The following is a 72,089-nucleotide window of genomic DNA, read 5'->3' on the forward strand; positions in this document are numbered from 1 at the left end:
AATGTAGCCAGTTGTGCTGTTTTGAGTCTGGGCCTATACTTCACTATGTAGTAGTGTGCACAGTGGCTTGGTGGTTAGCATGTCTGCGTTTCAGAATTGGTGTCTCAGGAGTTTCTGCATGTCTGCGTAGGTTTCCTCTTTGTTTCCTGGGTGCTTTCTCCCACACGCCAAAAACATGGAGGTTAGGTTGATTGGTTACTCTAGAATGTCCTGGTGTTAATGACTGCGAACTCAGTGGTGGATGGTGCACTGTCCTGGGTGTTGTCCTCTCGCTCCCCTTCCTGTACATGATGCAGTCCCCCGGGTGGCTGTGGTTTCCAGTTGACTGAAGATTGGGCACAATTGACTGCCGATTGCTCTTGTGTACTGAGAAAGGCGCTATATAAGGGTAAAGTCATATCATAGAAAACTCTAGCAATAAATAGACTTGAAACAAAAAAACTTGTGTGTGACCACTGCTCCACCACAGCAGTGCAGAAACAGTTGCTGTTTCTGGTCTAAAATGGGCTTTAGACTCTGATCTGGTGGACGCCCACTGCGTGAAACCTTGAGAAATGAAACCACAACAGACGTCAGACACCTTGATCTCTCAGACCAGAACAGATACACTTTATTCTGGGGCATTCACAAGATGCTTTGAGATCATCGTTAAACATGGGCGTCCAAACCACAAAAATTAAACATACCATTTTGCATTTTATATATAACAAATGACGTTTAGACTACATTTGTCTAATGAGCTAGCACTGACACTGAAGCGTAGATTTTACCAGATTAAAGCCAGAGCCCTTTTTAGACCATAAGCAGCAACTGTTTCTGCACTGTTGGGGTGAAGCAGTGATCACACACAGTTTTTTTGTTTTGTTTCGAGTCTATTTATTGCTAGAAATTATGATTTTACCCTTATATAGTGCCTTTCTCAGTACCCAGGAATGCTTTACAATCAACACACTGTACCATGTTTTTATATCCTGTCAACACAATCAGCAGTCAATTGTGTACAGCATACTCTCGTCTGGAAACCACAGCCCCCTGGGGGACTGCATCGTGTGCAGGAAGGGAAGAGAGAAGATAACACCCAAGACAAAGCACCATCCACCACTGAGCATGCAGTCATTAACACCTGGACAATCCAGAGTAACTTGCGTATCTTGAATATGGTTTCACAGAAGCAGTCGTTTGGGCAGTGTGGGTGTTTGTATCATGAAGCATCGTGTCACAGAACAGGAAATGACAGCAAGATTTCTCAGCAGTCAGAGGATGATGTAGCACCATGTCTGTTCGGGGAAGTCTAAAAAGAACCGCTAATGATAAAATGAAAAGAAGAAATAAGAGCTCTGGCCAAGTTCATTTGTTCCCAGTTCCTCTCTGCTGGGTGGACATTAGGGTCAGGTGGACTGAAGTACTGCTGAGAGACTGCTGGAGTCAGTGTGTGTCCACAGTGGTAGTGGAGTTCTGGGTGTAGAGTTGTCAGTGTGTGCTGGGAGGTCAGTGGTGTTTCCATAGTGACAATGCTGCTGAGTTTGTGTCTTCTCTTCACTAAAGGTGAGTGTGAAATTCTCTTTTAATGCTGAATTCCATTAAATTGTACATTTATTTGTTAATATAAAATGTTATTTAAGCAAGCTGACTTTCTCAGGTAGAACTGGAAAAATATTTTGCTTAAAAAATAATTATTAAATATTTCTGCATATCTTATGATTCCATCTTATGAAGTCTGTGTACTTTTTAATATAGTTAAAATATAATTTATTGGTCTGAGAGCTCAGGATGTCTGACGTCTGCTGCGGTTTCATTTCTCACAGTTCCAACCAGTGGGCAGTGGGTACCAGATCAGAGTCTAAAGCCCATTTTAGACCAGAAGTGACAACCGTGTTGCTTCTGTCCCTCTGCAGCTGAACTGTGGTCACACACTCACAAGCTCAGTTTCCTTCTAGTCTATTTCTTGCCTTATGCCATGACAGGCTTATCAGTGGTTTCTAGCTAGAAATAGTACAAAATACTACTTTTATTCGGTAAAGTGTAGTTTAATAATCAAAACAGCACAACTCTGACTGCTGGGTCTATTCTAACGTGAAATTGGGATAAAGGATGATGCTTTAAACAAAGACTAAAACTAGGACTAGGCTCCAGTGTGTTCTCAATGGCAGGTCTAGTTTGAATTTAATTTAGTACAAAACAGGTTTAGTATGTGTAGGACTGGTATGGTTACTGATAATTTGGGGAATATTGTGTACTGTGAGAAGAGATGTCAGTACTTCACTGAGAAAAGGGACTGCTCATGTACTACCCAAACCATGTCTATGTTCAAAGGCTGATTTACAGAGTTTATCAAAGTTCAAATAGGTTCTTATTGTGAGTAATGCAGGTTTTTGTTGTTTGTTTTTGACTCATTCAGTAAATTCAGAACTTCATATTACTCACAAAAAATCTTAAAGAACTTTTCTACATAAGCAATGGTCCACAAGAAATTATTGTGATGTGGAAACTGAAATACCAAACAAAAAGCAGGTCCTCTCACTATCTATAAATTCTTAAATGTGTGTGTGTGTGTGTGTGTGTGTGTGTGTGTGTGTGTTTGCATGCTTATAGACTCTGAAGACAAAGCACACAGCATTCTGTAGTGACAGTGCATAATAGTTCAAAGTATATTTACCAATAAAACAAATTTGATACAATGAATGAAACATTAAGTACACAGGACATCATAAGACAGTGCAAACATAAAATATATCAAGCTATGAAAAAGTAATGCAAAAATTTGTATGTGCGCAAGCTTTGTGGTGATTAACTCTATAAACTGCATTTTAAAACTATAAACTTAGAAAGAGGAGTTTGAGAATAAGAGTGAGGGGATAGTATGTCTGTTTGTTTCTCTCCTCTACATCAGACTCCACCCCCTTTGCTTTATAATGAGCATGTGTGTCTCCTATATGGTTTCACAGATGCAGCATCATGGTCAGTGTGGGGTTGTGGGATACATTACAAAAGAAGAAACAACCAGAGTCCTCACAGGTCAAAGGACATGATGGCACTGTGTGTGGTTTTGTATGTCTCTGTAAAGCTGGTGATGTGAAATTGAAAAGAAACATAAGAGCTCTGGCCAAGTTCATTTGTTCCCAGTTCCTCTCTGCTGGGTGGACATTAGGGTCTGGAGTACTGAAGTAATGCTGTGAGAGTTCTGGAGTCAGTGTGTGTCCACAGTGGTAGTGGAGATCTGGGTGTAGAGTTGTCAGTGTGTGCTGGGAGGTCAGTGGTGTTTCCATAGAGACAAGGATGCTCAGTTTGTGTTTTCCCTTTACTGTACTTCCTCTCACTAAAGGTGAGTGACATGAAACTGTACATATATGTGCTAATCTAAAAATGTTATTAAAGTGAGTTGAATCATTCAAGATTTATTTGGCTGAATTAGAATCATAACCTGGCTGGTCTTAGAATGAAAAAATATGATTAAATGGTCCAGAATGCAAACAGACTATATCTTTGCATGAATTAAAGTTTATTAATCAAAAATAAATCAAAAAGTCAAAAGATGTTATTTCAGAAAATGAAAAGACAGGTTGGGGAAAATGAAGGGAAAAAAGAAATACAAAATAAATTGGTAAAAAGAGCTGGGAAAAGTTAAAGAGTAGGGCTAATTTTGTTGGAGCGCTTGGCACAGGACAAGGTGCTTTTTATAGCCTGCCATGCTCGTCTGAAGAAGATGCGTACTCTCTTCAACCTCTTGCATTCTGAGCCTTTATATTTGAAATAAAAGTAGAATTTTTAAGCTGGTGTCCATGGAGAGGATGTATGTAAACTCTGATTATTGATGTGGTGCTTTGATGCTACTCACCAGCTGGGGTGTTCTCCACTTTGACTGCCTCTGTAATAGATTCCCCTACTCCACCCAGATCCTCTCTTACATCTACAGATGTTTATTTTTCCCAAAAATCAATACAAATGCAATTACATAATAAAGTACAGGCACATATTTAATGTGAACAAATATCATATCCTACTGTGTGTTCTTAATGGAAAGCTAGATTTATGCAAGAAAGTACATCTGCACCTTCTACATGGGCGCTGTGGTCCAAAGAGCAAATCTCTTCCGTTGACTCTATGATCATAAAGTGTTCAGCAGTTCTGCTCCGGATGGTACGAACCTCCTTACAGTCCTGCTGTTTCTTGGGTGAGAAATGAGAAATAATCACTGATTAATTGTAACGGAAAGGAATCATCCATTGACCCCACCTGGGCAGTGGAAACTCCACTAATGGACAGCATATTTTGGATTGCCATCTGTACAAGTCAGGGAAATGTGAAGGCAAAATAAATAAAACTGTGGATGCATTAAAAAGATGTAGACACTTACACTTTCTCCCAGATTGGCACAGTAATGTTGCTTAAACCAAGCAATAGGAGCAGGGTATCTATGACTCTTCTTGCTTCTGGTGATAATATTAGTAATTAAGTTGTCTCTTGGCATCTAGAAAGGGCAGAAGAAAGCTCTATTGTCACTGAACGATAATAAAGCTGTTTACTTTCTTTTAAAAAGTTTGCATGTTTTTGGACATTAAAAAAAAAACTTTAATTTTTAAGAATTAAAGATTTATTCCTAAAAAGTAATTGAATTTGAAATGAAAATTAGGCTTTGATTACAACACCATTTTCTATAAAACAAGGCTTATTTTACATGCATTTGTGCACAGGATTACCTTTGTACCCCAGTTTCATATCTCTATATGGAAATGAAAAATCAGAGCCTGTATACTTTAAATATGTATATACAGTTATTATGTAACAGAACAAATGGCCACCCGTAGCTCAATTTCTTCTACAAATGTTAATAAATGTGAAACAAAGGTTGTCTGTTGTGCGACAGTGCATAATGGCCACACTCGTGGTCTTGCAGAGGTTTTTCTAAAACAAGCCCATAAGTCACTTTCCCTTGTCTCAGTCAACGTATTTCATCTAATGGAGTTCGGTTACCAGAATATTTTCAGCTACGTCCCCTTTTATTTATCAAGGTTTCCTTTTGTTAGTTCACTCTCTACTCACTTATTCCGCATTTGAAAATATTTGTGCGGTCCGTGAAATTAAACAGCTGTGACGGCCCGAGTGCCGCAGGTCCCACAAACTCGCTTGACGTAGACAGACGTTTATTAGACGAACACGAATAACGAACACAGTGGCGCTCACACCAAAAAGGCAAGATGAACATGTGCAGCATTGAACACAGCTTACAAACATAAAGTGCACCACGTACGTGAACATTAGCGAACACAGACCGACAGGGATACACACACCAACCGGGGTTTAAACACACACAGACATTAGGAGAATAACGCGGTGCAGGTGTGTGACTACATAGTCGTGGTTTCACACAAGACCATGAACTCCCACTGCAGGCGGCGGGCCGTACCACGTGACTAGTGGGACGGGGAGCTCACTATCAGCCCACTAAATAGTTCTCCGTTCAGTCAAAAGTTCTCCATCATTAAAATGTGTGTTCTCTTTTTAAATTCGCATATTGGCTACTTGTTTATAATACGATTCCGTTATCAAATATTTAGTATCTGCCTTTGTAGATAAAATTAAATTCTACTTACGTTTTGTTTTCGTTTCTCAGTACCTCTTATGCGTGAAGAATTGTTTGTAGTCTCTGTTGATGTTTTGTCTAAAATGATCGTCATCGGCAAATCCACTCAATAAACTGATCTGGGGTCAGAAATAGAATGACACACATTATGACATAATCGAGCGCTAAATTCTGTTCAGTGGTTGTTTAGAACAATGACAGAAGTGCAGCTGAAATGACATTATAGTCTCATATTATAAATCACATTTTAAAATCATTTCCCCCTCTTTACGCTATCATTTTGTTATCAGGCTCAGATTAAAAAATCTAAATAAAGTAAATATAACCTATACATGTAAACTATATATTAATTAATTAGTAATCATTCCACATAGGTACAGTTCACTCACTCTGTATTCGTTATAATCCAAAGTCATTTGAACACTCATTAAGGATCAAAATGCAACCTAAACAACAACAATAATAAATTCTTAAGAAATTATACAATTTTAACTGAAAATTAGGCTAATTGATCACAATACAATGTTCAACAAAACAAGGCTTATCTTTACTCGGGTGTTTCAGTACCAAGGCTACACAGTTATGCAAACACTTTCTTGCATAATATATGCTTATATTATGAAATTGAGCAACTGGAGAAACAGAATTAAATGCTCCATTCATTACCGCTTCAAATGGTTTATTATTTTTTAAAAATATATTTTTTAAAAGTGCAGGATTGTAGCCCCAAAATATATCCTATATGAAGTGACCTGCATTAAGAAATTAATTGTTGATGTCACTTACTATTATTATTGTTATAGTAGTAGTATTTAGTGGGGAATCATTTTATGGTGTTGATTGGAGAATACTACTAAACAAATTAATCTTACCATCAGTAGTAGTTGATGAAATTAATAACTTCTAACCATTTGGAGGTGTCATTGTTGTAGTAGGTTTAGTTGAAGCTGTTGGACTTGATGTGTCAGTGTCCACTGGAGTAAGATTTACAGGTTTATATGGAGCCTCTGCAAGAATAGAAAAGTGTGGTCAGTTCTAAGTATGAACTCTGTTTCTGTACTGTTCACTCTCACTGGAGATCACTTCCCATGTGTTTCTGTTTGTGTTGTATTTATACCAGGTGAAGCTCTCAGCTTTGGTGTGTATATCAGTGCAGGAACAGGGCAGCAGCCTGAGTGCTGCAGCTGATATGCATGAGATTTAACTGCACCACAATAATACATTGATTTCAAGATTTGGTTTTATGACTGATGGCAGTCTAAAAAGTAAATCGTAATTGTTCAAATTCTACCTTATATGTTCAGATAACATGGAGTGCCTCTTATACATTATCAGAAATATATGACATGTCGTCTCTAACTGGACTCCTACTAGATGTTTTCAGTGTTTCTTATAAAGTAGCTACTGAGAAGATATTTGATGATCTACAGATGTAGAGAGAAAGTCAACTCACCATCAGCAGCAAGGAGCAGATAAACACACACCTGCATTCTTACTGAGTTCCACACACTACACACGGCTACAGCAGGACTGCTGATACACACCATACACACTCTTCAATACAGTCTACTGAATGTTCTGATAACTACAGTTACAGTGGAGATGAAGTGTATTCAAATGAAGCTTTGACAAACTTCTATCCCCAACACACACAACAAATATAGGGAGGCAGTAGGGTTTTATAAGTTTTTAAAAGTCATTTGGTGTGTCCTCTTTCTTCCTTAACAGTCTCACATTATAAGTGAAAATGTCATCATTCTTACTTAAGTTGGCTCAGTCCGTTGTCACAGAGATGTGGCGGCCCAGTGGGACAGACCCAAAATGACTCCCTAAGTGCTGTTAGTTCAGTCTAGCACACCTGCCCCTTTGTACATGCATCATTTATGAACGTATTTAAATCCCTCTGTCACCGGAGTGGTTGTCGGTCTTTGTTCGTACTCAGGTTGGTGTTAATGGTCGTTTAATAAATGCATGTCTTCGTCAAGAGACGTCTGCGCTTCCTGCGCCTTGCCTTGCGGCACTTGGGCCATCACAACAAACAAAATATTTGTATTTTCTTATACCTGCATGCAGGGGGTGGCATAACGTGAATAAGTGAATAAATCATATAAAAGCAGACATTGTGTTCACTTTGTTTTCAGTAGGCTACACCAAAAGTGAGGAGAAGGCCTTCAGTATTTTGAGGAGTTCCCTTCAGTATTCTGGGAAGAGTCTCATATATAGTCAGGGCCATTGGACCTGGACTTCACCATCTCTCACACCAATCTTATTCCCACTTCCTAAAAAAAGAGAGAAGCCTGCAGCCAAGGGATCAGTTAAGATGAGACAAAGAGCAAACGTAAAAATAATGTATATGTAACATGCTGCAACCGTCCCTGATCTGGGCTGAGACCTTCCCCAAGGTCGGGGTCAGTTGCAACATCTGACTTCTTCGATTCAAATAAATAAGTGGATGTCATGTGTAATCATTTACCATTTTTTCTTCACAAACTCAAATATTTACTGTATAAACTGAAAAATCTTTAGGATTTAGCGTTGTTGTGCATCACTAAACTAATATTTAGTTGTATAACTACTGTTTCTGAGAACTGCTTCACATCTGTGTTGCATGGAGTCGACCAACTTCTGGCTGCTGTAAACAGGTATTCCAGCCCAGGATGCTTTGACAACTTTCCACAGTTCCTCTCCATTTCTTGGTTTTGCCTCAGAAACAGAATTTTTTATGTCCCCCTCAAGTTTTCTATCGGATTAAAGTCCGGGGATTGGGCTGGCCACTCTGTAACTTTAATTTTGTTGGTCTGGAACCAAGATGCTGCTCGCTTACTGGTGTGTTTTGGGTCGTTGTCTTGTTGAAACATCCATTTCAAGGGCATTTCCTCTTCAGCATAAGGCAACATGACCTCTTCAAGTATTTTGATATATGCAAACTGATCCATGATCCCTGGTATGCGATAAATAGGCCCGACACCATAATAAGAGAAACATCCCCATATCATGATGCGTGCACCACCATGCTTCACTGTCTTCAGAGTGTACTGTGGCTTGAATTCAGTGTTTGCGGGTCATCTGACAAACTGTCTGCGGCTCTTGGATCCAAAAAGAACAATCTTACTTTCATCAGTCCACAAAACGTTTCTTCATTTCTCTTTAGGCCAGTCCATGTGTTCTTTGGCAAATTGTAACCTCTTCAGCACATGTCTTCTTTTTAACAGTGGGACTTTGCGGGGGCTTCTTGCTGATAGATTAGCTTCACACAGGCGTCTTCTAATTGTCACAGTACTCACAGGTAACTTCAGACTGTCTTTGATCACCCTGGAGCTGATCATTGGCTGAGTCTTTGCCATACTGGTTATTCTTCAATCCATTCAAACGGTATTCTTCCATTTTCTTCCACATCTCTCTGGTTTTGTTTTCTATTTTAAAGCATTGGGGATCATTTTAGCTGAGCAGCCTATCATTTTCTTTATATCATTTTCACTTCTTTACATGTTTTCCCCTCTCCAATCAAAGTTTTAGTCAAAGTATGCTGTTCTTCTGAACAATGTCTGGAACGACCCATTTTTCTCAGATTTTCAGAGAGAAATGCATGTACATGTGTTGGCTTCATCTTTAAATAAAGGCCACCTGATTGACATCTGTTTTTTCACAGAAGGAATGACCTCACTAATTGAACTCCACAGTTATTATTTTGAACACACCCATTTCAATTAATTATTCAATTACACACCTACTGGTAAATTATTTACCATGTAGTAATATAATTTCTACCAAAAACAGTGATTGATATGATTAGTCATGTTGGACTGCTATTATTTCATCTCCCTTTGTAACTCAGTACAGTAAGTGATGTGGAGTCTGAGCTTCCTAGACACCACCATCTCCACTGATTTCAAACTAGAGATCACAACAGCCATAATCAAAAACGTTCATCAGTGTATCAGGAGCTGCTTTGTATCAGAAACTCACCATGGACCCCACACAACTAGGGAACGCCACACACTATCTGTATAAAACCCTCTGCTCAGGTATTTGTTACTGCTTCAACAAAACCTGAACTTCACAACTTGTGTTTCCCAAAGATGGTTTTCCTTTAAAAAAAATTTAAAACCATAAAAAAGTGCTATATGTGATATATGTGATCCTTTATTTTAACTATATTGTACTAATTGTATTGTATCATCTGAACCCCCCTCAGATACAAAGTAGCACTCACTTGAACATGTGAACAAAGCACAGCAAAACAATCCTGTAAACAAACACACACACACACACACACACACACACACACACACACACACACACACACACACACACACACACACACACACACACACACACACACACACACACACACACACACACATACACACACACACCATGGAAGATTTGACCTTGAAGGACATGTGCCAGTAATGATGTGGAGGTTGTTTTTCTTATGTTACAGTGGATGGTATGTGAGCATTCACCTGTGTCTCCTGCTCTCTCTTCTCTTCTGTTTGCCCCTTTCTTAGCCTCGTTTGTCCATGTCTCTGGACTACATTAGAAAACCAGACAGTGTGACCCACAACTTGTATGCATGCATGCGTGTGTGTGTGTGTGTGTGTGTGTGTACCTTTGTATCTCCAGCACAAGACCCCCACGAGACCCAGCAGCAGGAGGAGGACAGCTCCCACAACAGTAGTCATGAGGATATATGATAGATCACCAGCAGGGTTTTGGACATCTGAAGGCAAACGTTATACAAATGTTATGTGTATTTGTGTGCGTGTTAGTGTTTGTGTTTTTACACAGCATGCATTTTAATTGCTTTTTAAGATATTAGGAGACCATGTTGATATGCAGTAAATGCATGTTACCGTCAGTCAGAGTCTTTGCACTGTCAGTAGTGGAAGCGTCAGCTGGAGCCTTTGCACTTGTTTTGCCATCAAATCTTGATGTAAATTCTGTTGTTGAGATTCCTGGAGAGGGAGATGTGTTTGTTAGCATAAGATGGTGTACTGCTTTAGTACTAGCAGTACTAGGGTAGCAGTACTGAGTCTCCTGTGTGTGCAGTGATGTGTTTTGTCTCCCTGTTGTTTTTTAATTGCTCAATTTAATACTGATTTAATACTCAACCTGTAGAAACACACCCTACTGTCATACTCCATCACATTTGCTTGTTAAATTAATAAATATTTACTCTAATATTATATGATTTTTAGCATTGTTCTAATGACATTCACTATCCTTATAACAATGATAGTTATAAGGTGTAACTGAGCAAATTGGTTGCTCCATTTAGGTAACAATTTGAGCTTTGTTTGATATTAAGTACCAATTTAACAATTTTTTAATATTTGATCAGAATCTACATTTCAAATTTACTAACATGTTTGTTAAGAGTGGTCTTCATAAGTCCTTCATAACAGCTAACACAAACCTAAATACACTTTTATAAAGGCTGATTCTGACAGACAGCTGTCATACAGTCTTCTCTTCATAACACAATACTATCAGTTGATTAGTTGACATAACACTTCATTCAAGGGCTATAGGTTGTTTTTTTGTTTGTTTTGTTTTTTTACCTAAGTTTTAAATATGATTCCAGTTAAAATAACATAACGGGACCCCCCAGCAGACAGAGTCGGCTGAGAATGAGGATGGCCACTATAGCCACCCCAATACCCCCAGAGAAAAATCGGGGCTGATGACCAATACCGTTTGTTCATCTTATGTAGCCCAGTTCTGTGTTGTTCCCGTTTGTCTGTCTTTATGCTCACTGTTATGTTTTATTATTGTTGTTCTCCGTTAGTCTTCCCTTAATGTTGTATTCCCTTGTTGCTCATTTCTCGCCCTCATCCTGTTCTCATATTATTATTCTTCTGTTAGCCTGTTTGTTCTTCATTCTATAATGTGTTGTTAGTCTTTGTTGATTATTAAACTTATTATTCATTCTATTCAATCAGTTTGGTTCGTTATGGCGTCGTCACTTCACACGAGTGTTCACTCTCCACCCCTCCCACGTTACAATTAGTTGTTGCTTACCAAGTGAGGGGTGACATCTTAGAACAGGCCAGACGCTTGTGGACAGCCGAGTTTTATTTGTAGCGGAATAAGCAACAATTGTAAAGTGAAACAGGCGAGGGTAATGGCCAGATATACACACACCAGGGAATTGCTCAGTACATGCTGATAGACCAGCGATAACACTTTGCAGGGAGTGAACGAAACCAGAGAGAATAAATAGTGTAGCAAAGATGAGACACAGATGACACTAGTAAACTGGTGATGAGGATCTGGTGAGGTTGTGCCGGGGAAGACGGGAGTTGCAATCACGGACTGAGGGCGGTTGCGGGACATGAGGTTACTAGGAAAACTGAGCAGATGTGAACACCTCAAACCACGTAGTACCTTTCTGTTCTTGACACTGGCTGGAGAGGCTGAAATGAAAACTCCCATATGACTGTGATAAATGAACGCTTTGACAATGATTGTCATGACACTCAATTGAAAGTGTTCTGGCCTGGTCTATAAATAAGGTGTTTTATTTTGTTACTAATAAAATGTAGTTTGATCTCTAATGCCACACCATTCTACCAGTCACAGAAAGATCAAACAATATATGTATAACTCTGTGATAGAGCATCAGTGTGGAAGCACTAGAAATCTTAATATCAAGCCAAGTGCCACATACAACACATGCTACTGATCACATTCTTGAACTACCAAGTTGCCACTGTTGGGCCCCTGAACAAGGCCCTTAACCTTAAATTGCTCAAGTTATACTCAGTCATAATTATAAGTAGCATTGGATAAAATCAATTTGTTATTTTAGCATTCTGTTTCTAATGTTTGATCATTCATGATCACATATGTAATTTTTTCATTAGGCTACTTATGTTTATTACAGTAAAGGATCCAATACTGCCTCTTGCATTGTGATTTTAACACTGCCAGAATGCAATGTAGACAGAATAGGTAGGTTACATAAAGGATCCAATCTCTGCACCGCACATTTAGTAGGTTAAACCCAAAGCTAGGCTAAGAGAATGGTAAAACCCTGAGAAAGCAGTATAGTTTTGTATCAAGTTTTCACATAAAAAGGGAAACAATGATTTTAAACAAATTATTGCAGAATTGAATTACTAAACATCATTACTGATCATCCATTTTTTTTAATGACATATGAAGGCGGTGGAGTGTTGTATTATTTATAATGCTGTGCAGTTTTGAATCTAAAGCAGCTATAATTTCTGAGAACTACCAGGTGTCACTGTTTTGTCACCAGCTTTCAATGCTCCCAAGCTTCGAATCCTTCAGCAGTAAAATAAGGAAGAACCTAAAATGCTTCACAGGACTTCGTCTGCACATCATTACCAAGAAGGAAGTTAAACAGTAAACACTTGAATAACGAGCAGGCTAATAACGTTACCAAACAACAATAAACTCACGGGAGGACGAGAGAAAGCACATTCAAAGACCCACAACCAAGACGCTAAAACAAGGGATATTTATACAAAGATTAACGAATGCAAACTAGACAAAGATGAAAACAGTGACAGGAAAACCAAACGAGGGGTCGGAACAGAAAAACCAAAACAAAGAAGCATGTGTGTTAAAAACCTGAGACATTCTTACTTGAACTGCCCAAGATATTTGTTACAATTAAAGGAGTATTTGACCATCACTGAACTAAACGTTACTGGTAATGTGCACAGATGACAGCACAACAACAAATATGACAGCAGAAAGTCTACAAGTAACTCAGACAACCAAGACTTTGCTAGTGTGGATACATAAGAAAACCTTAAAGCTGGATTTATCATTTGCAGTTGGATTTGGATCAAAAACAGTGTTTTACCTTTAATGGTGAGTCTGATGTATTTATATTGCTGGTTTGTAAGATAACAGCTGTAGTCTCCCTCATCCTCTTCAGTCAGGTGTGATATGAGTAGAGAGAGATTTCCTGGAGAGGGAACAGTACCCAGCTGAACTCTGTTTCTGTACTGTTCACTCGCACTGGAGATCACATCCCATGCGTCTCTGCTTGTGTTGTGTTTCTTCCAGGTGAAACTCTCAGGTTTGGCGTGTGGGTCAGTACAGGAGCAGGGCAGCAGTACTGAGTCTCCTGTGTATGCAGTGATGACGTCTGTCTTCTGATTCTCTGCCAAACTGCAGCCTGCAGAAACACACGAGATAAAGGCCTAATTAATATTTAATATGACATACTCCGTTATTATTATTATATATGACATACTTAATTATTATATATGACATACTTAATTGCTCCAGGTCCAGTCACCTGATGGTACTGATGGTACCAGCCAACTGATGATGGTACTGGAAATCATTAAGAGATTTCCCAATATATGCTGGTATGATGGATGCATGACCATCAAGTTATATGATTTAAATGTCTGATTATATTGATTATAGATTGTCTCTCTCCCTCCCCTCCCTCTCTGCCTCCCTCACTCCCTCCATCCCTCTCTCAATCACTCTCTCTCTCCCTCATTCCCTCCCTCCCTCTCACTCACTCTACCTCTCCACTCCCTCCCTCCTTCCTTCTCCTCCCCTCCCCTCACACTAAAGTTACTATTACCACTAAAGTTACTAATAACATGTGACTAATCATGTTTGAAGCTTCAAACATCACAGATACACAGGATGAGCTTGAGACTGTTTCATAAGTTTGGCACTGTCCTATAACTTGGAAGCTTTATCATTTTACTAAAAAATTGGAAATGTGCAAATTATAGAAGCCAAAAGTAAATGTTTCATAATGTCAACCTGTTGTCTCCCAGTATAGTTTTGTATTATGTTTTCACATAAAAAGGGAAACAATGATTCTAAACTAATTATTGCAGAATTTAATTACTAAACATCATTACTGATCATTTTTTTAAATGAAATATGAAGGCGGTGGAGTGTTGTATTGCGCAGTTTTGAATCTATGGCTGCTATAATTTCTGAAAACCGCCAGGAGTCGCTGTTTTGTCACCAGCTTTCAATGCTCCAAAGCTTCGAATCCTTCAGCAGTACAATAAGGAAGAACCTCAAACGCTTCACAGGACTTCGTATGCACATCATTACCAAAAAGGAAGTAAAAACACATCTGCAGATAAAAACACACCTGCATTCCACAACACACTACATACAGCGACAGCAGTAACGCTGCTACAGATCTTATACACTCTACAAAACTACAGTGTACTGAACACTCTGAAAACTGCAGCCCAGACTACAGTCTGTCTGTGGGAATCACCACACAACTATGACCTGGAACTCTACAACTCTCTCAGTAAAACTCCACTGAAATTCACCACCCACTAATATCCACAGTAGAGAGGAAGTGTGTTCAAGTGCAAAATAAATTATTCCTCCACTTCTTTCTCTCTCACATACAGACTAAATCTAACAGTGAAACAGTGTCTTTCTAGTGTCATAAATTCCTCCTGAGCTTCCCAGTGTTCAGTCCCCATCCTCAGTAAAGTGATCCTGCAGTAAGAAGTAGTGCTACACAGTGATCCCCCTCAGCACTGTTTGGTCACATCATTTCACTCCTGCACTTAATGATCAGAGGACCAAACTGAATGTGTAGCTTAGCAAATATTATACAGATCAGACAGGAAGAGCTCTAGACTACATGCTGATCAAAATAAACATTGATCATTTAATCAGGTAAACATGAGGATGGTCTGATATTCATATTATTCATAAAGTACAGGTGGAATGCAGCAGTCTATGTTGTAGCTTTCATACTATTAAGAAAAAACTACTTAAGAGAAGTTGTGAAACAGAACCACTAAAGGAGTCACCAAAGTAAAGACCACTTTGGATGTAAACAGTACAATGTCATCACAACCCAACAGTTATCACAGGAAGTAGAAACATTCTCACCTTTTCTCTTAGTTACTTTGTTCTTTTTGTTGTTAAAGCTGCCAAAAGCTGTTTGATGATGGTGGATATCTATAAAGTAACTAACTGAGGCTGTAGGCTAGTGTGCACTGCACTGTAACAACAACAACAACAAAATAAAATTAAAACTGTAAAAAGACAAAAACCCCAGCATGGGCTGTCTAAGCCTCCTGGCCAATTGATGTACAAATGAGGAATAAATAACACAAACAGAAATAAACAAGTGAGCACATTTCACACGTAGCACCCAGTGCAACCAGATTAGCAATACATATGTCAGGAGGAAGAGGTGCATACTGGGAATTCTCACATCTGTAAACTGGTAGCTATGACTATGGTGGCATCAGAATAACTTGGGACTAAATAAGAAAAGTCTTTAAACTGGAGTCACTGGAGTGAATTTATGCTGCCAGAGTCAGTTAGTGTTTGACTGATTAAACCATGAAGTTCAAAGCTGGATGACTGTCACTGATGAGGATTTGGAGACTGTTTGACAATCTTCGTGGGTGTGTGAAAGAAGTAAACATTTTGCTCACACACCACTCTGAGGAACAGCACAGCAGAATTTCAAGATCACGAACCCAAAAAGGAAGCATGCGCATATGCATGTCTGTGTGTGTGTGTGTGTGTGTGTGTGTGTGTGTGTGTTATGTATTGCTAAAGTGCACCAAGTTTAGCAATACATATGTGAGAAGGAAGAGGTGCATACTGGCAAACTGTACTGTCTCTATGGTTTTAGTTTTTTCTTATTTGTTCATTTTTTATTTGTAAATTTTTGTAAGAGAGAGAGAGAGAGAGAGAGAGAGAGAGAGAGAGAGAGAGTGTGTGTGTGTGTGGGTGTGTGTGTGAAAGAGAGAGAGAGAGCAGGGCAGGCCGTGGGAGGGGGTGTTTTTGCAGCTACAAGTATCACTTTGAATGTACATTTACTGTGTGTGTAAAATTGTCTTTCTCCAAGTCCTTCAGATGTGGATCTGGCCATCCTGCAACAGCTGTGCATGTTTTTTGTGTGTGTGTGTGTGTGTGTGTGTGTGTGTGTGTGTGTGTGTGTGTGTGTGTGTGTGTGTGTGTGAGTGAGAGAGCGAAAGAGAGAAAGAGAGAGAGAGAGAAAGAAAGAGAGAGACAGTGTTAGTTATGTATTGTTAAACTGATAAACAGTGCTCCAAGTTTGCTAGGAGGAAGAGGTGCTTGCTGGGAAACTGGACTGTCTTTGTGATATTACAGTTTTTTGCAAGACAAAAACTGGGACATGTGACACAATAATTGAAACCACTAACTCATGTAGCCCATCTCCTGACCTGTTATACTAAACCAAAAGCACCTTTCCTTTACACTCATTTTGTATTTCTAAAACACATTTTTTCAATACATTAAACACAATTCTCTATATTGGACATATCATTCAACAGCACAGATTTCAGTGCCACTTAACGGGACAAGTCGGCGAAGAAACAAACTTACTTTATTCTCCCTTAACCCGGGTGGACAAGACATGTTTGGAGTCCGTATTTTGCTCCTTTAGAACAAAAGCTGCTAACATTGCTAACAAACACTGGAAGCCAACAGCAATGATAGCTAATAGGATTTGTAAATAAGTCAGATAGCGAGCTACATGTCCTCAAACCTCATCCAGGTCACTTCCCGGTGACGTGTTTCTTCACTTGTCTAGTTCACAGTGAGTTATACGACACACCGACTAGTCTGGGAGATATTTATTAACACTTGGATGCTGTTTGACCGGCTTGAGAGAAGTTTGTGGACATGTATTTACGAAGAAAATATTTTAGTTGCTGTTAACTTCCAGTGTTTGTTAGCAACGTTAGCATTTAACATCTTTTGTTCTAAACTAGAGGCAAAATTTATTGGTCAATAGACCGAATCTGGGGTAAGTGGTTAGCTGCTGCTCTCTGCTGATCCCAGATATAAATACCTTTGTGTAAATGAATGTGTGAGGATGACAACACCTGTAGAGAGAAGGTAACACTCACCATCAGCAGCGTGGAGCACAAGGAGCAGATAAACACACACCTGCATTCTTACTGAGTTACACACACTACACACAGCTACAGCAGGACTGCTGATACACACCATACACACTCTTCAATACAGTCTACTGAATGACTTCACAAGAACACTTATAGTGGAGAGGAAGTGTATTCAAATGAAACTCTGACAAACTAACCTCAACACAACACACACACCAAATATAGAGATGCGGTCGGTTTTGTAAGTTGTCATGTGGTATGTCCTCTTTCTTCCTTATCAGTCAGTGATCTATCAGATATTCTCACATTGTGAGTGAGGACGGTCTCATTCTTAGTTAAGCGGCTCCGTCCTTTGCCATAGACACACGATGTAGAAGCTCAGGGGGTGAGACCCAACATGACCTCCCTCAGTGTTGTTTGGTCATTTCATTTCACTACGACAAGTGTATAGCATCTTAATGTGAATATGTGCAGTTTTTAAAGTTAATAAACATTTTGGTCTCAAAACAGCTTATGAACGCCCCAGAAGAAGGAGGAGACTGTTCTGGTCTGAGAGCTCAGGATGTCTGACGTCTGCTGTGGTTTCATTTCTCACAGTTCCAACCAGTGGGCAGTGGGTACCAGATCAGAGTCTAAAGCCCATTTTAGACCAGAAGTGACAACCGTGCTGCTTCTGCACCTCTGCAGCTGAGCTGTGGTCACACACTCACAAGCTCAACTTTCTTCTAGTGTATTTTTTGCCTTAAGCCATGACAGGCTTATCAGTGGTTTCTAGCTAGAAATAGTACAAAATACTACATTTATTCTGTAAAGTGTAGTGTAATAATCAAAACAGCACAACTCTGACTGCTGGGTCTATTCTAATGTGAAATTGGGACAAAGGATGATGTTTTAAACACAGACTAAAACTAGGACTAGGCTCCAGGGTCTAGGCTCAATGGCAGGTCCAGTTTGAATTTAATTTAGTACAAAACAGGTTTAGTATGAGTAGGACTGGTTTGGTTACTGATAATTTGGGGAACTTCACTGAGAAAAGGGACTGCTCATGTACTACCAAACCATGTCTATGTTCAAAGGCTGATTAACAGAGTTTATCAAAGTTCAAATAGGTTCTTATTGTGAGTAATGCAGGTTTTTGTTGTTTGTTTTTGACTCATTCAGTAAATCCAGAAATTCATATTACTCTCAAAAAATCTTAAAGAACTTTTCTGCATAAGCAATGGTCCACAACAAATTATTGTGATGTGGAAACTGAAAAAGCAAACAAAAAGCAGGTCCTCTCACTATCTAGAAATTCTTGAATGTGTGTGTGTGTGTGTGTGTGTGTGTGTGTGTGTGTGTGTGTGTGTGTGTGTGTGTTTGCATGCTTATAGACTCTGGAGACATAAAGCAGACAGCATTCTGTAGTGACAGTGCATAATAGTTCAAAGTATATTTACCAATAAAACAAATTTGATACAATGAATAAAATATTAAGTACACAGGACATCATAAGGTAGTGCAAACATAAAATATATCAAGCCATGAAAAAGTAATGCAAAAATGTGTATGTACGCAAGCTTTGAGGTGATTAACTCTATAAACTGCATTTTAAAACTATAAACTTAGAAGGAAGAGTTTGAGAATAAGAGTGAGGGGATAATATATCTGTTTGTTTCTCTCCTCTACATCAGACTCCACCCCCTTTGCTTTATAATGAGCATGTGTGTCTCCTGTGTCTTTCACAGATGCAGCATCATGGTCAGTGTGGGGTTGTGGGATACATTACAAAAGAAGAAACAACCAGAGTCCTCACAGGTCAAAGGACATGATGGCACTGTGTGTGGTTTTGTATGTCTCCGTAAAGCTGGTGATGTGAACTTGAAAAGAAACATAAGAGCTCTGGCCAAGTTCATTTGTTCCCAGTTCCTCTCTGCTGGGTGGACATTAGGGTCTGGAGTACTGAAGTAATGCTGTGAGAGTTCTGGAATCAGTGTGTGTCCACAGTGGTAGTGGAGATCTGGGTGTAGAGTTGTCAGTGTGTGCTGGGAGTTCAGTGGTGTTTCCATAGAGACAAGGATCCTCAGTTTGTGTTTTCTCTTTACTGTACTTCCTCTCACTAAAGGTGAGTGTGAAATTCTCTCTTAATGCTGAGTGACATGAAACTGTACATATATGTGATAATCTAAAAATGTTATTAAAGTGAGTTGAATCATTCAAGATGTATTTGGCCGAATTAGAATTATAACCTGGCTGGTCTTAGAATGAAAAATATGATTAAACGGTCCAGAATGCAAACAGACTATATCTTTGCATGAAGTAAAGTTTATTAATCAAAAATAAATGAAAAAGTCAAAAAATATTTCAGAAAATGAAAAGACAGGTTGGGGAAAATGAAGGGAAAAAAGAAATACAAAATAAATTGGTAAAAAGAGCTGGGAACATTTAAAGAGTAGGGCTAATTTTGTTGGAGCGCTTGGCACAGGACAAAGTGCTTTTTATAGCCTGCCATGTTCGTCTGAAGAAGATGCGTACTCTCTTCAACTTCTTGCATTCTGAGCCTTTATATTTGAAATAAAAGTAGAATTTTTAAACTGGTGTCCATGGAGTGGATGTATGTAAACTCTGATTATTAATATGGTGCTTTGATGCTACTCACCAGCTGGGGTGTTCTCCACTTTAACTGCCTCTGTAATAGATTCTGCTACTCCACCCAGATCCTCTCTTACATCTACAGATGTTTTTTTTCCCCAAAAAAATTAATACAAATGCAATTACATAATAAAGTACAGGCACATATTTAAAGTGAACAAACATCATGTCCTACTGTGTGTTCTTAATGGAAAGCTAGATTTTTGCAAGAAAATACATCTGCACCTTCTACATGGGCACTGTGGTCCAAAGAGCAAATCTCTCCCGTTGACTCTGTGATCATAAAGTGTTCAGCAGTTCTGCTCGGGATGGTACGAACCTCCTTACAGTCCTCCCGTTTCTTGGGTGAGAAGTGATAAATAATCAGTGATGAATTGTAAAGGAAATTAATCATCCATTGACCCCACCTGGGCAGTGGAAACTCCACTAATGGACAGCATATTTTGGACTACCATCTGTACAAGTCAGGAAAGTGTGAAGGCTAAATAAATAAAACTGTGGATACAGTCTATATAAATCATTAAAATTATAGTATAAAATGATCTAGACACTTACACTTTCTCCCAGATTGGCTGAGTAATGCTGCTTAAACCCAGCAATGGTAGCAGGGTCTCTATGACTCTTGTGTCTTCTGGTAATGATATTAATGAACTTGTCCCTTGGCATCTAGAACGGGCAGAAGAAAGCTCTATTGTATTGAACAATAATAAAGCTGTTTACTTTCTTTTAAAAAGTCATAACAGTTTGCATGTGTTTTTGGACAACAACAAAAAAACCTTTAATTTTTAAGAATTAAAGCTTTATTCCTAAGAAGTAATTGCATTTGAAATGAATATTAGGCTTTGACTACAACACAATTTTCTACAAACAAAACTTATTTTACATGCTGCATTTGTGCGCAAGATTACTTTTGTATCCCAGTTTCATATCTCTATATGGAAATGAGCAATCAACGCCTGTAGACTTTGTTTTATATACAGTTATTATGTAACAGAACAAATGGCCACCCGTAGCTCAATTTCTTCTACAAATGTTAATAAATGTGAAACAAAGGTTGTCTGTTGTCCGACAGTGCATAATGGCCACACTCGTGGTCTTACAGAGGCTTTTCTAAAACAAGCGCAGAAGTCACTTTCCCTTGTCTCAGTCAACGTATTTCATCTAATGGAGTTCGGTTACGCGAATATTTTCAGCTACGTCCCATTTATTTAGTTCATTCTCTATTCACTTATTCCGCATTTATAAAATATTTGTGCGGTCCGTTAAATTAAACAAACTCGCTTGACGTAGACAGACGTTTATTAGAAGAACACGAATAACGAACACAGTGGCGCTCACACGAAACAGGCAAGATGAACATGAGCAACGTTGAACACAGCTTACAAACATAAAGTGCACCACGTACCTAAACATTAGCGAGAACACAGACCGACAAGGACGCACACACCAACATTAGGAGAATAATCCGGTGCAGGTGTGTGTGACTACATAGTCGTGGTTTCACACAAGACCATGAACTCCCACTGCAGGCGGCGGGCCGTACCACGTGACTAGTGGGGCGGGGAGCTCACTATCAGCCCACTAATTAGTTCTCCGTTCAGTCAAAAGTTCTCTATCATAAAAATGTGTTCTCATTTTAAATTCGCATATTGGCTACTTGTTTATAATACGATTCCGTTATCAAATATTTAGTATCTGCTTTTGTAGATAAAATTAAATTCTACTTACGTTTTGTTTTCGTTTCTCAGTACCTCTTATGCGTGAAGAATTGTTTGTAGTCTCTGTTGATGTTTTGTCTAAAATGATCGTCATCAGCAAATCCTCTCAATAAACTGATCTGGGGTCAGAAATAGAATGACACACATTATGGCATAATGGAGCGCTAAATTCTGTTCAGTGGCTGTTTAGAACAATGACAGAAGTGCAGCTGAAATGACATTATAGTCTCATATCAGATATCACATTTTAAAATCATTTCCCCCTCTTTATGCTATCATTTTGTTATCTGGCTCAGATTAAAAAATCTCAATAAATAAAGTAAATATAACATATACATGTAAACTATATATTCATTAATTAGTAATCCTTCCATGTAGGTACAATTCACTCGCTCTGTGTTCGTTATAATCCAAAGTCATTTGAACACTCATTAAGGATCAAAATGCAACCTAAGCAACAACAACAATAATACATTCTTAAGAAATTATATAATTGTAACTGAAAATTAGGCTTATTGATCACAATACAATGTTCAACAAAACAGCTTATCTTTACTCTGGTGTTTTAGTACTAAGGCTATGCAGTTATGCAAACACTTTCTTGCATATTATTTTTTAAATATAGATTTTTTAAAAGTGCAGAATTGTAGCCCCAATATAACCTGCATGTGGTTTTACAGGGGCTATTCCAAAATGTGTTTTATAACACAATGTTTTGATCGCATCTTCACAAAGGTTACTTACTGCCGAAAAGAAAAAAGGTTAGCATACATTTTAAAAATTTTCTTATAGCCTATAAAGAACACCCAACCAAACAACCTAGCTACAAAGAGACAAGGATAAAAAACATCATTACATGTATTATATAGGCATACAGATTTCAAATAAATGTGGTAAGTGCAGTGGACAGGATGGAGTCTAGAATTCATCATCTGTTGAGGCATCCGTGGCAACATCCTCATATGGGTCTTCAATGTCTTCATCAGTCTCACCATAACCTGCCACCTTTAGGTGGTGTGTTTCTTTCACAGCTACCAGGTCTGTCTTCAGCTCCTCAAGCTTTGGGAATACAACACTGTGCAGGCCACGGTAAGCTTGAGCAGAAATTCCTGAAGGGTAGTTTAACAAATCAAACTGGGTAATAAAAGCACCATGAAAAAACAATACAAAACAATCTACAATCTAACAACCAAACATCACACCTCATCAAAAATAAACACAAACAAGCTGTAAACACAACATGAATAATTAACTGATCATATTAATAGGGCTTTGAAAAGTAGGATCTAGTGTAGAATCAGGTATGAATGCTGGGAAGCATTTATAAAGTATCTATGAGTATGGCCCTTTCTAGGAAAGATCATCTGTAAAGCAGTTCAAGAATGTATCTGTAACATGAGATCTAACCCAGGACAGCTAAGTGATGACACCACTAGCCTACTGGGTGAGCAACCACACTCTAACAAGGGTGAGTCCCTGTGCAGAAGAGTTAGATCTTGGATCAGGTAAAACAAAAGAAAAAAAAAACTAAACACCACGTTGAGCGTGGAAAAAGGGAGAACAAAGGACATGGCGGGAGGAAATGGCAACACCCATGCACTGAGGAAAACCAAACTAAAACTTCCCAAACAAACCAGAAAACAGGGAGGAACTTTAATGGCTAAGAAGAACCTTGGGAGAGAGACAGACTAGAGAGGGGAAAACTGGAGAGGGGAGGGGATGTGTAAAAACACAGACACCCTTGCAGGGAAGAAATGAGGTGTAGCACAGGGACTCACAGTCATCAATACCTGAAGTTATCAGCTAGGAGCTTTGCTCAAAACCTTAGCAAAGACCCAGCACTGAGTGACTGGGTCACTGGGCTTATATAAGGTCTAGCCCAGCTGTTGGGCATCAAGCCTGATTAGTAGTGTGGTTGACTCAAGGCCTCCCTCTGGTGGCCGGAGGGGGCCTCGGCCTGGTCCAACCCTTACAGTATTCCCCCCGGAAGGGGCAGCTCCGGATGTCCCAAGGCCAGCCGCACGATCCTGCCGAAAAGCCTAAATGAGTTCACGGTCCAGGATGTGACAGGAGGGGACCCAGGACTGCTCCTCGGGCCCGTATCCCTCCCAGTCCACCAAATACTGGACTCCACCATGAACCTGCCGGACATCCAAGAGATGCTTGACCGTGTACGCCAGTGCACCGTCCACCATGCGCGGACCCGACGGGTCGGAGGAGCCCACCGAACACAATACAGGCCTAATGCGAGATATGTGGAAAGTGGGGTGAGGGAAGGGCAAGGTGATAAGAAACAGGGTTTACGCGGAGAAGAACCTTGAATGGCCCGATGTAGCGAGGGGTGAGTTTGCAGGTATAACCACACAAAGGCAGGTCCTTGGCCGATAGCCAAACCCGCTGTCCCAGCCGATAAGTCGGCATAACGATTTTGAGCAGCTGTAGCAGATAAGAGAGCCCTGCATGCCCTCTGCCAGGCCAAGCAGTAGCGCCTGACCGTCTGCTCAGCCTCCTGGTCGGCAAACATGGGCAGAGCATAACCGTACTGGCACTCGAATGGTGACATGTCTAAGGAGGAGTGCCACAGGGTGTTGTGGGTGAACTCTGCCCAAAATAGGTGCTCAGACCAAGGGGATGTGCAGGAAGAGGCCAGATAGTGAAGGGTGCGTTCCAGGTCCTGGTTAACTCTCTCAGTCTGGCCATTGGATTGGGAATGGAAGCCAGAGGACAAGCTGGCACTCTCACTGAGCATTACACTCCACGTGCTTCTGGCTGAATTGTGCCAGTGTAAACTCTCAGGTCTGGCGTGCGGGTCAGTGCAGAAGCAGGGCAGCAGGACCGAGACTCCTGTGTAAGCAGTGACGTTCTCCATCTCCACGTTCCCTGCCAGAGTGCAGACTGAACCACCACAGGCACCCTCTATAAGCTTATGTAGACCCAAAAGGAGGCCTTGCTAGTTTGGGGTAGGTTTTGCTGATTTTGATTTCAGATAAAAAGCTAAATGACACCACCTAAATGCTTTGACGCAGATGCTTCATCTGGAGTGATTTTCTGCAGTGATCACTACACTCTCAGAATGGAGAAGTGAGAGAAGTTTGTTCAGAGAGAGTTTTATGTATTACGTGTGTTAACGGCTCAAATAAATCTCATGTTCATAGCTGCAGTTTTAATCTAAAATTAAAATTGGCATCTACTACCTCAGTGCTGACTGCTTGCAACCCTAATGGCATTCATTACAACATGGTGGTGCATTTGAGTAACATCTGGTTAAAGTACTGCTCTAAACATGGCTTAACACAGAAGGTCTGGAACAGTCAAAAGTTGTGGGTTCAGTCTAATGATGACAGTATCACTGTGCTTGATAGAGATTTAATGGTGAGTATGGTGTCTTTATATTCTCTCCATTTAAGATAACACCTTTACACTCCCCCATCCCCTTCAGTCAGGTGTGATATGAGGAGAGAGAGATTTCCTGGTGAGTGAGCAGTACCCAGCTGAACTCTGTTTCTGTACTGTTCACTCTCACTGGAGATCAAACATGTGTGTGTTTTGTAAACATGTGTGTGTGTGCATGTGTGTGTTTGTGTTATATTAGTTGTTAATGTGTTATTCCTACAGGATGATGTCACTTACTCCACTGTAGTACACAGTCGGAAAAGCAAACCAGCATCCACTCCAATGGATAATGCAGATTACACAGAATATGCCAGCATCAAATGAAATTCAAATTAAGCACACACACACACACACACACACACACACACACTCACACACACACACACACACACATACAGACACACACACACACACACACACATACACACACATACACACAAACACACACAAATGCAATCAAGCAAATGGAAAAAAAAACAATATAGACAGCATGAGTGACAAAAAAGAGGAAGAATGTAGTTTTGACAGACAACAAACATAGAAAACCTGCTTGGCAACATTATAAAGTAACTAAAATGTCTATAGAATCTCTGCTTGGCAACAGAGCAAAGATAAATGATTTAAAAATAGCTATTATACTGTTTTTAAATGGAACCATTTGTCAGAGGATATTTGAAGATCCTGACAATGGTGTGCAGCCTAGCATTGAAAAGTCATGGAAATACCAACCTGTTCATTGAACAGTTGTGGCGTCCTCCAGTGTTGTTAATTGATGTGATGTTGGTTAAGTAACAGGTGGCTCGCCAGTTCACAGCTACCAGAGGGAGGCCACAAGCCGGGAGCTAATCAGGGTTTGTTAGCTGGATCTCCTTCAGGTGGCATCACCCTACATAACAGCTTCACAAAGGCCCCTCTTAGAAAAGTCTTGTTGTGACACACGTATGTTACATCTGTCAGGGTGCCTCACCCCTGATCAACCTGAATTAATTTCACACTCACCTTTAGTGAAGAGAAGACACAAACTCAGCAGCATTGTCACTATGGAAACAATAGCACACACTGACAACTCTACACCCATAACTCCACTACCACTGTGGACACACACTGACTCCAGAGATCAGTCCAGAAATCTCTCAGCAGTACTTCATTGAAGTCCACAAGGATGCCACTACAGTAAAGTAGTGTCTTGTGAGTCCTGAGAACACCTGAGGTCTGTTTTTTCATTGTGTAGTTTCACAGAGCCCATGGGGCCCCTGGTGCCTTTGTGAACTAGACATGCATGTTGTGGTTTCAGTGTGTGGGGGAAGAAAGACGAGGCTTGAGAAACCACCAGAAGGCTGAAAAAGCCTCCTTGTTGACAACTTGCCATTAAAGCAGCCATGTAACACAGCCAGTCTACTGGTGGACAAAATCTGCATATGCTACTTATAGTGTAGCCATGACACTTTATAAACATAAAATACATAAATACATAAAATCAGCAATAGAGTGTAAATATAAAGTGTATACACAGCAAACATCACAGAGCATAAATACATAAAATCAGCAATAGTGTGGGTTGTTTTTTGGTAATGAATGGTGTTTCAAACTTTGGATGTTTATGTCCCCTCCACCACAAATCCTTTTTTCTTGTATTAAAGTGTAAACATTTGTATTATTCTATTTATTGTGTATTTGAAAGATATTTGACAAGCCAGTTAAACAGAGCCTGGGTGATCAGTTATAATTAGACTCTGCCTTTGATATGAGCCGTTACACTTAATACTAAAAATTGCTGGTTAAAACCTGAAGGACCAAAACCATGACTAACAGCTCGCTCAGATCACGTGTTTCTTTTTAAAAACAGCTCAGCTAGCACAGAGGTTTAAATCCAGTCATTGCGGCCCCCAGTAACATCATTATTTATCATGTTCCTGTGTCTCATACACCTTCACTTGGGCCCAATCACATTTCACCCCTTGACCCTACCACTTAGCACTGGCCCTCCATATGTGGTGTTCATGAGTAGGGGTTGGGTCTCTGATAGAGGGCTAGGGTGAGGTCTTAGAGCTAAATGGCCCTCCAAACTGAGGGTTTTCAGAGTCACACTTCTCCATTAGGAGAAATTTCTCAGAATCCCTTGTGAATCATTGATAAAATGGATGCAGAAGCAAGGGGGAAGATTTCAACCACTACCCTTTGTAACTCAGTCCCAAGGGGCAAGATGACACTTGAAAACAAGGGGTAGGAGGAAAAATGAGAGGGGATTGGGCCTTGGCAAAAATCTAAGCACTAAATCTAAGAATAAAATGGATTAAAACATATTACTTTTAATATGCATGGTTTTAGCTAACCCTAGAGATATATAATAAAGTTAAGATATCTGTTACAGGACAAGGGGGTTTTCAGATCCAGTACAGACATTAAGTCATATAAGATCAAATACATTTGAAAAAAAGAACTAAAATTCTTACTCTCTAATGCAGATCCCCTCTAAAATCCTCAATGTCAGATCTAGCTACCATACATTGTACATTCTTAAAATGGAGAACAGCATTTTAAAGTCTGATTTCTGACTCAGTTACTGTTCAAATGGACAAACTACAACTGTATACATATTTTTAAAATATGGCCCATCCAGTTACTGGCTTAGACACAGCGTTAGTGTAATTCCTTTTACTTTATCTGACACCAAATCAAAGGTGATAAATCTGATTTTGAACTCTGACAGACTCAGAGGGGCCTGGATGTTGCACCAACTGCTGTGATCAGATCATCATAGTGAATCAACATACAAGACAACACACTGGGAAAGAACTCAAAACTGATTTATAAATGAATCACAGGACAGTTAGAGAGTTTGGAGCTTAATGTATGTTTGTCACATCGCTATGTCTGTTTTAGAATTACATAGTTCCATATGACTTAAGTAATACGTGTATGAAACACTGATACATATGACAAACATCCCTAATGTTATAACTGCCCCTGATTTGTGTGCTACAGACTGCCATGATTGGTTTGTCAAAACAAATGAAGACCCATTCAAATATCACTCAACAACTTTATTTCCATTCACATACCTGGGTTTGTGTACATCTGTATTCACTATGCCATCAGAAATAATCCAACAGTCTGTTACTTTTTCTCATATCTGGTGTAAGGGAACTGGACTAAGTCTGAAAGGAGCATTTAATTTTAAGTTTAATTATAGCTAAATGAAGTCCCTTCTATATGTAGCTCACTAAACTAGCACAACCTTTAGCCTTTCATTGCTCTGAGATAATACAGAGACGTGACTATATTTGTTGCTAATTGATATGAGAGAGAATTCAGTAGCACTCCCATCATACTGCTGACTAGACTGTGTGGGAGACGTCTACCACTACACAGTGGGGTTGGTTATCTTTCCCATGAACAGGATACTCCTGGTGTTCTTCTCCACAATGAAAACTAGGAACGGTCTGTTGACTTCTGTTTTGAAAAGCAATGACAAGGGCATGAATTCAAGAGTAGTTGCAGCTGTAGCCTGAGTGCCCTGCTCATCCACGCTGAGGACGGCCTTGTGCAGGACCTGTGGGGAAGGACCAGTCTGGGCAGTCATTGAATGACACTTTAATGTATGTAAGCAGTAGATGCATTAACTTCTGAACAGTCCTTGGTGGACAACAGATGGAATTTGCCTGCTGCATCTCACCAGTGTGTTGACTGGGTGTAAAAGCATTGTGCAGTGTGTTGATTGTAAAGTGTCCTTGGGTACTTGAAAGGCACTATACAAATGTAACTTTATATTGTGTCATATCAAGAGAGGCAAACCTAGAAATTCACTTTTTTTTTTTTTTTAAATTTGAGGCTCAGAGTGCAGTCAAAATTCTACTGGATATTTAAGATGGGCAGTCTATTAACAATATTTCCCACACTCATAATGTGACACTCTAGACATGACAGCATTTCTCCACATACCTTGGAAACTGCCACCTTGGCCCCCTTACTGATTCCAGAGAAGTCTGCACTGTCTGAGAATGCATCAACCATTCCCATGTCCTTCAGAGTGTCCCCAAGACAGGAGGAAGCAGACACTGAGAACTTGGGCATATACAAGTCCAAAGTGCTGGAGAACAGACATGGTCAGTCATGCAAACGCACTCTTACATGGAATAGCATAAGCAAAAATATTTATTTAATACTTTTTTGTCATTGGTAACCTTGTCAGGGAGTAAAGGTTTTACTTTGTGGTAGTACTTAATATGTATAAATTAAAGTATATTTTAAAAAGCATTTCATGATACATTACATTTTGTGGACTTTGTCCTTCCAGTACTTGAGGTGATCCTTACTGATGTGTTTCTCCACCTCCTCCATTTTTCCCTGGTCAGGCAGGACGATCATCATGGAGGCGTTTCCATTATATGGCAGCATGATAACAGACGTAAAGTTGCCCTGGTCATAGTAGAAGTCATATTCACCATTTCTGTTCATCATATCCACAGACACTGTGGTGTTCTCATCCACATGAAAGTCACCTTTGCTGGTGTCCTCCACTTTAAAAGCCTCTTGCCATTTACCTGACAGAGTGAAATACAAAACTGGTTACTGCAGTTCAGGTGAAATACATGAAAAATTATTTAATCTCTAGTGGGATCTACTTGTCTACTCTTACCTTTGAAATACATATAGTTGATGAGCATCATCACAGTGGCAGCATCCAGACTCTTGACCATATCAGTGATCATGTTTTTGGTCTTTTTGGCAATTAACTTGTTGATCTCCTGCACAGCGACTTCAGGTATGGAAAAGTCCACACTGAAGGCTTCACCTTTGTAGAAGTGCTGGATATCTTTCAGAAACTTGTCTTCAGGCTTGAAGCCTTTTTGTACAGCTGCAGCTCCTCCTATCTCCAACACTAGGGCATCCTGGCTGTGGTCCAGCATGTGGAGAAGGTGCTCATAGCCTTCATTGACCTGATCAGCTGTGAGAGCACTGTAGTCCAGGGTGCTGAAGATTTGTGAATGGGTATCACCTTTGGCCCCCAGGGCCAGCATGGATAGAGCCATGAAGATACTCAGAGGAGAGAAGAAGATATTCTTGCCCTGGGTGTCAGGACGGCTGGCCAGCTTCTTGTAGAGGGAGAAGGCAAAGTCTGCATTGTGGGGTGAGAGTTTGTGGCAGGGTTTGTCTTCTCCATCGTGGTGGGGGTGGGCTGCATCGTTGCCATGATGGAGATGTTGATGGTGATCTGCTGAATGGTCATGATCATGATCCTGGTCCTTGATGCCTACAGTCCAGTCCACTGACAGTATGAGGACAACAATCAAACAGCACTGGACCTTTCCCCACATTTTAACACCTGCAGAAGCACTGCACAGATTTAAAATGTGTCACATTCAGGTTCATTTAAACAAAACTATTACATTAGAAAATAGTCAACACATGGATTTTCATAAGAGAGGTATATACGTGATAGCCTTCATGGAGACTACTTCTGAGTCTAGTCTTTAATTCAGTTTTTACATTTTTAAAGATGTAATAGATCACTGTTGAAGTGTTTGCCATTTAGTTCAAACAAGATCTGAGGAAATAATTACTTGTATCTCCAGAATATCAGTCATCTTACAGTACATTTACTTACCATCCACGTCCTGTCAGCAGTAAACTATTGGGATTGAGTTCATACATTTTATAGCCTGTTTGGTGTAATCTGAGGTCAGTCCTTTAAACATTAACCACTGAGGGGCTGTTTCAAATAGAGCAGGAACATTGCACAGCATTTATCCTTTAGTTAACATTACTGATGCCAAAACCGTGTACGCTGGCATCGTTACCTCTGGTATTGATTCCTGTGAGGCTGTGTAGTCTCATTCCAAACTCAGCTGCTGCGGTCTTCGAATACACTAACTGATCTGTGTACATAAGTGCAGTTCTTTTTATCAGCTATACAGGATGGCAGTCTTTTTTCATATTAGCTAACATGTACTTAGTACTTTCAGAGCTCTTTGTATTCTCGGTATCACTGACCTCTCTGAGAACCTTCACACAACTTGAATGATTCCTCGCCATCGCAAGTTTTGAAAGCTTTTTGAAAGCACACATTTGGCCACAAAGCACATTTCAGTCTCAGGTGTATGCATTTTTATTTTAGTTATTTACCTCATATTTCAATTTAAGCCTGTATCATTAGCTCTGCTGTCATCATTTGTCATCGGGATCAGCTGCAAACTCTCTCTGAGCCTTTATGTGGTTTAAATGCATAGACGTACTGTAGCATGAGCTGATGGTGTAACATTTATTTGCCTTTACAGAGAAAAAATGCATATAATTATATATTAAGATAATTAAGACAATATTTTCTGTTTTATTAACTCCAAACATCTTTCACTGGTTAATGCTGGTTATAATTTTGCTTCTTGAATAAAGTGCATAGATCTTGTTGCATTTCTAGAATCATGCAAGGCAGATGCATGACGCACCAAACCCTCCACTGAGTCACCAATGTAAAGAGAAAGATCGAGACTCTACGGATCCACCTCGTTTGACACGAGGAATTCCTGATATGCCCAACGTAACTTAGCGTGTAAATCACACATAAGGTTAGAGTGACAATAGTAAGACATCTTAAGTGACATCACATTAATATCAATCCAAATGTCGTGGAAAGGGAGATATGTTTTACAAACGGTTGGTTGTCCACATGTATTTTTTTTACTGCATCTCCTCACATCCCTCCTCTAATCAAGCCCTTAATACAGTTCTGGATTTCAAAATATGACTAAACGTGTGTAACTCGTGGAAGGTGGAGGGCGAACACACGTGCGTAGTACCATCGTCTCTGACATGCGAGTGAGCGGAATAAAAAACAGGAGAAAACAAACTATAGACAGAACAGTGAAAAGGAACAAGTTTAATAAACACCAGGAGAACACAATACAGGACAAAACCAAGGAACAAACAAAAGAAGAACAGGCTAATCAGGGTGAGGATGAACACTACGTAAATTAGGGAAATAAATATTTAAGGAAAGACAAACGGGAAAACAACGAAACATAAAACTAAGACAAGCGAGGGAAGAAGAAACAAGGAAGGGGAGCACACAGACCAGGCTACTTTAGCGAGACTAAAGGTAAGAGACAAACACAGGTAACAGAACTAAAAGGAAAAGCACACAACACTATCGTATATGAAAATGCTAAAGAAACCTAAACAGAAACGAAGCAACGGGACAACACCTGACGCGAAAAGAGAAAGCAACGTAGACGAGAGAACAGTGAGAAAGTACAACGGACGAGGGAACAGAAAAAGAATGAGAGAGAGAGAGAGAGAGAGAGAGAGAGAGAGAGAGAGAGAGAGAGAGAGAGAGAGAGAGAGAGAGAGAGAGAGAGAGAGAGAGAGAGAGAGAGAGAGAAAACAAGTAAGTGGTTAGGTAGTCATGGAAACGGGCTGCGCTCCGGTCCGTGAGCATGACATGCCAACCCATTATGTTTTACTGCCCCTCAAAGAAAGCAATCTAGATCTGGAGCTGTTGAAGTATATTGTTAATTTTATTCCAAAAGGGAGAACAGCATTGTGCACGCAGTGAATTTTGATTTTCAATTCAGTTCCAGCTCACATGGAATTAAACCCCTTATATGTTTTATTTAGCACATTATTCTATTGGTAAGGTTATGAAGCTTGTCTCTGCAGTGCCTGGCATGCCAGTATTACTGAGATTTCTTATGATCATGTTCTTTGCTAACCTACATACAAAGAGTCAAATGTTCAAATGTTGTGTCCAGTGTTCATTTGATCCCAAAGTTAGCTGAAGAGTATTTGTACTTTTTCTGCTATTCTAACAAGATCAGGCAAGCAGACTTAAGCTTGTGAGATTTTTTATTGACTTAGTAGATTTGGTTTGGCACAAGTTCAGGACATGAGCTGAATAAACTGTTTTGTGAACTCTGATAGAATAAGAGGTCTGAGAGTTGGTACCAACTTCTGTGGAAAGTCCTTCATGGTCAGCCAGCATACATGAAGAGCAAACAAACTGGAAGCTTGTGTCATTACATTTGTCTCCTTGCCATGTCTGTTTTGTACATTTTCCAGTTCCACAGGATTCAGTGATAGATGTGTATGAAATGATTGATTAAGAATTCGAGCAGGAATGCTAAGGTTAGATGTGACTCTAATTTACATATTACAGACCTCCCAGTGGAGCTGACGAGTGCCTGATGGAGCTGATGTCTACCTGGTGGAGTTATGGTGTACCTGGTGAAGATGAGGTCTGCCTGGTGGAGGTCCACCTGATGGAGATGAGCTGCACATGGTGGATTTGAGGTGTGCCTTAATACTACTTAATTGAAGCACACACAAATTGTCACAGCATGTTTATATTTCCCCCTAAGATAATGTAAGAGAAATGATAAACATTAACTTCCTGTCACACACTTCACTTTTTAGTTAACTGTTGGAAAATCTACTTATATTGTAAAACATTCCTTGATGACACTAAGCAGTAAGTAGGAATCTTTTTTTTTTCTTTCCCATCCTGAAGGTACTAAGGAGATTAATCACACTATTTGTCTTTTTTTTTCCCCCTAATTCACAGCCCCAATCCACAGGAAAATTTCCCCAGTACAATTTTAGCTTCAACAGTTTTTTTTGGGAAGGATCAATCTGGCATTCTCTTGATTTTTGTTTAAGGTAACATTAGCTAATGTTACTCCCAGAGTGTCCTTTTTAGCAAGAGGAACCATATGAATCAAAATAATGATAACTCAGGATATGACATCATACACATCATAACTGATAATGTAACATCAAACTAATGACATCATCACATAATGTAAAGGCAACCTGGTGAATTTTATGTAGAATGTAACATATAGAATAAGTACTCTGAGTTGTGTTAATTGTGTAACATTGACTTAAACTTTTTGAGATGTTGAGAGACACACCTTGAGAGAAATGTTAGCACTGAATATATGTTTAGCACACAATCTTTAGTAAATCCTTCATACAAAACTGGAAACTGAACAGCAACCTCAACAAAAAAAGAACTAAGATTTACTAAATGGCTCCATTTGTGTTTGTCTATGGTGCTGAAACTAACTCTGTAATTTCAGCACCATGGGCAGCAGGCAGGCTGTCTAGGACTTCAGAACTATCTCAGAAGTGCTTTGCTTCACTTAATAATACCTTTGTGCACAAGTGACTCAGTCTCTCTTACAGAGTAACTGTAAGGAGAGTGAGCCCTCTGAGTGAGCCCATGGTCACACACACTTTCTTTAGTTCCTCTACACCCTTGTGGTTTCCCTGACCCCCCTGCTGTTCCTGAAGTACTCCTTTCCTGGACGACAGGCAACTCACCCTTTCCATCACATTTGACAGCTGTAATCACGCACATGGTTCCTGTTATTCAGCTCTTGTGTTCTGTCCTCTCAGAGCAAGAGACACACTAAAGTTTAGCAATTATAAAACTCAGACAGATGGATAAAGGGTTCAGGAAAGTGAGAACAGGTTTGTGCTGTGTCAACACTGGGCACAGTGGACTTAAATAAAACATTGAAATATCTTCTGCCCGAGCTGTGATTGATTTCCAGAGTTGCACCACAACCATGAATACAGATGCATGCGTTCTTTCACAGGTGAAGAATGTACGAAAAAAGGAAGGAAGTGCCAGTTTCTGTCTGAAGAGTCAGACAAAGCAAACAAAGAGAAACTAAGAATGACAGAAGACAATGAAAGAAACTCAACGTAACAATAACTGTTACAGCACTTAAAAAAGGGGGTTTAAAAGGAAGGAAAGAAACACATAACGACACAGGTGGCACAGTGACTGAGACGGAGCACATGCGACCTGTGCGTGGCATGACACAACAGCAAAACACAAAGATCCTTTAAACAAAAGACACAATATAAACAAAAGCCACATGGTAGCTGCCACCGTAGCCAGACGGAGGGCACCGTTACAGTCTCCCCCACCAAAGACACGCCTCCCAGTGGTCATGGACACAGACTTGGGAGGTGGAGCAGGGAAACACGGCCACGCCAGTTTGTTTCAAGTGCTAATAAAATTTCACTAGTCCAGTTGATACATGTACATATTTAAGAGTCAGGTAACATGTAAGACATGATCAGGTGTTGTCCTGTTTACCAATTATGAATTATGACAATTAATTTTATTTCACAATTCCCTTTGGATTCATATATAAAACATTAAATCAGATGCATTTGTTTTTGTCTACAAACTCACAGACCCTGTGTCCCAAGTTGTCTCTCTGTTTCTAGTCAAGTGGGTTGTGAGTATATAAAAGTATGTGTGTTATTTAGAAACCATGCTGTAGCATTGTAGCATTAGATATGATCTGAAAACGTATTGTAAAAGTTGATAAATTTGATAAAGACTTGGTTATTAGGCTACCAATTTATCAATTTATCATTCTGGCAGTTATTTTTATCAGCTGGATTTTACAGTTTATATATATATATATATATATATATATATATATATATATATATATATATATATATATATATATATACACACAGATATCTATGCACTAAGACAAATAAGCAAATAATCATAGTTAGTAATCATTACCTGGTGACAGTAAATGTTACTTCTTTAACCAAATAAATCTTGGCGGTAACAGTACAGTACAATTTACATTAGTGCAATAGATCATTATGCCTTTGTAGGAATAGGCACTGTATTTACTCATAATCAAGAGAATAGAGTCAAAATGTAGGATAATCAACTGAGTTCTTATGAGTTTACATGTAAAAAAAAAAAAAAATTCAAACCAACAATTTACAATCTAGTAAAAACTGCAATCTAACTTTTTACCACTAGGTGGACCCATGCTACAATTTTATGTAAATCATATGGCAACACTGGGATTATAACATTACAAATTTCTTATCAAGACTTATAATTTATTTGTAAAAAGTCAAATTTTCTATAAGACTGATGTTTTTTATTGACTTACATAATTCATACCTTTAGCCTGTACGTTATTGCATGGACCAGGAAAAGGCTTTTGATATGCAGAAGCTGAAAGCAACAGTACATTTGTGGTGTGAGTAGAGTTCACATCTCTAGTGGTGGAGTGACATTCTTACAGAGTGAAGACCAGTTTTTGTCCAACAAACACGTTACTCCTGCAAACAAATTCCATATCAAATTTGAAACTGAACCACACTACTCGAGATGAACATGTGCAATTAAAATCCACCCTGACTTATGTTTCATGCACTGCACTGTGTATAAAAATAATGTTCTGAAATTAAATACTCCTTTAAACATCTGTTCAAACATTTTTAAAAGTCTCAGGTAGCCAGTTCTGTGGCTGCTGTAATTCCACCTGCTGTTGTAACAGACACAGTTGTGTGTAATGTCACGAGAGTGAGGGGGGCGACCGTCACCTTTCTGCTCATCTTCTCAACACTCCTTTTTCTTTGTTAACGCTGTACGGTGCTTTGTACTGTTTCCTTTACGTATAAATACAGTGATGGTAGCCGTGTGACCTGGCTTGATGTGGTCCAGGAGAGAATAAAAGTCTTTCAGATTGTCCACACCAGTGTGTGTGTCACTCCATGTTAACTCCACGCATCGCGGTTACCCCGTAGCACCTTTTCCTCATTCCAAGTAAGAAGCGTTACACTGTTTTCATTAATAAGCCTCTGAAGTACTTTGGGGGTCGTAGTGAATTGAAATGACCAAACAGCAGTGAGGGAGGTTATGTTGGATCTCACCCCCTGAGCTTCTACATCATGTCTCTATGACAAAGGACGGAGTCACTTAACTAAGAATGAGACCGTCCTCACTGACAATGTGAGAATATCTGATAGATCACTGAATGATAAGGAAGAAAGAGGACGTACCACATGACAACTTACAAAACCTACCGCATCTCTATATTTGGTGTGTGTGTGTGTGGTGGTTAGTTTGTCAGAGTTTCATCTGAATACACTTCTTCTCCACTATAAGTGTTCTTGTGAAGTCATTCAGTAGACTGTATTGAAGAGTGTGTATGGTGTGTATCAGCAGTCCTGCTGTAGCTGTGTGCAGTGTGTGTAACTCAGTAAGAATGCAGGTGTGTGTTTATCTGCTCCTTGTGCTCCACGCTGCTGATGGTGAGTGTTACCTTCTCACTACAGGTGTTGTCATGGACCCAGACTCGGGAGGTGGAGCAGGGAAACACGGCCACACCAGCACAGTTCACTGAACAGTGCATGACCACACCATCCTGTGGGAGGGATGCAGCAGAGCCCAGGCACGGGAACACAGCGCCACCTAGAGCCTGGGGCATGTTAAACACCACATCACCCAGGGGCAGAGCATGGTAAACATCGCTCCACCAGAGCGTAGGGCACAATAAACACAATGCCATGTAGGCCCAGGGCACAGTAAGTCCTCAAGATGACACTGTTTCTCATGGTGAGACCAAGGTTTCTGTCCTATAGTGTAGTGGACAGCATACAATCTACATAGTGCAGCTTTCACTTTATTTGGAGAATTCAGTCCATGATTGTAGACATTTAGTTAATAATCTATAGACTGTCAACTTGTTTATTTTAGCTTTCACTTTAATTGGACATTCCAGTCTATGGCTGTATATGTTTAGTCGATAGTCTATATAACATCAGTTTGTTTGACCAACAAACACGTTACTCCTGCAAACAAATTCCACATCAAATTTGAAAACTGAATCACACTACTCAAACTGAACACGTGCAATTAAAATACACTCTGACTTATGTTTCATGCACTGTGGGTAAAAAAAAACCAAACAATGCTCTGAAATTAAATGCTCCTTTAAACACTTTTCACACTTTTTTTTTTAAAGTCTCAGGTAGCCAGTTCTGTGGCTGCCGTAATTCCACCTGCTGTTGTAACAGACACAGTTGTACAATTTTTTTTTTCCAATTTTTTAGTAAAAAGATACATTATAGGACAGTGCCAAACTTATGAAACACTCTCACCCTCATCCTGTGGTTCGGTGACGTTTGAAGCTTCAAGCATCATTAGTCACGTGTTATTAGTAACTTTAGTGCTAACATTAGTGGTAACAGTAACTGATACAATCTTCGGGACACTGTGATACAAGCTTCGATGTCTTAGTATCAAACGTTCCATCACAGTTTTATTGCTTCTGCACAGTTCCTGTATCGTTGTTCTCCTTTTTTGGTGTTCTGTTTAGTCAGTGTTTAGTTTGCATCATTTTGTTACTTCTGACGTTATGTCTACCTGTTTTGGAAATGAAGAACTTTTGTTTACACATGTGCGTCTGCCCAGAGAACAGAGACTGTGTCAGCAAAAAAAAATCTGAGACGGTCCACCCCAACTTTAAGTGTCTGTCTAACACTGACAAACTGCCCATCCTACTGGGCGAAAAGAAGAAAAGCAGCGCTTTAGCTGGGTGATGCATATCTGCCTCCCATAAGATGAGGGACAGTGATTAACCCACCCAAACACACACACACACATACACACACACACACACACACACAGACTATATTACCCAGTTTATAAAAGTTACCTAACTATTTATCATTATTAACTATTTATTATTATTAACTATTTGTTATTATTAAGTATTTATTATCAACTTTTTATTATTATTAACTATTTATTATTTTTCATTCTTATTATTTATTTATTTTCCTTTCTTTTCACTTCTTCGCTTTTACTTCTTCTAATTATTATTATTTCAGACCAATTATTGTTTCTCTTCAAGTTCTTTTATAACAGAATTCTTAATTTCCATGATTGCAAAGGTTGTAATGTTGTGTAATGTTCATGTTGTAATACCGCTTTGGCAATACTATAGTTGTATATGGTCATGCCAATAAAGCTTACTGAACTGAAATGAGAGAGAGAGAGAGACAGAGAGACAGAGAGACTCGACCCAGGAGCCCCTAATTCATTCACTCTCAGAAAATGACTGAAGGACACACTGCACCTACAGAGCCCTGCAGCTTCAGACATAGCCAACGTATCACCACCGCTGACACACAGAGAACTGAACACATCTGCTTGGCCGAACTGTACATACATCAGTTCTGTAGTACAAAATCTAAACTTGTTAAATACATAACAGCCCTGAACCCTCATTACTTATAACTGATCACACTTTTCTAATCTTGCAGAGGCTCCATATAAACCTGTAAATCCTCCTCCAGTGGACACTGATACAACAAGTCCAACAGCTTCAACTAAATCTACTACTACAATGACATCTCCAACAGGTTAGAAGACATTCAGTACATCATCTACCAAGGGAGGTAACACACATTGGTTTAACGAGTGTGGGGCAGGATGCACGCATGAGTTATCTTTGATGTGGTTTTTAATGAAAATGAAAGCACACGTGAACATACCCACCCCAACGTGCAGCTCCTGAAGTGCGTACCAGCTGACAAGCGAACCCGAGGCCAGTGTAACATGGCAGGGTCTGGGCTGGGGACAGAAACCTTGACAGGGACATCTGGAAAAAGAGAAAAAAAGTCTGTTGGGTGAGGGGTGGAAACAGAACCCTGTGCTGCAACCAGAAACCTGACAGCAGGCTGGACAGGAAACTGACACCAGGACTCAGGGACAGGAGAGGACAGGATTCCAGGCTGGACAGTGGGATGGACTGGAGGTCATCTGAGAGGAGGTGCAGGAACCTCTACAGGATTAGAATGGGAGATGGCTGGACAGGGGCGGGACAACAGGAACTGGAACCACAACTGTAATTGGGACAGTTACACAGACAGTAATGGGGACAGACAAAGACAGACACTGGCATTGGTAGGGTAACAATGAAAGGTCATGACAGTCCCAGTACAACAGAGACGTGACAGGAAGTGGCCAAGCCACACACATAAAAACACATGCACCCGCATCCATGCACATTCATACAAACAAAAACATACACACACACACAGCTGCTTCAGGATGGCCAGACCCCCATTTGAAGGACCTGGAGAAAAACATCATTTTACACACACCCTAAATGTACCTAGTGATACCACCCCCCCCCCCCCCCCATGGTTTTGTGGGCTTTAGGTTCTCCTGTGATCCAGCTATAAACTTCATATTTTAATCAGTCAGTCACTGACTCTGGCAGCATGGATGTGGGTGATGTTGATGACATCAAGCAGGTCAGTAGAACAGACCCTCCCACATGACCCTTTTGGTTCGCCCAGTTAATGTGCAGTCTGTGAAAAACACCTGATGGAAACAGTTCAAAATTCCCAGGATGAGGGCCTCTGCCATCCTTTTTGAGTATCAAACAGGCCTTGACATCCATAGTAACCCACATTAACATGCACACTCTTTAGAAATATAGTCTACTGAATGTTCTACACTTACAGTGGAGAGGAAGTGTATTCAAATGAAATTTTGACAAACTTCTAACCCCAACAGACACACCAAATATTTTTACTACCCTGTTTGGTCAGTTCATTTCACTATCAGTTCAAAGGGATTTTTTCTTCTTATTAATGAAAATAGCAGGTGGAATTAAAGCAGCTAAAGAATTGGCTACCTGAGACTTTTAAAAAGCGTTGAACAGATGTTAAGGAGCATTTTAATTTCAGAGCATTCTTATTACCCTCAAAGCAGTTTGTTAAGCATCTGGATGGTCAACCCTCAGTGAGGAGTCCGGTTTCATCTTTGTGAACCTCAGGTGCCTGGAGAGAAGTCCTGAGCTGCACACAGGACACTGGAACCATTTGTCAGAGGATATTTGAAGAGTACCAACAATGGTGTGCAGCTTAGCATTGAAAAGTCATGGAAATACCTACCTGTTCATTGAACGGTTGTGGCATCCTCCAGTGTTGTTAATTGAGATGATGTTGGTTAAGTAACGGGTGGCTTGCAACGGCAGTTCACGGCTACCAGAGCGAAGCCACAAGCCGGGAGCTAATCAAGGTTGGTTAGCCTGATCTCCTTCAGGTGGCATCACCCTACATATCAGCTTCACAAAAGCCCCTCTTAAAAAAGTCTTGTTGTGACACACGTGTTACGTCTGTCAGGGTGCCTCACCCCTGATCAACCTGACAGTCACAGGTTACATGTTGAAATTGTGATTGGTGGGTTGTGCGAGTTGTGGATGCAGTCAAAACCACACCGGGGCACTTGGTGTATTGCATTGCTCCTCCATGTTTTCCTCAGTGTCAGTTAGGAGTTGGTTTATGGGGCAGAGTTGGTGGCTCTTAATGAGGGCACAACCTGATCAGAGTGTGCCAAACAGCTAGCAGGAGGTTGGATCAAATGGTCTTCCCATCAAAACTTTGAAAGGGGACACTTTTGTGGTTGCACTAGGAATCATATGCATTTCACAAAGAACTGCAGCTAGCAGATTTTTGATCATGTAGTCTGTGATTTCCACTATGGCTGATGACTGATGGTAATAGCGGATGTGAAACTTTGATGCTCAGATATTTACAGAGCTGATGAGTCATGCAAAACATCAAAGCACTGAAACAGGCAATGAGAGTCAGCGTTCAGGATCGTAGATAAAAACAGATGTATTTATTGACACCAGTATGGTTTACAACAAAGAAGTTGCCTCCACCACCACCAAAATAGAGTGTCACCCTCCAAGGATGCCATTTTTAATTTTCTTATGCCTCAGTGAAATGTTGTCTCTCCAGTCTGAGCTCTCCATTACCTTTTCACACTTATCTGCACCATCTTTGCATTGGCAAAAGCACCATTGTGTGTTAATATCTGCTTTGGTCATTATTTACATTCCAGCATTCAGCCCATATGTGTCATATCGCCCGATTCCTCATCACACTATAACACTCAGCAGGCTGTTCGTCACCCAACCCAGGACTCCACCAATTATGAACTTCACGTCAGATCGTCATCACCGGAATATTGAACTCCCCTGTGTACTTGATTATTTAAGCCTGTCTCGAACATTAGGACACTGTGAAATATTGCATCTAGAGTCCTATGCATACCAAACGCTCTTGTGGATTGTTTTTCTGTATACCGAACATTGACTTAATGTTTCCCGTTTCTGATTTTTGCCTGCCCCTTTTTGAAGTGTGATGCCTGGATTATTTGATGGTCTTTATGGTTTTTTGACACAGACTGTTTTCCCTACTTTTGAGTTAGTAATTTTTTTGTGACTGTTTCCATTACCTGTTACTTGTTTATCCGTGAGCGTCTGATTTTGCCTGGTCCACATAAAACAGAATACTTCGCCTCCATGCAGACCGCAGCCTCAGATGCTTTGAAGGAAGCTTTGACCAACCAGGGTCAACTAATCCACCAACAGCACCAGTTGCTTGAGGGTTTCACACAGTCAATGGATACTATAGGCAAGCAACAAGCAGACCAACAAATTCAAATGTTGGAACTAGGACAAAGTCTCAGAGAACTTACATCCCAGCTACAAATGATGACTACTCCTTCTTAGTTCAGTCCCACGCCTGCACCTACTACCGCCATGAGCAGTATCCAACCAACCCTCCCTGTGAGTAAACCCAAAAATTATGGCTCCCCAGACAAGTGGTTTCATGTTGCAATGTTCATTGTATTTCAATATCCTTCCAATCAAGATAAAATTTTCTTCATTACCTCTCGTCTAACTGACAAAGCTCTTACCTGGCGGACTACCATCTGGGCTAATGTATAACTGGCATCTTATGACAATTTTATTGAGCAATTCAAGGCTGTGTTCGATCACCCACATGAGGAAAAAGCCTGTGGGGAGATACTTACCAAATTACACCAAGGCAATCATTCTGTGGCCAACTACGGATGAGAATTCCGTACAGTTGCTGCTGGCAGTGGATGGAATGAGGCGGCGTTGATCGTCACTTTCTGTAACGGTCTCAGTGAAGAGGTTTTACATGAAATGGCTTGCTGGGATGAAAAGTTAGATTTAAGTTGGCTTATACCTCTTTCTATACATCTGGATCATTTCATCCAAGAACAAAAACCATGTAGAACTAGTAGTTCTCGCCATACCTATCCCCCTCCCAGTTATAGACCAGAGCTCATACGAGAGCAGACAGCGGAACCAATGCAATGTGACTCCAAGATGGTCTCTGTTTTTACTGCGGCTACTTAGAACATGTTATCAGGGATTGTAGTCTTCGACCTAATCGAGCATCACTGAGCCATAGACGCATCAGGCAACCCACGTCAGAAAACAAGATAGAGATCTTGCCACCAAGAAAGATGATCGTTAAGTCATTTTTTAAAACTGTTTATGTTGGGCCTCCTGCACCATCTTCTGTGTTTGCAGCCTTAGTTGATTCAGGAGCTGAGGGAAACTTCATACACACACGTTGTACGGGAATTGGGACATCCCAGTGGAGCTATTACCCAAGCCTCTTCGCCTGGCGGCTCTGAACGGAACACCAGTAGGAGCCGGTTCCATTACACTCTGCACTACATCCATAAAACTTACCACAAACGTACACCACTCAGAGATCATATAAGGGTTGGCACCAGGCCGAGGCCCCCTCCGGCCACCAGAGGGAGGCCCCGAGTCAGACACGCTACTAATCAGGCTTGATGCCCAACAGCTGGGGAGAGATCTATATAAGCCCAGTAATTCAGTGCTGGGTGTTTGCTAAAGTTTTGAGCCAAGCTCCTAGCCTGTAACTATGGGTATCGATGTCTGTGAGCCCTTGTGCTACACTGCTCTTCTACTGTGGGTGTCTGTGTTTTTACACGTCACCTCCCTTCTGCAGTTTTCCCCTCTCGAGTCTGTCTCTCTCCCGAGGCTCCCCTTAGCCACTAAAGTACTGCCCTCTTTTCTGTTTTTGTTTGGGAAGTTTCAGAGTTTGGTTTTCCCCAGTGCATCGGGGCTGCCATTCTTCCTGTGGCATCCTTTGTTTTCCCTTTTTCCACACTCAGCTCCCAACTTGCAACTGATTTTGGGGTACCCCTGGCTTCAGCGACATAATCCTCATGTAGACTGACTGAGCTGGTCAGTGCTGTCTTGGGGTTTGACATGTTTTGTTATCTTCCATTGCTTTGAAGTGCAATATAAGGGGAGGATACTTTATGTCTGCTGTAGTCTTGCGGGAGCTTGTTTGCCTCGCAACAAAGTGGTTTGCTTCCCCACCATTGGGTTTTTACTTTTCTTGTTTTCTGTTCTAAGATCTAACTGTTTTGCACATGGGCCCACCTTCATTAAAGTGTGGTAGCTCACCCAGCCAAGTGTTGGGGTCATTAGCTATCTGTCCTGGATTTGAGCCCCATTACAGATTATCTCATTTCTTGTCATAGAAGATGCCTCATTTCCAGTCATTTTAGGTCTACATTGGCTAGAACAACATGACCCAATTATATCATAGTCACGTAAGGAAATCACTCAGTGGGCATCTCAATGCCTAAGAAATTGTTTGATATTACCAGTTGTCCAGTTATACTCCACCACTGTTGAGAGCCCTGCTGATACACAAGCCTTTTCCCTCACTCCGGAATACCAGGATCTCTCTTTGGTCTTTAGTAAGAAAAAGCAACCTTGTTACCTCCCCATTTTCCCTGAAGGTAACACTACGGTCCTCACTGTAGTTGAAAAAGTATGGAAGGAGACACACCTGTGTATTGAACAGAACCATAGATATAAGGAGGTGGTGGACAGACATGGGAGGGAGACCCTGCTGTACCAACCTGGTGACAGAGAGTGGCTCTCTACGCATGACTTCCGCAAGCCAGGGTCATGTCGCAAGCTGGGTCCCAAATTTATAGGTCCGAATTAAATTACAAAGCGCATGAATGAAGTCACAGATCAGCTCAACTTACCTGCTCACTTTGTGTTTCAAGGTCATTTCATTTGGTCCTTCTGAAGCCTGTGATTCCAGGGCCCTTGGATGAGGTCTCTCCCGAGGCCACTCCTCATAGCTCTGACTGTGCCCCGATCTATGAAGTGCACCATATTCTGGACTCTAGGAGGCAGGGTGGTTCGATGCAGTACTTGGTCGACTTGGTCCGTCTCTGCTATCCGTCTGTCACCATCTCTCTGCTAAGGAAGAAAAAAACGTGAGACTGAGAACTTCTCCTAGCTCTGATTGTATAATGTGTGCATGTAGTTATTGATGTGTATACATGTATTTGTGTGTGTGTGTGTATTGGTGTATGTAAATAACTCTTTTCATACAGTAGGATGAGTCCCAGCAGCAGAAGGAGAACAGGACTGAGGATAGAGTAGTACTGCCTGTGAGAGGCATTTTGGGAAATACTGCCACTTGTATTGTATTGTATTCAGTGTGTTATGCAGTGGTAGTTCAGTGGTTAAAGTATTTGACTAGTAATCAGAAGGTTGCCCATTCAAACCTCACTGCTACCAAGTTGCCACTGTTGGGCCTCTGAGCAAGACCCTTAATTCTCAATGGATCTAATTGTATTTGGTCATAATTGTAAGTTGCTTCGGAAAATAAAGTGCTAGATGAATGTTATATATTGTATTTCTTATTTCTGTTTTTTGCCCATCTTGTATTTGTCTGCCTGAATATTTTGTCTCTCTAGATTTCGAACTGGACTGTAGTTCCTCTCTGTGATGCTCCCTGGCTCTGTTTATCCTATAGTACTGGTTCTGTTCCTTACCTGTGTTTTGACCATGTTGGATTATCCTTTTCTGATTAAAACCACATTTCATTTTATCCTCGAGCATCTGGCTTTCTCTGAAACATCACAGTGTCACTGGAGTGAATGTGACATTGTTCCTCAGAATCCCTCCTGAGTCAGTTAGTGATTTATTGATTAAACCATGAAGTTCAGAGCTGGATCACAGCAGAACCTAAATCCCATTAATCTCCAAAAGTATCATGGTCTTGTGTGTGTGTGTGTGTGTGTGTGTGTGTGTGTGTGTGCGTGTGTGTGTGTGTGTGTGTGCGTAGGTGTGCCTGTGTGGGTTGGTGTGTGTTTGTGTGTATTTGCATGAGCTGTCCAGTCTGCCTGACCAAGTGGACAGTGACCAACAGCTGCATCATATACAGAATGAACAAGTGAGGAATAAATAACACAAACAGAAATAAACAAGTGAGCACATTTCACACATTGCACCCAGTGCACCCACATTAGCAATACATATATGAGGAGGAAGAGATGCATCCTGGGAACTGTCATATATGTAAACCAGTAGCTGTTGCCACAGTGATAGTGTGTGCACGGGAGCATGCATGTATTTGTGAGTGTGGGAGCATGTGTGTGTATTTTGGGGTGGGCGGTGGTGTATCACTTTAGCAGATTTTTATCACTTTGAACGTACATTTAGGGTGTGTATAATGATGTCTTTCTCCAGGTCCTTCAAATGTGGGTCTGGCCATATTGCAGCAGTTGTGTGTGTGTGTGTGTGCGTGTGTGTGTGCATGTGTGTCAATTTCCCCCCAGCTAGACACATTACAAATTCAGTAATGCTAAACTAATTATAATTGTAATATAAGTTCATTTTAACAAGAGTTACAAGTTTGTAGTAAGAATGATCCAAGGATTACTAATAACCGCCTGAGAAATAAATATATCTGAAGAAGATTCCAAGTTCCACTTCACCAGAAGCACTTTGATTGTAAGATATCCATCACATCCCAGTTTAGATATCACTGTGTGGTACAACGGGACAAAAGCAACAAACACATCTGGGTGATGCTGTTGAATTTGCATGTTCATGTGTTTTTGCCCACAGACTCTACAACACCAACACACTGTCCTCGTCCACCACTCAGGTCACTGGGAAACTTTCCCACACAGGTGATTTGAAAGAAACAGGTCATAGTATTAATGATTCAGTAAATGTCGCTAATGTGCTTGAGTTAAATCCAGCCTAGCATGTTGCTAGCTTTTTTTGGTGTCGAATTTGCGAGTGTGAAATTAGATTCCACATTACATTCATCAGCCTTCACATTTAGACTACCACATACTCTCCATATGACTGCATACACAGAACTGTAATGTGTATGTGATGATTTGGGATGAATACATGTACCATTACACTCCTAATCTTTATATTTTAGTATAACTATATAGTTAATATGTCAACAGCAAAATAAATTAACTTTGCAGAACCTTTTCAATGCTGCTCTACTGCCCTAAGCAACCACCTTCTATGACCAGCCTACATATGAACCCTTTCACACCAAACACTGGACCAGAGTTGCCTGTTTGGGATACAAGATGATTTTCACATTTGGTGTTTTTTCTTGAGTCTGAGTGAGTCTGTTTCCATGTCACTGATCTGGTTTCATATTGTGTACAAATTTGCAGAACCATCTGCTCTACTTTGGTGTTCAGCCCTCCTGATCAAGCTTCTCTGTCCAATGCCCTGAATTTGTACACCAGTAATGTGTACATTTGAGCCCAACCACAGCTCAGAATGGTTTCCACTCTAAGGTCCTAAAAAGAAAGTAACAAACAGTGGCGTCCAACTGCTGTCAGTGAACTGCACTCTACACACATTCTGCTGTCAAACTGCACTACGCACACCTACATGATGTATGTGGTCATCCGTTGGTGTAAACAGAAACCACAACTCTCTGTCTTGCTTTGGCTCTTTATTTATGAAACAGCAATAGACTCTCACAGTGGAAGTGATGCGTACAGACAACGGTTGGCATTTGACCTTAAAAGACATGATTAATAACAGAAAAAATATGCTGCTATTTAAAGTTTGTTTATTTAAACTTGTGGACAGCCGAGTTTTATTTGTAGCGGAATAAGCAACAATTGTAAAGTGAAAGAGGCGAGGGTAATGGCCAGATATACACACACCAGGGAATTGCTCAGTACATGCTGATAGACCAGCGATAACACTTTGCAGGGAGTGAACGAAACCAGAGAGAATAAATAGTGTAGCAAAGATGAGACACAGATGACACTAGTAAACTGGTGATGAGGATCTGGTGAGGTTGTGCCGGGGAAGACGGGAGTTGCAATCACGGACTGAGGGCGGTTGCGGGACATGAGGTTACTAGGAAAACTGAGCAGATGTGAACACCTCAAACCACGTAGTACCTTTCTGTTCTTGACACTGGCTGGAGAGGCTGAAATGAAAACTCCCATATGACTGTGATAAATGAACGCTTTGACAATGATTGTCATGACACTCAATTGAAAGTGTTCTGGCCTGGTCTATAAATAAGGTGTTTTATTTTGTTACTAATAAAATGTAGTTTGATCTCTAATGCCACACCATTCTACCAGTCACAGAAAGATCAAACAATATATGTATAACTCTGTGATAGAGCATCAGTGTGGAAGCACTAGAAATCTTAATATCAAGCCAAGTGCCACATACAACACATGCTACTGATCACATTCTTGAACTACCAAGTTGCTACTGTTGGGCCCCTGAACAAGGCCCTTAACCTTAAATTGCTCAAGTTATACTCAGTCATAATTATAAGTCGCATTGGATAAAATCAATTTGTTATTTTAGCATTCTGTTTCTAATGTTTGATCATTCATGATCACATATGTAATTTTTTCATTAGGCTACTTATGTTTATTACAGTAAAGGATCCAATACTGCCTCTTGCATTGTGATTTTAACACTGCCAGAATGCAATGTAGACAGAATAGGTGGGTTACATAAAGGATCCAATCTCTGCACCGCACATTTAGTAGGTTAAACCCAAAGCTAGGCTAAGAGAATGGTAAAGCCCTGAGAAAGCAGTATAGTTTTGTATCAAGTTTTCACATAAAAAGGGAAACAATGATTTTAAACAAATTATTGCAGAATTTAATTACTAAACATCATTACTGATCATCCATTTTTTTAATGACATATGAAGGCGGTGGAGTGTTGTATTGTTTATAATGCTGTGCAGTTTTGAATCTAAAGCAGCTATAATTTCTGAGAACTACCAGGTGTCACTGTTTTGTCACCAGCTTTCAATGCTCCCAAGCTTCGAATCCTTCAGCAGTACAATAAGGAAGAACCTTGAACGCTTCACAGGATTTCGTCTGCACATCATTACCAAAAAGGAAGTTAAACAGTAAACACTTGAATAACGAGCAGGCTAATAACGTTACCAAACAACAATAAACTCACGGGAGGACGAGAGAGCGCACATACAAAGACTTACAAGCAAGACGATAAAACAAGGGATATTTATACAAAGAGTAACGAATGCAAACTAGACAAAGATGAAAACAGTGACAGGAAAACCAAACGAGAGGTCGGAACAGAAAAACCAAAACAAAGAAGCATGTGTGTTAAAAACCTGAGACATTCTTACTTGAACTGCCCAAGATATTTGTTACAATTAAAGGAGTATTTGACCATCACTGAACTAAACGTTACTGGTAATGTGCACAGATGACAGCACAACAACAAATATGACAGCAGAAAGTCTACAAGTAACTCAGACAACCAAGACTTTGCTAGTGTGGATACATAAGAAAACCTTAAAGCTGGATTTATCATTTGCAGTTGGATTTGGATCAAAAACAGTGTTTTACCTTTAATGGTGAGTCTGATGTATTTATATTGCTGGTTTGTAAGTTAACAGCTGTAGTCTCCCTCATCCTCTTCAGTCAGGTGTGATATGAGTAGAGAGAGATTTCCTGGAGAGGGAACAGTACCCAGCTGAACTCTGTTTCTGTACTGTTCACTCTCACTGGAGATCACATCCCATGCGTCTCTGCTTGTGTTGTGTTTCTGCCAGGTGAAACTCTCAGGTTTGGCGTGTGGGTCAGTACAGGAGCAGGGCAGCAGTACTGAGTCTCCTGTGTATGCAGTGATGACGTCTGTCTTCTGATTCTCTGCCAAACTGCAGCCTGCAGAAACACACGAGATAAAGGCCTAATTAATATTTAATATGACATACTCCGTTATTATTATTATATATGACATACTTAATTATTATATATGACATACTTAATTGCTCCAGGTCCAGTCACCTGATGGTACTGATGGTACCAGCCAACTGATGATGGTACTGGAAATCATTAAGAGATTTCCCAATATATGCTGGTATGATGGATGCATGACCATCAAGTTATATGATTTAAATGTCTGATTATATTGATTATAGATTGTCTCTCTCCCTCCCCTCCCTCTCTGCCTCCCTCACTCCCTCCATCCCTCTCTCAATCACTCTCTCTCTCCCTCATTCCCTCCCTCCCTCTCACTCACTCTACCTCTCCACTCCCTCCCTCCTTCCTTCTCCTCCCCTCCCCTCCCACTAAAGTTACTATTACCACTAAAGTTACTAATAACATGTGACTAATCATGTTTGAAGCTTCAAACATCACAGATACACAGGATGAGCTTGAGACTGTTTCATAAGTTTGGCACTGTCCTATAACTTGGAAGCTTTATCATTTTACTAAAAAATTGGAAATGTGCAAATTATAGAAGCCAAAAGTAAATGTTTCATAATGTCAACCTGTTGTCTCCCAGTATAGTTTTGTATTATGTTTTCACATAAAAAGGGAAACAATGATTCTAAACTAATTATTGCAGAATTTAATTACTAAACATCATTACTGATCATTTTTTTAAATGAAATATGAAGGCGGTGGAGTGTTGTATTGCGCAGTTTTGAATCTATGGCTGCTATAATTTCTGAAAACCGCCAGGAGTCGCTGTTTTGTCACCAGCTTTCAATGCTCCAAAGCTTCGAATCCTTCAGCAGTACAATAAGGAAGAACCTCAAACGCTTCACAGGACTTCGTATGCACATCATTACCAAAAAGGAAGTAAAAACACATCTGCAGATAAAAACACACCTGCATTCCACAACACACTACATACAGCGACAGCAGTAACGCTGCTACAGATCTTATACACTCTACAAAACTACAGTGTACTGAACACTCTGAAAACTGCAGCCCAGACTACAGTCTGTCTGTGGGAATCACCACACAACTATGACCTGGAACTCTACAACTCTCTCAGTAAAACTCCACTGAAATTCACCACCCACTAATATCCACAGTAGAGAGGAAGTGTGTTCAAGTGCAAAATAAATTATTCCTCCACTTCTTTCTCTCTCACATACAGACTAAATCTAACAGTGAAACAGTGTCTTTCTAGTGTCATAAATTCCTCCTGAGCTTCCCAGTGTTCAGTCCCCATCCTCAGTAAAGTGATCCTGCAGTAAGAAGTAGTGCTACACAGTGATCCCCCTCAGCACTGTTTGGTCACATCATTTCACTCCTGCACTTAATGATCAGAGGACCAAACTGAATGTGTAGCTTAGCAAATATTATACAGATCAGACAGGAAGAGCTCTAGACTACATGCTGATCAAAATAAACATTGATCATTTAATCAGGTAAACATGAGGATGGTCTGATATTCATATTATTCATAAAGTACAGGTGGAATGCAGCAGTCTATGTTGTAGCTTTCATACTATTAAGAAAAAACTACTTAAGAGAAGTTGTGAAACAGAACCACTAAAGGAGTCACCAAAGTAAAGACCACTTTGGATGTAAACAGTACAATGTCATCACAACCCAACAGTTATCACAGGAAGTAGAAACATTCTCACCTTTTCTCTTAGTTACTTTGTTCTTTTTGTTGTTAAAGCTGCCAAAAGCTGTTTGATGATGGTGGATATCTATAAAGTAACTAACTGAGGCTGTAGGCTAGTGTGCACTGCACTGTAACAACAACAACAACAAAATAAAATTAAAACTGTAAAAAGACAAAAACCCCAGCATGGGCTGTCTAAGCCTCCTGGCCAATTGATGTACAAATGAGGAATAAATAACACAAACAGAAATAAACAAGTGAGCACATTTCACACGTAGCACCCAGTGCAACCAGATTAGCAATACATATGTCAGGAGGAAGAGGTGCATACTGGGAATTCTCACATCTGTAAACTGGTAGCTATGACTATGGTGGCATCAGAATAACTTGGGACTAAATAAGAAAAGTCTTTAAACTGGAGTCACTGGAGTGAATTTATGCTGCCAGAGTCAGATAGTGTTTGACTGATTAAACCATGAAGTTCAAAGCTGGATGACTGTCACTGATGAGGATTTGGAGACTGTTTGACAATCTTCGTGGGTGTGTGAAAGAAGTAAACATTTTGCTCACACACCACTCTGAGGAACAGCACAGCAGAATTTCAAGATCACGAACCCAAAAAGGAAGCATGCGCATATGCATGTCTGTGTGTGTGTGTGTGTGTGTGTGTGTGTGTGTGTGTTATGTATTGCTAAAGTGCACCAAGTTTAGCAATACATATGTGAGAAGGAAGAGGTGCATACTGGCAAACTGTACTGTCTCTATGGTTTTAGTTTTTTCTTATTTGTTCATTTTTTATTTGTAAATTTTTGTAAGAGAGAGAGAGAGAGAGAGAGAGTGTGTGTGTGTGTGTGTGTGTGTGTGAGAGAGAGAGAGAGAGCAGGGCAGGCCGTGGGAGGGGGTGTTTTTGCAGCTACAAGTATCACTTTGAATGTACATTTACTGTGTGTGTAAAATTGTCTTTCTCCAAGTCCTTCAGATGTGGATCTGGCCATCCTGCAACAGCTGTGCATGTTTTGTGTGTGTGTGTGTGTGTGTGTGTGTGTGTGTGTGTGTGTGTGTGTGTGTGTGTGTGTGTGTGTGTGTGTGTGTGTGTGTGAGTGAGTGAGAGAGCGAAAGAGAGAAAGAGAGAGAGAGAGAAAGAAAGAGAGAGACAGTGTTAGTTATGTATTGTTAAACTGATAAACAGTGCTCCAAGTTTGCTAGGAGGAAGAGGTGCTTGCTGGGAAACTGGACTGTCTTTGTGATATTACAGTTTTTTGCAAGACAAAAACTGGGACATGTGACACAATAATTGAAACCACTAACTCATGTAGCCCATCTCCTGACCTGTTATACTAAACCAAAAGCACCTTTCCTTTACACTCATTTTGTATTTCTAAAACACATTTTTTCAATACATTAAACACAATTCTCTATATTGGACATATCATTCAACAGCACAGATTTCAGTGCCACTTAACGGGACAAGTCGGCGAAGAAACAAACTTACTTTATTCTCCCTTAACCCGGGTGGACAAGACATGTTTGGAGTCCGTATTTTGCTCCTTTAGAACAAAAGCTGCTAACATTGCTAACAAACACTGGAAGCCAACAGCAATGATAGCTAATAGGATTTGTAAATAAGTCAGATAGCGAGCTACATGTCCTCAAACCTCATCCAGGTCACTTCCCGGTGACGTGTTTCTTCACTTGTCTAGTTCACAGTGAGTTATACGACACACCGACTAGTCTGGGAGATATTTATTAACACTTGGATGCTGTTTGACCGGCTTGAGAGAAGTTTGTGGACATGTATTTACGAAGAAAATATTTTAGTTGCTGTTAACTTCCAGTGTTTGTTAGCAACGTTAGCATTTAACATCTTTTGTTCTAAACTAGAGGCAAAATTTATTGGTCAATAGACCGAATCTGGGGTAAGTGGTTAGCTGCTGCTCTCTGCTGATCCCAGATATAAATACCTTTGTGTAAATGAATGTGTGAGGATGACAACACCTGTAGAGAGAAGGTAACACTCACCATCAGCAGCGTGGAGCACAAGGAGCAGATAAACACACACCTGCATTCTTACTGAGTTACACACACTACACACAGCTACAGCAGGACTGCTGATACACACCATACACACTCTTCAATACAGTCTACTGAATGACTTCACAAGAACACTTATAGTGGAGAGGAAGTGTATTCAAATGAAACTCTGACAAACTAACCTCAACACAACACACACACCAAATATAGAGATGCGGTCGGTTTTGTAAGTTGTCATGTGGTATGTCCTCTTTCTTCCTTATCAGTCAGTGATCTATCAGATATTCTCACATTGTGAGTGAGGACGGTCTCATTCTTAGTTAAGCGGCTCCGTCCTTTGCCATAGACACACGATGTAGAAGCTCAGGGGGTGAGACCCAACATGACCTCCCTCAGTGTTGTTTGGTCATTTCATTTCACTACGACAAGTGTATAGCATCTTAATGTGAATATGTGCAGTTTTTAAAGTTAATAAACATTTTGGTCTCAAAACAGCTTATGAACGCCCCAGAAGAAGGAGGAGACTGTTCTGGTCTGAGAGCTCAGGATGTCTGACGTCTGCTGTGGTTTCATTTCTCACAGTTCCAACCAGTGGGCAGTGGGTACCAGATCAGAGTCTAAAGCCCATTTTAGACCAGAAGTGACAACCGTGCTGCTTCTGCACCTCTGCAGCTGAGCTGTGGTCACACACTCACAAGCTCAACTTTCTTCTAGTGTATTTTTTGCCTTAAGCCATGACAGGCTTATCAGTGGTTTCTAGCTAGAAATAGTACAAAATACTACATTTATTCTGTAAAGTGTAGTGTAATAATCAAAACAGCACAACTCTGACTGCTGGGTCTATTCTAATGTGAAATTGGGACAAAGGATGATGTTTTAAACACAGACTAAAACTAGGACTAGGCTCCAGGGTCTAGGCTCAATGGCAGGTCCAGTTTGAATTTAATTTAGTACAAAACAGGTTTAGTATGAGTAGGACTGGTTTGGTTACTGATAATTTGGGGAATATTGTGTACTGTGAGGAGAGATGTCAGTACTTCACTGAGAAAAGGGACTGCTCATGTACTACCAAACCATGTCCATGTTCAAAGGGTGATTAATGGAGTTTATCAAAGTTCAAATAGGTTCTTATTGTGAGTAATGCAGGTTTTTGTTGTTTGTTTTTGACTCATTCAGTAAATCCAGAAATTCATATTACTCTCAAAAAATCTTAAAGAACTTTTCTGCATAAGCAATGGTCCACAACAAATTATTGTGATGTGGAAACTGAAAAAGCAAACAAAAAGCAGGTCCTCTCACTATCTAGAAATTCTTGAATGTGTGTGTGTGTGTGTGTGTGTGTGTGTGTGTGTGTGTGTTTGCATGCTTATAGACTCTGGAGACATAAAGCAGACAGCATTCTGTAGTGACAGTGCATAATAGTTCAAAGTATATTTACCAATAAAACAAATTTGATACAATGAATAAAATATTAAGTACACAGGACATCATAAGGTAGTGCAAACATAAAATATATCAAGCCATGAAAAAGTAATGCAAAAATGTGTATGTGTGCAAGCTTTGAGGTGATTAACTCTATAAACTGCATTTTAAAACTATAAACTTAGAAGGAAGAGTTTGAGAATAAGAGTGAGGGGATAATATATCTGTTTGTTTCTCTCCTCTACATCAGACTCCACCCCCTTTGCTTTATAATGAGCATGTGTGTCTCCTGTGTCTTTCACAGATGCAGCATCATGGTCAGTGTGGGGTTGTGGGATACATTACAAAAGAAGAAACAACCAGAGTCCTCACAGGTCAAAGGACATGATGGCACTGTGTGTGGTTTTGTATGTCTCCGTAAAGCTGGTGATGTGAACTTGAAAAGAAACATAAGAGCTCTGGCCAAGTTCATTTGTTCCCAGTTCCTCTCTGCTGGGTGGACATTAGGGTCTGGAGTACTGAAGTAATGCTGTGAGAGTTCTGGAGTCAGTGTGTGTCCACAGTGGTAGTGGAGATCTGGGTGTAGAGTTGTCAGTGTGTGCTGGGAGGTCAATGGTGTTTCCATAGAGACAAGCATGCTCAGTTTGTTTTTTCTCTTTACTGTACTTCCTCTCACTAAAGGTGAGTGTGAAATTCTCTCTTAATGCTGAGTGACATGAAACTATACATATATGTGATAATCTAAAAATGTTATTAAAGTGAGTTGAATCATTCAAGATTTATTTGGCCGAATTAGAATTATAACCTGGCTGGTCTTAGAATGAAAAATATGATTAAACGGTCCAGAATGCAAACAGACTATATCTTTGCATGAAGTAAAGTTTATTAATCAAAAATAAATCAAAAAGTCAAAAAATATTTCAGAAAATGAAAAGACAGGTTGGGGAAAATGAAGGGAAAAAAGAAATACAAAATAAATTGGTAAAAAGAGCTGGGAACATTTAAAGAGTAGGGCTAATTTTGTTGGAGCGCCTGGCACAGGACAAAGTGCTTTTTATAGCCTGCCATGTTCGTCTGAAGAAGATGCGTACTCTCTTCAACTTCTTGCATTCTGAGCCTTTATATTTGAAATAAAAGTAGAATTTTTAAACTGGTGTCCATGGAGTGGATGTATGTAAACTCTGATTATTAATGTGGTGCTTTGATGCTACTCACCAGCTGGGGTGTTCTCCACTTTAACTGCCTCTGTAATAGATTCTGCTACTCCACCCAGATCCTCTCTTACATCTACAGATGTTTTTTTTCCCCAAAAAAATCAATACAAATGCAATTACATAATAAAGTACAGGCACATATTTAAAGTGAACAAACATCATGTCCTACTGTGTGTTCTTAATGGAAAGCTAGATTTTTGCAAGAAAGTACATCTGCACCTTCTACATGGGCGCTGTGGTCCAAAGAGCAAATCTCTCCCGTTGACTCTGTGATCATAAAGTGTTCAGCAGTTCTGCTCGGGATGGTACGAACCTCCTTACAGTCCTCCCGTTTCTTGGGTGAGAAGTGATAAATAATCAGTGATGAATTGTAAAGGAAATGAATCATCCATTGACCCCACCTGGGCAGTGGAAACTCCACTAATGGACAGCATATTTTAGACTACCATCTGTACAAGTCAGGAAAGTGTGAAGGCTAAATAAATAAAACTGTGGATACAGTCTATATAAATCATTAAAATTATAGTATAAAATGATCTAGACACTTACACTTTCTCCCAGATTGGCTGAGTAATGCTGCTTAAACCCAGCAATGGTAGCAGGGTCTCTATGACTCTTGTGTCTTCTGGTAATGATATTAATGAACTTGTCCCTTGGCATCTAGAACGGGCAGAAGAAAGCTCTATTGTATTGAACAATAATAAAGCTGTTTACTTTCTTTTAAAAAGTCATAACAGTTTGCATGTGTTTTTGGACAACAACAAAAAAAACCTTTAATTTTTAAGAATTAAAGCTTTATTCCTAAGAAGTAATTGCATTCGAAATGAATATTAGGCTTTGATTACAACACAATTTTCTACAAACAAAACTTATTTTACATGCTGCATTTGTGCGCAAGATTACTTTTGTATCCCAGTTTCATATCTCTATATGGAAATGAGCAATCAACGCCTGTAGACTTTGTTTTATATACAGTTATTATGTAACAGAACAAATGGCCACCCGTAGCTCAATTTCTTCTACAAATGTTAATAAATGTGAAACAAAGGTTGTCTGTTGTCCGACAGTGCATAATGGCCACACTCGTGGTCTTACAGAGGCTTTTCTAAAACAAGCGCAGAAGTCACTTTCCCTTGTCTCAGTCAACGTATTTCATCTAATGGAGTTCGGTTACGCGAATATTTTCAGCTACGTCCCATTTATTTAGTTCATTCTCTATTCACTTATTCCGCATTTATAAAATATTTGTGCGGTCCGTTAAATTAAACAAACTCGCTTGACGTAGACAGACGTTTATTAGAAGAACACGAATAACGAACACAGTGGCGCTCACACGAAACAGGCAAGATGAACATGAGCAACGTTGAACACAGCTTACAAACATAAAGTGCACCACGTACCTAAACATTAGCGAGAACACAGACCGACAAGGACGCACACACCAACCGGGGTTTAAACACACACAGACATTAGGAGAATAACCCGCTGCAGGTGTGTGTGACTACATAGTCGTGGTTTCACACAAGACCATGAACTCCCACTGCAGGCGGCGGGCCGTACCACGTGACTAGTGGGGCGGGGAGCTCACTATCAGCCCACTAATTAGTTCTCCGTTCAGTCAAAAGTTCTCCATCATTAAAATGTGTGTTCTCATTTTAATTTCGCATATTGGCTACTTGTTTATAATACGATTCCCTTATCAAATATTTAGTATCTGCCTTTGTAGATAAAACTAAATTCTACTTACGTTTTGTTTTCGTTTCTCAGTACCTCTTATGCGTGAAGAATTGTTTGTAGTCTCTGTTGATGTTTTGTCTAAAATGATCGTCATCGGCAAATCCACTCAATAAACTGATCTGGGGTCAGAAATAGAATGACACACATTATGGCATAATGGAGCGCTAAATTCTGTTCAGTGGCTGTTTAGAACAATGACAGAAGTGCAGCTGAAATGACATTATAGTCTCATATCAGATATCACATTTTAAAATCATTTCCCCCTCTTTATGCTATCATTTTGTTATCTGGCTCAGATTAAAAAATCTCAATAAATAAAGTAAATATAACATATACATGTAAACTATATATTCATTAATTAGTAATCCTTCCATGTAGGTACAATTCACTCACTCTGTGTTCGTTATAATCCAAAGTCATTTGAACACTCATTAAGGATCAAAATGCAACCTAAGCAACAACAACAATAATACATTCTTAAGAAATTATATAATTGTAACTGAAAATTAGGCTTATTGATCACAATACAATGTTCAACAAAACGGCTTATCTTTAGTCTGGTGTTTCAGTACTAAGGCTATGCAGTTATGCAAACACTTTCTTGCATATTATTTTTTAAATATAGATTTTTTAAAAGTGCAGAATTGTAGCCCCAATATAACCTGCATGTGGTTTTACAGGGGCTATTCCAAAATGTGTTTTATAACACAATGTTTTGATCGCATCTTCACAAAGGTTACTTACTGCCGAAAAGAAAAAAGGTTAGCATACATTTAAAAAATTTTCTTATAGCCTATAAAGAACACCCAACCAAACAACCTAGCTACAAAGAGACAAGGATAAAAAACATCATTACATGTATTATATAGGCATACAGATTTCAAATAAATGTGGTAAGTGCAGTGGACAGGATGGAGTCTAGAATTCATCATCTGTTGAGGCATCCGTGGCAACATCCTCATATGGGTCTTCAATGTCTTCATCAGTCTCACCATAACCTGCCACCTTTAGGTGGTGTGTTTCTTTCACAGCTACCAGGTCTGTCTTCAGCTCCTCAAGCTTTGGGAATACAACACTGTGCAGGCCACGGTAAGCTTGAGCAGAAATTCCTGAAGGGTAGTTTAACAAATCAAACTGGGTAATAAAAGCACCATGAAAAAACAATACAAAACAATCTACAATCTAACAACCAAACATCACACCTCATCAAAAATAAACACAAACAAGCTGTAAACACAACATGAATAATTAACTGATCATATTAATAGGGCTTTGAAAAGTAGGATCTAGTGTAGAATCAGGTATGAATGCTGGGAAGCATTTATAAAGTATCTATGAGTATGGCCCTTTCTAGGAAAGATCATCTGTAAAGCAGTTCAAGAATGTATCTGTAACATGAGATCTAACCCAGGACAGCTAAGTGATGACACCACTAGCCTACTGGGTGAGCAACCACACTCTAACAAGGGTGAGTCCCTGTGCAGAAGAGTTAGATCTTGGATCAGGTAAAACAAAAGGAAAAAAAACTAAACACCACGTTGAGCGTGGAAAAAGGGAGAACAAAGGACATGGCGGGAAGAAATGGCAACACCGATGCACTGAGGAAAACCAAACTAAAACTTCCCAAACAAAACCAGAAAACAGGGAGGAACTTTAGTGGCTAAGAAGTCCCTTGGGAGAGAGACAGACTAGAGAGGGGAAAACTGGAGAGGGGAGGGGATGTGTAAAAACACAGACACCCTTGCAGGGAAGAAATGAGGTGTAGCACAGGGGCTCACAGTCATCAATACCTGAAGTTATCAGCTAGGAGCTTTGCTCAAAACCTTAGCAAAGACCCAGCACTGAGTGACTGGGTCACTGGGCTTATATAAGGTCTAGCCCAGCTGTTGGGCATCAAGCCTGATTAGTAGTGTGGTTGACTCAAGGCCTCCCTCTGGTGGCCGGAGGGAGCCTCGGCGTGGTCCCAACCCTTACAGTATTCCCCCCGGAAGGGGCAGCTCCTGATGTCCCAAGGCCAGCCGCACGATCCTGCCAAAAAGCCTAAATGAGTTCACGGTCCAGGATGTGACAGGAGGGGACCCAGGACTGCTCCTCGGGCCCGTATCCCTCCCAGTCCACCAAATACTGGACTCCACCATGAACCTGCCGGACATCCAAGAGATGCTTGACCGTGTACGCCAGTGCACCGTCCACCATGCGTGGACCCGACGGGTCGGAGGAGCCCACCGAACACAATACAGGCCTAAGGTGAGATATGTGGAAAGTGGGGTGGGGGAAGGGCAAGGTGATAAGAAACAGGGTTTACGCGGCGAAGAACCTTGAATGGCCCGATGTAGCGAGGGGTGAGTTTGCAGGTATAACCACACAAAGGCAGGTCCTTGGCGGATAGCCAAACCCGCTGTCCCAGCCGATAAGTCGGCATAACGATTTTGAGCAGCTGTAGCAGATAAGAGAGCCCTGCATGCCCTCTACCAGGCCAAGCAGTAGCGCCTGACCGTCTGCTCAGCAGACCGGACACCCATGTCAGCCTCCTGGTCGGCAAACATGGGCAGAGCATAACCGTACTGGCACTCGAATGGTGACATGTCTAAGGAGGAGTGCCACAGGGTGTTGTGGGTGAACTCTGCCCAAAATAGGTGCTCAGACCAAGGGGATGTGCAGGAAGAGGCCAGATAGTGAAGAGTGCTTTCCAGGTCCTGGTTAACTCTCTCGGTCTGGCCGTTGGATTGGGGATGGAAGCCAGAGGACAAGCTGGCACTCTCACTGAGCATTACACTCCACGTGCTTCTGGCTGAATTGTGCCTGGCACAGTGTAACCTCTCAGGTCTGGCGTGCGGGTCAGTGCAGGAGCAGGGCAGCAGGACCGAGACTCCTGTGTAAGCAGTGACGTTCTCCATCTCCACGTTCCCTGCCAGAGTGCAGACTGAACCACCACAGGCACCCTCTATAAACTTATGGAGACCCAAAAGGAGGCCTTGCTAGTTTTGGGTAGGTTTTGCTGATTTTGATTTCAGATAAAAAGCTAAATGACACCACCTAAATGCTTTGACCCAGATGCTTCATCTGGAGTGATTTTCTGCAGTGATCACTACACTCTCAGAATGGAGAAGTGAGAGAAGCTTGTTCAGAGAGAGTTTTATGTATTACGTGTGTTAACGGCTCAAATAAATCTTATGTTCATAGCTGCAGTTTTAATCTAAATTTAAAATTGCCATCTACTACCTCAGTGCTGACTGCTTGCAACCCTAATGGCATTCATTACAACATGGTGGTGCATTTGAGTAACATCTGGTTAAAGTACTGCTCTAAACATGGCTTAACACAGAAGGTCTGGAACAGTCAAAAGTTGTGTGTTCAGTCTAATGATGACAGTATCACTGTGCTTGATAGAGATTTAACGGTGAGTGCGGTGTCTTTATATTCTCTCCATTTAAGATAACACCTTTACACTCCCCCATCCCCTTCAGTCAGGTGTGATATGAGGAGAGAGAGATTTCCTGGTGAGTGAGCAGTACCCAGCTGAACTCTGTTTCTGCACTGTTCACTCTCACTGGAGATCATTTCCCATGTGTTTCTCTTAGTGTTGTGTTTCGCCCTTGTGCTATCCAATGTGCAGCCTGCAGAAACGTGTGTGTTTTGTAAACATCTCTGTGCGTGCGTTTGTGTGTGTGTTAACAGTTGTTAATGTGTTATTCCCACAGGATGATGTCACTTACTTCACTGTAGTACACAGTCAGAAAAGCAAACCAGCGTCCACTCCAATGGATAATGCAGATTACACAGAATATGCCAGCATCAAATTAAATTCAAATTAAACACACACACACACACACACACACACACACACACACACAAATGCAATCAAGCAAATGGAAAAAAAAAACAATCATACAAAAACATGGCTGGTAGCCAGTAAATATCAAGTATTTTATTTGTTTCATCACTGTAAATGCCTCATTAGGGGTTAATCTGCTGAAAGGTGATTTGAATACTTCTGTGAATTATTAGCTTTTCTGCATGTAATTTATTTAGTAGTAGTGCTTTTTGCTTTAATGAAATAAAAAATGATGTGTAAATTTTCACGGTACGGCCCCTCCTCCCAGACGTCTCTGTGTGTGTGTGTGCATGTTTGTTCATATGGCCACGTCCTCCCCGTGTTTCACACCTGCTTCTCATTTTGTGTCATTACTGTGCGTGTATACAAGTCTCCTGTTTAGTAGTGGATGTTGTCGGTGATAGGCTAATACAATGTGCTATGTTGTCTGTTGTCTGGCGTTAATAAACGTAACTATTGTCGGCTCGTTCGTGCGTCCTGCCTAGCCTCCATCGTTATATAAATGTGCATATCATTTTATGTCAAGTGTTTTATTATTGACTGTAGCCATTACTTCACTGTGAGAATTTATTTCTGTTTTAAAAATAAAGAGCAAAAGCCAGATGAGTGTGGTTTCTATTTTTACCTGCTTAAAATGACACATTACACCTTTATAGAGGTGAAGCACTAAAATGAGTTTAGACTGTGTACTGAGTTACCAGTCTATAGGTACACCTGCCCCATAGCTATGACTGTAGAATTAGTTTAGGCTTTCTCTCTCTCTCCCTCTATCACAGACTACATCTCTTCCCAGCTCTCCCTCTCTCTCTCTCCCTCCCTCAACTGGCCATTAGCGGCTGTAATTTAGAGCCCTCTGATGCATCTTATCGGCGAGGCTGCCATTTCTCTCTCCATCCGTCACCCCTCCATCCCTCTCTCCCTCTTTCCCCTTATCCCTGCGGGCGAGAAGGAAAGTGAACCTCACAAAGACATCTAACAGGCTTCCAAAGAGGGCCTCTCATTGACTCCGAGTCACTCGATAATTAAACACACTCGGCTGTGCGTGCGTGTACGTGCGTGCGTGGAATCCCACCCTCCTCTGCCTCTCCGATCCTGCTTAATTCAATAGAGCTCCAATTATCGACTGTACTGCCACTTTGAAATCCCTTTCAATTTATTTAAACTGTAAGTGTCTGAGGGTCAGGACCTCTGGTTTCATTCATACAGGAACACTTCACATATCACTCCAGTTAAAGCCAAGATCCAGATTCCCCCATCAGACCACGGCTCCAGTCACGTGACAGGACGTTAGTTGTATTTATTTGTGTATATAAGGGCACAGGGCAGACGTCGTGAATGAGGGTTATTCTATTAGCAGGTCATTTGCTACAAATATTTCAACGGCGACTGGAAATGTATTGTCTGGGCTCAGATCTTTGCTGAAGGACTCGAGAAAGCAAAAAAAAAGAAAATCAGAATTTAAAAGACGAACAGCATGGCTCCGCCCCTCGGCCCCGCCCATGGGCCCCATCCCCTTGCATTACCTAATAAACGTATACAGGTTCTGTCTGTTCTAAGGGTGGGCGTGGCCTCTCCTTGTGCCCTGCTCCGACAACAACCAGCCATTGGCTCTCGGTCCCAGCCTGCTGCTGCATTAGACCTCCCCCTTCTAGAATGATCCAATCACACCTCAGCCTTCGGACCGGCTGGCGCTGGTCAACCTAGCTGTCCGTGCATTTTGCGGGTATGCCGTTTCCAGTAGAATTGTGTGCGTACTCGCGTACGAACGAGGATGCGTGCTCTCACGCTTGTGAGAATCCCTTGCAAAAAGATCTCGGTCTGGGTCCGTGCTCCGGCTGTACCCGCCGGGAACGTGAAAAACAAGGAAGAGCCAGTGAGACAAGCGTGAGACCAGGATGAAACAACCAGGGCCAGACCTCTTCCCGTGGGCCACGAAGGTCCAGGCCATTTTACACATCCACCCTGGATTATGGAAATGACAGCAGGCATGTGTGTGTGTGTGTGTGTGTGTGTGTGTGTGTGAAGAAGAGAGACAGAGACAAAGAGAGAGAGAGAGAGAGAGAGAGAGCGCCTCATCAGAGCGACAGCTTCAAGAGCCAATCACTGGGCCCACGCCACACAGAGGGACCTGCCCCTCGCGCTCGGGGCACTCCCATGCAAGCGCCCTTCTTTCCACCACAGCCACCCGAGCCGCGAAACGCTCCATGAGAAATCGCAATGGGTTGGGAATGGGAGCTCACTTACTTTCCGTATTCCTCGTTGTCCCGGTCGCAGCGGCCGTCCTTGTGCTTCTCCCAGTCCTTTCCATGCCTGCAGGTGGTCAGCAGGATCACATCGTCCCCATTGTGGACGTAGTGCAGAGCGTTCCGGGTCTCTGAGCCGATGCCGGTGAGGTAGCGCTTCCCCTTGAACACCAGCAGGTACCTCTGGGCGGGCGGCACATCGTTGGCCGTCAGCCGGCCCCTCCCGCCGCCCTTCAGGGGGTGCTCCCTGGGGAACAGCGGGATGGAGACGTCGAAGCCGGGTCAGAAGTTCCCTGCGTCGGCGCTGGCCTTGGCCAGCATGGCGTGTCCGGCGTCGAAGCCCAGATCCTTGCCGTAGTCAGGCCAGGTGCCTGAGTAGAGGTTGAAAACCAGGTGGTTGCGCCCCTCGTTCCAGAGCGGCAGCGCCCGGATGCGGCCGCCTGCATCGGGGACGTACTGCGGCGACAGCCGGTCCCGGTCCAACGTGTCTACGCCGAGCACAAAGAGGCCGGCCTCGGCCGGGTCACATGTGCGGTACGGCGACTCCTCAATGGCGGCCAGCACCTTGCGGTAGCCCTCCGACGCGGCCTCGCCCCTCGCCGGCAGGTGCACGTAGACGCAGAAGGCGTGGCGGCAGCGGGAGAAGTCGAAGCAGGTCTCCATACGGCAGCGCCGGCTCTTGTACATGGTCCGGTGGACGTCGCGGCGCTCGTGGGGGGAGGTGTGTTGGTGCAAGAGGAGGGGACCATCCTCCTCATGCTCCGCCCCCTCCAGGTAGGACCGCAGCGGCGGGGGGGCCGGCAGCACCGGGCCCTGGGGGAGGCGGGTGTGGAGCTCGGCCACGCGCAGGGTCCAGGCGTAGGCTAGAAGCAACGCGCACGCCCCCGCCGACACCAGCAGGTAACGTTTCTTGGCCTGCAAGTGGACAGCTGGCGAGACGGCGTGACACGGGGACGGCAGGCAGGGGTGACGCTCAGCCTGTAACAAGGACTCCCATACCAGCGCTATAGCATAGTGTCAGAGCACAGGCCACTGTGGATGGGGACACACACACACACAAACACACTTTTTGCTTAAACAAAAAAGAGTTGTTAACCAAACTGGTGGTATTTATAGGTTTTCTGGTACAAGTACATCGATTTAGTTATAGGGATGTTAGATATTCATGACATGGTAAAAATGTGTGTGTGTCTGTGTGTGTGTGTGTGTGTGCGTGTGTGTGTGTGTGCGCGCGTGCGCCGTTAGTAAAGAGCCACGGCACCGTTTCCACAGCAAGAACAGTTTATCACCCTCCTGAATAACGCGCATGTTTTTGAAAAAACATCCGAGCAAGGTGAAAATAAGTGCACGTGCGCGGAAACCGGTCCGCCGGCAGGTGCCGCTTACCTCGCCTGGGCACGTGTTCACGCGCGGGCAACTTTTCTCGGAGCCCTGGTCCTCAATGCACGTCACCGTCGACCAAGCGGGTCCATTGATAATTAACGCAATGCTGAGGCATTTTTGGTTTGTAAAAAAAAGAGGTAATTTCTCTCTCTGTGTGTGTTTTGTATAGTGTGTATTAGTCTTGTGTCCGATCACCCGCATGATGCTGCCCAGTCCTCCTGCGCTGCCCAGTGTTCGGTCCCCATCCTCAGTAAAGTGATCCTGCAGTAAGAAGTAGTGCTACACAGTGATCCCCCTCAGTACTGTTTGGTCACATCATTTCACTCCTGCACATAAAGTGATCAGAGGGCCAAACTGAATGTGTAGCTTAGCAAATATTAGACAGATCAGACAGGAAGAGCTCTAGACTACATGCTGATCAAAATAAACATTGATCATTTAATCAGGTAAACATGAGGATGGTCTGATAACATTCATATTATTCATAAAGTACAGGTGGAATGCAGCAGTCTATGATCATGTTGTAGTTTTCATACTATTAAGAAAAAACTACTTAAGAGAAGCTGTGAAATCCACAAACTGACACAGAACCACTAAAGGAGTCACCAAAGTAAAGACAACTTTGGATGTAGATAGTACAATGTCATCACAACCCAACAGTCATCACAGGAAGTAGAAACATTTTCTCACCTTTTCTGTTACTTTGTTCTTTTTGTTGTTAAAGCTGTCAAAAGCTGTTTAACAACTGTTTGCTAAATGGTGAATATCTGTAAAGTAACTAATTGAGGCTGTAGGCTAGTGTGCACTGCGCTGTAACAACAACAACAACAAAAAATAAAAACTGTAAAAAGACAAAACCCCCAGCATGGACTGTCTAAGCTTCCTGGCCAATTGATGAACAAATGAGGAATAAATAACACAAACAGAAATAAACAAGTGAGCACATTTCACACGTAGCACCGAGTGCAACCAGATTAGCAATACATATGTCAGGAGGAAGAGGTGCATACTGGGAATTCTCACATCTGTAAACTGGTAGCTATAACTATGGTGGCATCAGAATAACTTGGGACTAAATAAGAAAAGTCTTTAAACTGGAGTCACTGGAGTGAATTTATGCTGCCAGAGTCAGTCAGTGATTGACTGATTAAACCATGAACTTCAGAGCTGGATCACTGTCACTGATGAGGATTTGGAGACTGTTTGACAATCTTCGTGGGTGTGTGAAAGAAGTAAACATTTTGCTCACACACCACTCTCCGCTCCTTTAGTTTAGAACAGAAAGCTGCTAACATTGCTAACAAACACTGGAAGCCAACAGCAACGACAGCTAATAGGATTTGTAAATAAGTCAGATATCGAGCTACATGTCCTCAAACCTCATCCAGGTCGCTTCCCGGTGACGTGTTTCTTCACTTGTCTAGTTCACAGTGAGTTATACGACACACCGACTAGTCTGGGAGACATTTATTAACACTTGGATGCGGTTTGACCGGCTTGAGAGAAGTTTGTGGGAATAGATTTATGAAGGCTATATTTGAGTTTCTGTTGACCTCCAGTGTTTGTTAGCAACGTTCGCATTTAACTGCTTTTGTTCTAAACTAAAGAGGCAAAATTTGGACTTCAAACATTTCTTGGTCGATAGACAGAATCTGGGGTAAGTGGTGAGCTGCTGCTCTCTGCTGCTCCCAGATATAAATACCTTTGTGCAAATGAATGTATGAGGATGACAACACCTGTAGAGAGAAGGTAACACTCACCATCAGCAGCGTGGAGCACAAGGAGCAGATAAACACACACCTGCATTCTTACTGAGTTACACACACTACACACAGCTACAGCAGGACTGCTGATACACACCGTACACACTCTTCAATACAGTCTACTGAATGACTTCACAATAACACTTATATTGGACAGGAAGTGTATTCAGATGAAACTCTGACAAACTAAGCTCAACACAACACACACCAAATATAGAGATGCGGTAGGTTTTGTAAGCCGTCATGTGGTACGTCCTCTTTCTTCCTTATCATTCAGTGATCTATCAGATATTCTCACATTGTCAGTGAGGACGGTTTCATTCTTAGTTAAGTGGCTCCGTCCTTTGTCACAGAGACATGATGTAGAAGCTCAGGGGGTGAGACCCAATATAACCTCCCTCACTGCTGTTTGGTCAGTTCATTTCACTACGACACTCAAAGTACTTCAAAGGCTTATTAATGAAAACAGTGTAACGCTTCTTACCTGGAGTGAGGAACAGGTGCTACGGGGTAACCGCGATGCGTGGAGTTAACATGGAGTGACACACACACTGGTGTGGACAATCTGAAAGACTTTTATTCTCTCCTGGACCACTTCAATACCATCACTGTATTTATACGGAAAGGAAACAGTAAAAAGCACCGTACAGCGTTAACAAAAAAAAAAAAAAGGAGTGTTGAGAAGGCGAGCAGAAAGGTGACGGTTCCTCCCTCTCTCTCTCTCTCTCTCTCTCTCTCTCTCTCTCTCTCTCTCTCTCTCTCTCTCTCTCTCTCTCTCTCTCTCTCTCTCTCTCTCTCTCTCTCTCTCTCTCTCTCTCTCTCTCTCTCTCTCTCTCTCTCTCCATAAAGCCCCCTCTTAAAGGCGCAGTACAACTGTGTCTGTTACAACAGCAGGTGGAATTACGGCAGCCACAGAACTGGCTACCTGAGACTTTAAAAATAGTTTGAACAGATGTTTAAAGGAGTATTTAATTTCAAAACATTATTTTTTATTTATTTATACATAATGCAGTGCATGAAACATAAGTCAGGGTGTATTTTTAATTGCACCTGTTCAGTTTGAGTAGTGTGGTTAAATTTCAAATTTGATATGGAATTTGTTTGCAGGAGTAACGTGTTTGTTGGCCAAAAAACTGGTCCTCCTTCTGTAAGAATGTCACTCCACCACTAGAGATGTGAACTCTACTCACACCACAAATGTACTGTTGCTTTCAGACTGGACTGTCCAATTAAAATGAAAGCTAAAATAACCAAGTTGACAGTCTATAGACTATTAAATAAATGTCTACAATCATGGACTTAATTCTCCAAATAAAGTGAAAGCTGCACTATGTAGAATGTATGTTGTCCACTACACTATCTGACAGAAACCTTGGCCTCACCATTAAGAACCAATGTAATCGTGAGGACTTACTGTGCCCTGGTCCTACATGGCACTGTGTTTACCGTCCCCTCTGCCCTGATGGCACAATGTTTACCATGCCCTGGGCCCTGGGTGGTGCTGTGTTTACTGTGCACAAACTCAGGCATCTGAATGGTAATAAAGGATTTGAGTGAGACCTGAATGGGTCTTCATTTGTTTTGACAGACCAATCATAGCAGCCTCTAACACACAAATCAGGGGCAGTTATAACATTGGGCATGTTGGTGATATTTGTCATTGTTTCATACACATATTACTTAAGTTATGGAAACTATGTAATTCTAAAACAGATGTGGCAATGTGACAAATATACATTAACCTCCAAACTCTCTGACTTACCTGTGACTCATTTATAAATGAGTTCTTTCAAATCAAAGTGTATTTATATAACACTTTTTACAACAGATGTTGTGAAAAAACAGCTTTACAAATGATCAAGTCCAAGCTCTCAGGGAGCAAGCCAAGGGCAACAGTTCTAGACAAATCTCCCTAGAGGAAGAAGTAAGAGGAAGAAACTTTGAGAGGAACCAAGACTCAAAAAGGGGGCCCATCCTCCTCTGGCCAACAATGGTCACCACAATAATAACAATTTAAAAAGAATAAGTGAAAAAATAAGCAATTAATGTCTAGTTCAACTTTCTAGAGGTCCTGTTCTTGTCCCGAGGTGTGCATTCCCAGTGTGTTGTCTTGTATGTTGATTCACTATGATGATCTGATCACAGCAGTTGGTGCAACATCCAGGCCCCTCTGAGTCTGTCAGGGTTCAAAATCAGATTTATCACCTCTGGTTTGGCGTCAGATAACGTAATAAGAATCACAGTAACACTGCTTCTAAGCCAGTAACTAGAGGAGCCATAATTTTAAAAATATGTATACAGTTCTGGTTTGACCATTTGAGCAGTGACTGAGTCAGAAATCAGACTTCAAAATGCTGTTCTCAATTTAAAGAATGTACGATGTATGGTAGCTAGGTCTGACATTGAGGATTTTAGATGGGATCTCTTTTTTTTAAGCTGGTAAATTAGAGAGTAAGAATTTTAGTTCTTTTTTCAAATGTATTTGATCTTATAGGATTTAATGTCTGTACTGGATCTGAAAACCCCCTTGTCCTGTAACAGATAACTTTATTATATATCTCTAGAATTAGGTAAAACCATGCATATTAAATGCAATATGTTTTAAACCATTTTATTCTTAGATTTAGTGCTTAGATTTTTGCCAAGGCCCAATCCCCTCTCATTTTTCCTCCTACCCCTTGTTTTCAAGTGTCATCTTGCCCCTTGGGACTGAGTTACAAAGGGTAGTGGTTGAAATCTTCCCCCTTGCTTCTGCATCCATTTTATCAATGATTCACAAGGGATTCTGAGAAATTTCACACTCAATTGACTCTGAAAACCTTCAGTTTGGAGGGCCATTTAGCACTAACAGTGCACCCTAGCCCTCTATCGGACATCCAACCCTTACTTATGAACACCGCATATGGAGGGCCAGGGTTAAGTGGTTGGGTCAAGGGGTGAAATGTGATTGGGCCCAAGTGAAGGTGTATGAGGCAGAGGAACATGGGAAATAATGATGTTTCTGTGGACCACAATGACTGGATTTAGAACATCTGTGCTAGCTGAGCTGTTTTTAAAAACACACGTGGTCTGAGCGAGCTGTTAGTCGTGCTTTTAGTCCTTGTGGTTTTAACCAGCAGTTTTTAGTATTAAGTGTAACGGCTCATAGCAAAGGCAGAGTCTAATTATAACTGATCACCCAGGCTCTCTTTAACTGGCTTGTCAAATATCTTTCAAATACATAATAAATAGAATAATACAAATATTTACACTTTATTACAAGAAAATATGATTTGTGGTGGAGGGGACATCCATAGTTTGAAACACCATTCATTACCGAAAAAACAACCCGCTCTATTGCTGATTTTATATATTTATGCTGTATGATATTTGCTGTATTTATGTATTTTATGTTTATAAAGTGTTATGGCTACACTATAAGTAGCCTATGCAGTTTTTGTCCACCAGTAGACTGGCTGTGTTATATGGCTGCTTTAACGGCAAGGTGTCAACAAGCAGCCTTTTCCAGCCTTCTGGTGGTTTCTCAAGCCTCGTCTTTCTTCCCCCACAGACACCCCCACACTGAAACCACAACATGCATGTCTAGTTCACAGAGGCACCAGGGGCCCTGTGGGCTCTGTGAAACTACACAATGAAAAAACAGACCTCAGGTGTTCTCAGGACTCACAAGACACTACATTACTGTATTGACATCCTTGTGGACGTCAGTGAAGTACTGCTGAGAGTTCTGGACTGATCTCTGGAGTCAGTGTGTGTCCACAGTGGTAGTGGAGTTCTGGGTGTAGAGTTGTCAGTGTGTGCTGCTGTTTCCATAGTGATAAAGCTGCTGAGTTTGTCTTCTCTTCACTAAAGGTGAGTGTGAAATTCTCTTTTAATGCTGAATTGCATTAAATTGTACATTTATTTGTTAATATAAAAATGTTATTTAAGCAAGCTGACTTTTTTTCAGGTAGAACTGGAAAAATGTTTTGCTTAACAAATAATTATTAAATATTTCTGCATATCTTATGATTCCATCTTATGAAGTCTGTGTACTTTTTAATATAGTTAAAATCTAATTGTCCTATATTTCCTGGTATATGTTTCTATAGGCTACACTGTAGTAAAGAGTAGAAGACAATTGCATGTTATTGCTTTAGTACGTCTTTGTCTCCATGTCCTTTTGTATGTTTTGGTTCGTAGCTCCTCCCCTGCTCTGCCCCTTGACATGTGTCTCATGTGAGTTTTGTCTCTTACCCCTCCCAGTAATTCTTCCCAGATATTCCCTGTTTGTCTCCTGCTGTATAAATACCCTAATGCTAATGTCTGCAGTCATGGTCAGTGTATGACCCTACTTTCATTTAAATACTTGTGTCATGAAATAACTCAGCTCAGTGAATACATCAAATATAATATACAGGCTCCACTTTTACAGCAGTGTTCTTAATCTATTAGTGGTGTGAGAAAAATATGGTTTGTGGACTAAATTGTGGTAGAAAAGTATTTGATATGTGTATGGCATCTTAATGTGAATATGTGCAGTTTTTAAAGTCAATAAACATTTTGCTCTCAAAACACCTTATAAACACCCCAGAAGAAGGAGGAGACTGTTCTGGTCTGAGAGCTCAGGATGTCTGACGTCTGCTGTGGTTTCATTTCTCACAGTTCCAAGCAGTGGGCAGTGGGTACCAGAGCAGAATCTAAAGCCCTTTTTAGACTAGAAGTGACAACTCTGTTGCTTCTGCACCTCTGCAGCTAAGCTGTGGTCACACACTCACAAGCTCAATTTTGTTCTAGTGTATTTTTTGCCTTATGCCATGACAGGTGGTTTCTAGCTAGAAATAGTACAAAATACTACATTTATTCTGTAATGTGTAGTTTAATAAT

General features: G+C 41.0%; 1 protein-coding gene and 4 long non-coding RNA genes across 5 annotated transcripts in view; all 5 read right to left on the bottom strand.

Moving 5' to 3' along the window:
• Positions 1–20,344: 20,344 nt before the first annotated feature.
• On the bottom strand, positions 20,345–21,595 carry LOC145643484 (uncharacterized). The gene is made up of 3 exons (XR_014115920.1): positions 21,497–21,595; positions 20,647–20,757; positions 20,345–20,431 (listed from the first exon to the last, which is right to left on the bottom strand). It is a non-coding gene; the product is annotated as an uncharacterized LOC145643484 (long non-coding RNA).
• A 6,602-nt stretch (positions 21,596–28,197) lies between these two features.
• On the bottom strand, positions 28,198–30,531 carry LOC145660260 (alpha-1-antitrypsin homolog). The gene is made up of 4 exons (XM_081724635.1): positions 29,842–30,531; positions 29,476–29,746; positions 29,145–29,292; positions 28,198–28,755 (listed from the first exon to the last, which is right to left on the bottom strand). Exons 1-4 carry the CDS (start codon positions 30,518–30,520, stop codon positions 28,567–28,569), a joined length of 1,287 nt encoding a protein of 428 aa, XP_081580761.1. The 5' UTR covers positions 30,521–30,531; the 3' UTR covers positions 28,198–28,566.
• Positions 30,532–56,487: 25,956 nt separating this feature from the next.
• On the bottom strand, positions 56,488–57,743 carry LOC145643476 (uncharacterized). Its single transcript, XR_014115910.1, has 3 exons — positions 57,663–57,743; positions 56,812–56,922; positions 56,488–56,596 (listed from the first exon to the last, which is right to left on the bottom strand). It is a non-coding gene; the product is annotated as an uncharacterized LOC145643476 (long non-coding RNA).
• Positions 57,744–64,761: 7,018 nt separating this feature from the next.
• LOC145660262 (uncharacterized) lies at positions 64,762–66,211 on the bottom strand. Its single transcript, XR_014126505.1, has 3 exons — positions 66,151–66,211; positions 65,464–65,786; positions 64,762–65,109 (listed from the first exon to the last, which is right to left on the bottom strand). It is a non-coding gene; the product is annotated as an uncharacterized LOC145660262 (long non-coding RNA).
• Positions 66,212–67,782: 1,571 nt separating this feature from the next.
• LOC145648004 (uncharacterized) overlaps positions 67,783–72,089 on the bottom strand; it is a 4,957-nt gene continuing 650 nt past the window's right edge. Inside the window, exon 3 of the long non-coding RNA XR_014116414.1 lies at positions 67,783–69,399. This is a non-coding gene — a long non-coding RNA (uncharacterized LOC145648004). The remainder of the gene's footprint in view (positions 69,400–72,089) is intronic.

The sequence above is a fragment of the Electrophorus electricus genome, chromosome 2 (genome assembly GCF_041902795.1).
Source record: "Electrophorus electricus isolate QZ-2024a chromosome 2, ASM4190279v1, whole genome shotgun sequence".
NCBI lineage: Eukaryota > Metazoa > Chordata > Actinopteri > Gymnotiformes > Gymnotidae > Electrophorus > Electrophorus electricus.

Excerpts from the sequence above, each read along its gene's own strand:
- LOC145660260 (XM_081724635.1), bottom strand. The coding sequence starts at position 30,520 with ATGTGGGGAAAGGTCCAGTGCTGTTTGATTGTTGTCCTCATACTGTCA. Across the intron at positions 29,293-29,475 it reads AAGGACAAAGTCCACAAAAT|CACTTTGGACTTGTATATGC; the intron begins GTAATGTATCAT and ends TCTGTTCTCCAG. Across the intron at positions 28,756-29,144 it reads CCAAGGTGGCAGTTTCCAAG|GTCCTGCACAAGGCCGTCCT; the intron begins GTATGTGGAGAA and ends CCTTCCCCACAG.